The sequence below is a fragment of the Xenopus tropicalis genome, chromosome 4 (assembly GCF_000004195.4).
Source record: "Xenopus tropicalis strain Nigerian chromosome 4, UCB_Xtro_10.0, whole genome shotgun sequence".
Classification (NCBI taxonomy): Eukaryota; Metazoa; Chordata; class Amphibia; order Anura; family Pipidae; genus Xenopus; species Xenopus tropicalis.
Window position 1 is genome coordinate 46,013,223 of NC_030680.2, and position 72,089 is coordinate 46,085,311.

At 41.0% G+C, this 72,089-nt stretch overlaps 2 long non-coding RNA genes and 1 other non-coding gene across 4 annotated transcripts; all 3 read right to left on the reverse strand.

Moving 5' to 3' along the window:
• Positions 1 to 1,197: 1,197 nt before the first annotated feature.
• On the reverse strand, positions 1,198 to 34,282 carry LOC116410373. Of its 2 annotated transcripts, none has more exons than XR_004222337.1 (3): positions 34,087 to 34,282; positions 2,302 to 2,439; positions 1,198 to 1,683 (listed from the first exon to the last, which is right to left on the reverse strand). It is a non-coding gene; the product is annotated as an uncharacterized LOC116410373 (long non-coding RNA). The 2 variants fall into 2 exon arrangements; XR_004222338.1 differs by lacking the exon at positions 34,087 to 34,282 and adding an exon at positions 6,215 to 6,298 and having other exon boundaries at positions 1,243 to 1,683.
• Positions 34,283 to 55,390: 21,108 nt separating this feature from the next.
• On the reverse strand, positions 55,391 to 56,787 carry LOC105945696. The gene is made up of 2 exons (XR_001169277.2): positions 56,455 to 56,787; positions 55,391 to 55,559 (listed from the first exon to the last, which is right to left on the reverse strand). It is a non-coding gene; the product is annotated as an uncharacterized LOC105945696 (long non-coding RNA).
• A 2,079-nt stretch (positions 56,788 to 58,866) lies between these two features.
• Positions 58,867 to 61,985, reverse strand: LOC101733854. Its single transcript, XR_004222341.1, has one exon. It is a non-coding gene; the product is annotated as an uncharacterized LOC101733854 (transcript).
• Between the last annotated feature and the right edge of the window lie 10,104 nt (positions 61,986 to 72,089).

Genomic DNA, 72,089 nt, shown 5'->3' on the forward strand with positions numbered 1-72,089 from the left:
ATCACTGGAAAAATATAGAAAATCAAAGATGGCTGTAAATTCCAATATGGAATGCAGGTCTATCACTGATCTTTTTTACAGAGGTTTCAGTGAGGTGGCGAGAGACAAACCGCTTTGGAAAAGAAGAAAAGTTTACGGTATTCTTATTGGGTAAGTTAATGCTTCCAATCTATCCATTTATGCAGTGATCTTACTGGCATGTCTGGGGTTAATGGCGTGCTCATTAGCCATTTCTGCAGTGATCTTACTGGCATATTTGGGGTCAATGGATTGCTTACTGCCATTTCTACAGTGATCTTACTGGCATATCTGACACTAATGGTATGCTCATTGGTCTTTTCTGCAGTAATGTTACTGTCATAAAAAACAGGGGGGTCACTATGCCTGTGGTGCACTTTGTATATTTGATGCTGCCATTTCAAACATGGAAAATATGTGTTTTGGTAAAGTGGGCATGGTATATTAAGGGGTGTGTAGCATAAACTGGCACTGAAAATCTGTACAATTTTCTTTTCTGTTTAAGTGTTGGGAGGAGGATGCTGTAGGAGGTATGCGGGGGTCATACCTTTACATTATATCTGCACTATATTATATATATTTATAAGATAGGGAATGTTGCCTGCTAATATAACACAATGAGTACACTACACAACTGTGCAAACAGTTGTTTTATTGTATTGTAAATAGCTAACTTGCATTGTCAGGGGGTTGCATGCTGTTTGTTTATGTGTAAACAACAGTTGGGGCTGTAAAACATCAAAGCCATCTCTTCTGAAGGAGTGATTTTCCTGGAAAAAGGTGAATAAGAGTCTGGATTTAGTAGAGAGTCAGGATTGAGGGGCAGCCTTGTAAAATCTTATGCTGCTTTCCTATTCCTCTATTTTTATTTAACTTAATTGTATTGATCATCTATGCTGTATGTTGTTCAATGAACAAAGCACAATAAATATACTTATTTTTATCCTGTATCCTGCGAAATCTGCAAAAAGTAACCTAACACTTCAGACCTATTGGGGGCTTGTCTGTCTGATGTTCCTGGGATAGCCTATTATGAACCGTATTTTTGCTGTGGACCTTCACGGTATCCAGACCTTTAAACTCCATTTGGAAACTACTATTTGGACCTGTGTTGTGCAAAAATCTGTAAATCCCCAGATAAACCCTGCATACCGGAAAAAAAACTTTCCCAGGGAGGTATTATAGTTAAAAAAATATTTTTATTTAACAAATCAATTTTTATTTAACCAAAATATTGCATATATAGCAAAATACAATCTCATACCAAAAGATCAAAAAAAATATGCCAATATATAGTCATGTGACAGTAGTAAAACATCATTTATATCAAATATTAAAACTGTGTACTTACATCATAAATCAAACAATGTATTTCATAAAAGTGTCAGTATCAATATTCACAAATATCAGTGTTACATATATTAACCCACCTTAAAACAGTGAGGTATAACAAATATAAAGTGCTTGTGTGTAAATTAATGGATATCATCTTAAATTATTAAAATACAATAAATACACATCATATTTTCCTTAAAACCATTCCCAATCCTCCAAGGCCATATATTAATTTGCTTCAAGTTTTCAAAAGAGTTCTCAAAGTTCAATATCATCATTCCTAATTTCTATATCCTTGCTGTATACATATTTTTCTCTCATGTAGAAGGCCTATCAGGAGGATCAAAAATATCCATAAATATACACATATAAACACACACAATTTAAAATCACTAGAGAAAAAATATTCTCTACTTATACAGCAAGCTGATGTCATAATGAATATCAAGAAAGATCAGAAAGGAGCACCAGACCTAAATATATAGTGATAAACCAAACCTTACACATTTTAGAAAAATAATGACAATTCTCTGTCCTCATTCAAACCATCAGGTGAAAGGGAATTTAATCTATTGATCCATTTTAATTCTCTTTGCTTCAATAGCAATTCCCTATCTCCACCTCTCTTGGGCATACATACTCTTTCTATACCCATATATCTAAGTTGACTAACCTGATGTCTTTCTGCCTGGAAATGTCTCGCAACAGGTGAAGTAACCTTTCCCAGTCTGATGTCACTCTTATGTTCACCAATCTTGGTTGTAAGTGGTCTAGTGGTCTCCCCCACATATAATTTCCCACAGGGGCATTTGAGAATATAGATCATGTAATCACTCTGACAATTGATAAAATACTTTATACGATATTCACAACCTGTCCTGGGATAATAGAATGTCTCACTACGGATCACTGAATTGCAATTCACGCACTTGCCACATTTGTACATACCTTTGGATCCACTCAACCATTTTCCATGTTTCCTATCTGGAGTATTCAAACCATGAACCAATCGATCTTTCAAATTAGTGGCTTCTTATATGCCATAATTGGCGGATCAGCAACCCAGACATCTAGCCTGGGGTCCATCTGCAACAAATGCCAATGTTTGAATAGAATTGATAAACTATATATACAAACACTAAGGGGCTGATTTACTTACCCACGAACGGGTCGAAATGAGTCCGATTGCATTTTTTTCGTAATGATCGGTATTTTGCGTTTTTTTCGTATGTTTTGCGATTTTTTCGGATTCTTTACGAATTTTTCGTTACCAATACGATTTTTGCGTAAAAAACGCGAGTTTTTCGTATCCATTACGAAAGTTGCGTAAAAAGTTGCGCTTTTTTCGTAGCGTTAAAACTTAAAAGGTGCAAAGTTTCGCGTAAGTTTTAACGCTACGAAAAACGCAACTTTTTGCGCAAGTTTTAACGCTACGAAAAATCGCCAGATTTTACGCAACTTTCGTAATGGCTACGAAAAACTCGCGTTTTTTACGCAAAAATCGTATTGGTAACGAAAAATTCGTAAAGAATCCGAAAAAATCGCAAAACATACGAAAAAGTCGCAAAATGTTCGTTTTCAAGTCGGAACTTTTCCAATTCGGGTCGGATTCGTGGGTTAGTAAATCAGCCCCTAATACTAACTGTAGATATTAGTATCACAATAGCCTCTAGTCTTAAACTGCGTGCACATCTCTTTTGCTCTCATCTCAAACCTTTCTTCATTGCTCACAATTCTCTTTACCCTCAACAATTTGCTTTGTACAAAAATCTGCCTGGAGACGGACGTCCTTCTCTGTAGAGTACCAGTAACTAGGAGACCCTTGCTAAGTTTACTCTTTGGCCTCCGCCTCGGGTTAAAAAAAAAAAATTACTGGGAGGTTCAGGAATGTTCACCGTCTGTAGATTTAGATAAAGTATATAATGGTGTCCAAAGAATTTTGCTTATATGACCCAAGAATAGTGATGAGTTTCACATGAAAAATTTGCAAAACGGCGAAAAAAAAAGCGTCAGGTTTTTTTGGACACGCAGCATTATTTTGAGGCACACGTCATTTTTTGACATGCTGTAAATTTTTTCGCACAAATTTTTGCACCCATTTCTCGAAACAATCCGCCAGTGGCTCCACACATCCATGCCTGGCTCATCACTACCCAAGAATTAATTGAGAGTTATGTGGGTCCATTTGTGTGGAAAGATATTGATTTTAATACAGATCAGGGACTAAAGTGTGTTTTGTCTGTGGTCCTAGAAGTGAGGGACAAAAGATTTAGGAAAGGCAGAACAATTATATTATATATAATATAATAATATATAATATTCTTTAACATAGCTCAGGAACTTTGTAAAGTGATATGATGAGCTAAAAGATCAATTAGAAAAGAAGGAGTAAATGCTTGAAAATACTAAACTGCTATCTCATTCTACCACTCACACAGCTTCATTTTTACAAGAAATGAGAGAAAGCAGAAGATTCAGCAGTTAGAAAATGCAGTAGCATACCTTTAAACAAAAAAACAATAATTCATTACATAAACAGTGCTGTGCAGCCCCCGTGTGCCCATTAAAAATTATTCATTAAAACCTTCTCAAGTTGCAGGAATATCTCCGAATTTAAAACGATATATAGTAGTGATGGAGAAATTGATTCCCATATTTTCCTTTTGTATGGTGATAGATGGGAATATGAAAAGATGAAGAATAATAATTGTGGTACTGACTAGTGATGGGTGAAATGTTTCGCCAGGCATAAATTCGCAGCGAACATTGGCGGATTGTTTCGCGAAACGGATGAAAAATTTGCAGCGGAATAATTCGCTGCACGCCCAAAAATTGTCACGGGCGTCAAAAGAATTGTTGCATCGTCAAAATAAATAGTCGCGGCGTCAAAATAATAATTGTGCGTCAAAAGAATAGTCGCAGCGTCAAAATAGTCGCATGTCAATGCGCATTTTCGCTGGTTCGCGAGTTTTTTCCGGCGAAACAGGACAGATTCGCTCATCACTAATACTGACCAAAATAAGATGCATACTCAAACCCCACCTCTTAGGATAACAGACATAAAGCTGCTATTGTCTAATGTTGGACCTGTACCCTTGTCAGACATTAACAGATTTATGCTCTGGGTAGATACTCTATTACAGTAGGGCACACTGCCACATATATCAAGAAATAATTTACATCATGTTTAAGGCCATGGGGGATAAAAGACGGACATATTTTCTGCAAACATAAAACATATTTCTGTAAAAGTGTAGACTGGACAGGTGAGGTAGTAGGCATAGTAAGGGAAAACAAGGGAGAAGACTTGCTTGGGGATGCTGATAATGGAAGGGAGGGCCATAAGTTGTTTATGCAAAATTCTCACGTTGGTACCAGTATTAGAGGGGACCTGTCACCATAAGAAATAATTACAAATTGTATTCTATTGTGTTTTCCAAGCAAAATAAACTTTAATTACACTATATACATTTTTTGAAACTTATTTCCTTCAGCACTGGAATTCACCATTGCAGAAAACAGGCAGGCTCTATTTTGTGGACACTGTTGTTATTAGGCAAGCTGTGCATCCTGCCAAAATCTTGTTTCTGTGCCAGTATGGGGGACCTGATATCCATATCCATGCACTGGTTACATAATTAGATGGTGAGGAGAGAAGGGAGGAGTGAGGAGTGCAGTGACATCTAAGAACTTCTGAACTGAAAGTGAAAGTAACTGTCTGCCCCACCCCTATGCCTAAGGCATAGAGGCGGGTCAGGCAATAAATGATTGACAGCTGGGACTTTTAAATGCTTATATAATGGGTATAGATGTGTAACCCTTTCTTGGCACTGATATCCAGGGCCACACTGGGGCGCAAACAGAAAAAATCCCAAGCCTCCGCTAAGTGGGAGATTTGTGGGGTTTGGAAAGTTTATGTGTCTCCACCCAGGGCTAAGCCATGTATTAGTGGGCAACAACTCCCTGGGAACTGCAACAGCAGTGATTAATATACCAAATGTAATGGAAATAAACAGTGAGTAACAGTTTCAACATAACACATATAATATTTGACAATATTCCCCTTTGTGTATGATATGTCCACTGTCACTTTAAGAACCTTGAGTGTGCTCACTATTTGTCTGCGCAAGTTAACTCCTTGTATGAAGGTAGTGGTAGCAGAGTTATGTGTTGCAACACCAGATTGTAGCAACCCGGGGTGTGTAACTGTAAAATCTCACCAAATTGAAGAAAACAGCAGCACTCCAGTTGTTTTGAAAAATGTGAATCTTTACTCAAGTGGCCTTTGGCACTTGAGTAAAGATTCACATTTTTCAAAACAACCGGAGTGCTGCTGTTTTCTTCAATTTTGTATTTATCTGCCCGGGCAGTGGGTACAGCGTGCACCTGGGGCTGCAAGAAGCTATTTTCACTGTTTAAGCACATGTTAACTGATTCTATTTGTAAAATCTCACCAAACTCCCGGTGGCAGAAAAAGGGGAATAGATCCTGTGGGGCAGAGCAGATGCAGGGAAGCAGTCTGGCAGCTTTAATCCTCACTGAGCTAGAGATGCAGGGGAAGAGAAAGGCTTCTTGGGATCCTGATGGAGATTTACTGCAGGGGTCACAGAGCCTGATGGGTAATCCCACATCCAGATCCAGTGTACACGCTGGCAACTCACTACAGGGCTGAAGTCCTAACTATCCTAACAGGGATTACTACCCTAACAATAGCTCAGGCCTGCTGCAGTAATCCCATTCACTAAATGGCTGAAGGGTTAACCAACTCCCTATGCTCGGATTTTGGGGTTCCCTATATGGATAGTTGTTCTACAGGTGGAACCCTATCTCCCTACTTGTACAGATCCACAGGAACACTCACAGTAAAGATGCAGGAATCTCAAGCAGCTCTCAGTAGTAATGTGCAGAGTCCATGCTTTCCTTCTCCTCTCTTCCTGAACAAGATCTGCCTCACTTTCATATCTTTTTGGCTCCAAACCTCTTTCAGCAGGGTCACAAGTTCAGAAGCAAATCCCTCCTGCTGATTGGGCCAGGCTGTGACTGGGAACTGTCCCTTTGCAGTACAGTCAGCAGCCATGTTTTTGGTTGTCCCATATTTAAAGTCACAGGGTGTGTATTCAGGGAAAGTGTAAATTAGCACTTCCCTACAGATGTGTTAATAAAAAATGACTTTGGGTTACATGTTTAATTTGAAAAGGGTTTTTTTTATACAGCTTTTTATGTCTGGGTGACAGGTCCACTTTAAATGTATTTTTCCTAAATCAAGGAGTTTGACTGGTAAAATGGGAGAGCTGGAGGTGCTGGCGTTGGAGGGAAAATATGATGTGATCGGCGTTGCTAAAACGTGATTGAATGAGTCACATGACTGGGCAGTTAATATTGGAAGCTATACATTGTTTTGGAGGTACAGAGGCAATAGTGTCTGTTCGTTAGGCAGGAATTAAAAGCAAATATTAAGGAGGAAGGGATGGTGGTAAACGAGGGAGCTGAAGCCTTATGGGTTGAGCTTCTCACAGATAGTAAAGTCCACCAAATTAATGGTAGGGGTATACTATAGATCCCTTAATGTAAGCAAAGAGGAAGAGGCTCAGCTCCTGTTGCAAATAGATATGCCTGGTAGTTTGGGGCAAGTGATAATAACTGATTTTAATTACCCTGATATTGACTGGATCAATAGTACTGCCAGGACAGTACTGGGAATAAGTTTATACATGGGGGCAACTTTATAAACTTATTGCATGGCAACTTTATGTCACAGATTGTTGAGAAGCCAACCAGGAACCATGCTGTATTTGATCTAGTGATCTCTAATGACCCAGAATGTATAGCAAATGTGCAAGTGGTTGAACCCCTGGGTAATAGTAACCATAATGTTAATTCATTTGATGTCTGGTGCAGGAAACAAATATATTCTAGAGCAACAAAAACCCTGAATTTTAGAAAAGCAGATTTTAGCACCTTAAGGGCAGTGCTTCAGAGCATAGAGTGGGGCATTACATTTGCTAAAAACACAGAGCAGAATTTGTCGTCATTTAAAATGATATTAAATCATTACTGTTCTCTTTATTTTATTAATAAGCTAATGTAGAAGTGTTAAAGGTGACCTGTCACCTTACGAAATAATTGCAAATTGTTTTCTATTGTGTTTGTCAAGAAAATAAACTTTACTTACATCATATAAATTATTTTAATTCTTCAGCCTTGGAATTCACAATTGCAGCAAGCAGGCCGGCACCATTTTGTGGACACTGTTATCAAAGTAGGCATTGAATCCTGCCAAAATCTTATTTCTGTGCCAGTATGTGGGGACCTAATGCCCATGTCCATGCACTGGTTACAAAATTACATGGTGCAAAGGGAGGGGGAATGTGAGGAGAGCAGCAACATCTAAGAAGTTCTGAATTGAAAGTGAAAATAATGCTCTGCCCCACCTAAGGCATAGAGGTGGGGCAGGCAATATATGATTGACAGCTGGGATTTTTAAATGCTTTTATAATGGGTATGTATGTGGTAATAAATAATTTTGGGTTTCTTGTTTAATTTGAAAAGGGCTTTTATTATACAGCTTTTTATGTCTGAGTGACAGGTCCACTTTAAAAATCACCATATGTGGCTTAATTTAGAAGTAAAAAAGTTAATAGGGAAAAATGGAAAGCTTTTAAGAAATACAAGTCAGAGGGGGACAGAAGCTGCATTTAATGAATAAAAACACTATAACAAGTGTTGCAAAACAGAAATCCACATGGCAAAAGATAGAAAATGAGGAGCACGTTATGCAAGAGGCTAAAACTAACCCCAAAAAGTATATTAATAGTAAAATGATGCAAGTAGAAAGTGTGGCCCCATTGATTTATAGTAACAATATTACAACGGATACAGAAAAGGCAAATGTGTTAAACCAGCTCTTTTCTTCAGTGTATACAGTAGAGAAGCCAGAGTGCCAAGACCCACCCAATAGCTGCACTGCTGGCTCAGCTCAAACAATTCAGTGGTTGACACAGGATATGGTGCTTAAAGGACAAGGAAAGGCTAAATCACTTGGGGGTGCCAAAATGTAAGGCACCCCCAAGTGACTTTAATCACTTACCTTGTACCCCTCTTAGGAGAAAACAGCACCAGCCCGGGGTACCTGTACCGGAGCGCATCCTCCTTCCAGCTTCGTTTTGCAAGGACTACAAGACAGGCGCATGCGCAGTAGAGTGAAAAGCCGACTTCTCTGTTAAAGTTCGGCTTTTCACTCTACTGCGCGTGCGCATGAGCTAAGATGGAAGGAGGAAGCGCTGCAGCTGTTCTCTCCGAGCGATGTTCTCTCCAAACAGCCCGGAGTAAAAGGTAGGTGATTTAAGTCACATGGGGGTGCCTAATATTTTGGCCTTTCCTTCTCCTTTAAAGGTTTACACAAGGCACCAGGGCCAGATGGAATACACCCCCGGGTACTGAGGGAGCTAGGTTCAGTTTTACAGTGGCCTCTGTTTCCGATATTGTCAGCCTGTTTCAGATATTTCAGCCTGGCAATTATGGGCCAGTAACTTTGACATCCATAGTGGGCAAGTTATTTGAAGGCTTGTTAAGGGATCACAATCAAAATTATGGTCTTGGGAATGGCATTATGAGCAGTAATCCGCATGGCTTTATGAAGGACAGGTCATGTCAGACAAATTTGATTGCTTTTTATGATAAGGTTTGTAAGAAGATGGACAGTGGGGGTGCAGTAGATGTGCTCTGTTTAGATTTTATCAAAGCATTTAATACCGTTCCCCACAAACGACTGTTTTTTAAACTAAGGTCTATTCGTCTTAGTAAAGTCGTTTGCACGTGGATAGGAAACTGGCTACAGGATCTTGACAAACTGGCCATCTGGGCAGATAAGTGGCAGATGAGATTTTTTTTTTTATAAATTCTTTATTTTGTTTTCAAGAATAAATGGGGTACAGAAAAAAGAAAGGGGGAGGGATATAAACATTTGTGATGATTGTCAGTTACATAGGCAGATGAGATGTGAATAAATTTAAGTTCTGGGATGTAAAAATATGCAAGCCACTTGTACCATTAATGGGACTGCAATAGGCAAATTCATAATGGAGAAGGACCTTGGAGTCCTTGTATCGCACACAAAGGCAGCATAGGGCAAGCAGAGTATGGCACACAGGCAGCACAGGCAAGCAGAATAAGGCACACACAGGTAGCATAGGGCAGGAAGATTATGACACTTACAGGCAGCATAGTACAGGCAGAGTATGGCACATAAAGGCAGCATAGGGCAGGCAGAGTAAGACACACACAGACAGGGCAGGTAGAGTAGGGTAGGATACATGGCCTTACAGGTGTGAACAGTGCAGGGGCTTACAGTTGTAAACATACACAGGCTTACAAGTGCAAACAATGAAGGGGTTTACAGCCTGGATCTGAGGTGTAAACAATGCAGAGGGGCAGTTAATCTCTATACTGATACCATGTAAAACTTGCACAAAGTCACACCAACCAGACAGATGGGAAGCCACGCAATTGGGGGGCACGGGTCACCAGTTGGACAGCATTGATTTCCAGGATATTAATGGCTCTTGTGTTTTATATACTGTTATACCTCATCAGTATGGGTTTCCAAGGAGGTACTGCCTTAAAACCACCATGGCCTACTTTTCAATAGAAAATTTAGTTGAACTTTTGAATTAAGTTTTGTCCCATAATTTATTTATTTTTAAAAATACTTGCCGTCTTCAGTTAGCTTGTACTATCATAGCATAATGATATCATCAGATCTTTGACAGCCGACTCTTCCTAACAATTATACATGCATTGTTAAACTACATTAGCATTTCTTTTCAGTTATATCACAAACAAACCCATATTGCCCTTTAAGTCTGCAACCAGATCACAGAATTAATGCTTTCAAATGACAGATCTTATATACTTTTATTATCAGATAAAAAACAACAACATAAAAAAGAAACGAGAAAAAAAAGTTGTGTTTATCTATATAAGGCCAAAGGCTCATTTTACACACCTCTAATACATTTGTAAGCACCAGAATCCCAATGCCAAGTGGCCATTTAGACCACATTCTGAAGTATTACATTTCAAGATCCACTTTGTTTCCTGTTAAGTTAGTATCCGGGTCTCACCATATAAGATCACTATAAATCATAGCATCCATCATGCTTACAGTAAATATGCTTGGGCAAACTAAAAAACATATCACAGGTTTGTATGTAAAGCATATTTTTACAAATTCTACGTTTGAACTTGTAGGGAGGTGAAAAAGACATTTATTTGGTTTGCAAATAGTTATGGCAATGTTCAATTCAGTAGGTATGCGGCACCAATCTTTAAGGTTGGCCGTTAGAATTCTCCTAAAAAAGCCTATATAAGGAAGTGCAGGAGCTAGGACCTTCCTTTTTGGCTTGATAAGATCAAGGCAAGACAGACTTTTGAGCTAGACTAGTTGGGAGGCTGCACCCTGTTAGGACTAGGCATAGATTGTCACTAGCTAATTTCAGGGGTGAGAGGTAGCAGGGCTAGTTAGCAAGGACAGTCTGTGGCTTTGATGAAGAGTTAGGGTTTTGGGGTAGGTGATTTTCTCCAGTTAGGCACATATGGGTTCAGTTGTAGGTTAGTGAGAACCTACAGAAGATGTAGTAAGACAATTTGGGCAAAGCTCGTACACTGTATGCTGAACACAACAAAGAAGCAGCAGTCATAAGGATCTCCCCCATTAACCTCCTCGTCGGGTCCACAAGCTGCCCTTGCTGACTACCCAAGCTGCCTCTAACCTCTAAGGCGAAATAACACCAAACCTAGTAATTTCATAGCTATTCAAGTCTGTCCTGATGTTGTTAGGCTGGAGATGTCATTTAAAACTAACACTGGAGGCTTTATGAGAGAGAAGCAAGGGAAAAGTTTCCTCCGCTCTGTGCATTTTCTCTCTGCTAGTGCATTTTCCATATTACAGTGGCACTGGAGGATTTGTGAGAGGCAATGCTGTGTATATGTGTTTATTTTGTGCAACTGATTTCATACTGAAACATTCAATGTTCAGTGCTCAAGAATGTACCTTGCCATCCCTGAAAGCTGCTAAATGAAGTCTGCACCTTGGTTCATAGCATTACTCTGCAAGATGTCTACTTTCATAGAAAAGGCCTGAACACCAATTCTTCCTGTGACGGGAGTCCCCCAGTCATGGGTGGCCATGTTACAAACGGGCAGGGGCGGGCCGAGCCAGCCGGGCGCCCTAGGCAACCCGGTCAGCTACCTCGCCCCTGCACCGCTACTTCGCACACACCCCCGTGTGTTCCAACGCGCATGCGCAGTTCGAGGGGGGGGGCGGGGGGGGAGCGGCGCGGTGTGCGATTCAAAGCGGCGCAACGCAAAACTTAACTAGGGGTAGGCAGGAGAGGCTGCTGTCTGGTGCCCCCTAATCGTTGCGCCCTAGGCAGCTGCCTCTTCTGCCTACCCCTAGTTCCGGCCCTGCAAACGGGATCTTGTTTTACCAACATATAGGAAACTACAATGACACTGCACAAGTACACAACATGTGTGGTCGAACAATTAATGAAGTGTTGCATTTCATATTCTGCAGACCTTACTTTAAATGTGTTAGACGTAAAATAAAAATAAAATAAAGAGCACAACTGCCACATTTATATGTGCCTGAAGTACTTTCCTTGTTTGGGGGCTTAATAGTGGTTCCTAACTAGTGTATTTCTCAATTACATAGTTAGTTAGTTACATAGTTACATAGGGTTGAAAAAAGACCAGTGTCCATCAAGTTCAACCCATCCAAGTAAACCCAGCACACCTAACCCACACCTACCAATCTATACACTCGCATACATAAACTATAAATACAACCACTAGTACTAACTGTAGATATTAGTATCACAATAGCCTTGGATATTCTGATTGTTTAAGAACTCATCTAGGCCCCTCTTAAAAGGCATTAACAGAATCTGCCATTACCACATCACTAGGAAGGGCATTCCACAACCTCACTGCCCTCACCGTGAAAAACCACCTACGCTGCTTCAAATGGAAGCTCCGTTCCTCTAATCTAAAGGGGTGACCTCTGGTGCGTTGATTGTTTTTATGGGAAAAAAGAACATCCCCCATCTGCCTATAATCCCCTCTAATGTACTTGTACAGAGTAATCATGTCCCCTCGCAAGCGCCTCTTTTCCAGAGAAAACAATCTCAACCTCGACAGTCTCACCTCATAGTTTAAATCTTCCATCCCCTTTACCAGTTTAGTTGCACGTCTCTGCACTCTCTCCAGCTCATTAATATCCTTCTTAAGGACTGGAGCCCAAAACTGCACTGCATACTCAAGGTGAGGCCTTACCAGGGACCTATAAAGGGGCAAAATTATGTTCTCATCCCTTGAGTCAATGCCCTTTTTTATACAAGACAGCACTTTATTTGCTTTAGTAGCCACAGAATGACACTGCCTGGAATTAGACAATTTGTTAACAAAAACCACTAGATCCTTCTCCATTAAGGATACCCCCAACACATTACCATTCAGTAGATAGTTCGCGTTTATATTATTCCTACCAAAATGCATAACTTTGCACTTATCAACATTGAACCTCATTTTCCAGTTTGCTGCCCAGTTTTCCAATTTTGTCAAATCGCTCTGCAAAGCGGCAGCATCCTGCATGGAACTTATAGTTTTACACAATTGTGTCATCAGCAAAAATAGAAACCGTACTCTCTATGCCCTCCTCCAGGTCATTAATAAACAAGTTAAAAAGCAAAGGACCAAGGACTGACCCCTGCGGTACTCCACTAACCACACTGGTCCAATTAGAAAATGTTCCATTTACCACCACTCTTTGTAATCTATCCTTCAGCCAGTTCTCTATCCAATTACAAATATTATGTTCTAGGCCAATATTCCTTAATTTGATCATTAACCTTCTGTGAGGTACTGTATCAAACGCTTTAGCAAAGTCCAACTAGATGACATCAACTGCCATTCCAGCATTGAGGTTCCTACTAACCTCCTCATAAAAGGCGACTAAATTAGTCTGGCAAGATCTGTTACGCATAAAACCATGCTGGCACAAACTAATAGTATTGTGAACTGCAATGTATTCAAGTACCCTATCCCTTATTACCCCTTCCAAAATTTTTCCTACTACTGATGTCAGACTAACAGGCCTATAGTTTTCAGGCTGAGAACGGGATCCCTTTTTAAATAACGGCACCACATTAGCAATCCGCCAGTCTCTCGGCACCATGCCAGACCTCAATGAATCCTGAAAAATTAAGTGAAGAGTTTTGGCAAACACAGCGCTCAGCTCATTTACTACCCTGGGATGAATCCCATCCAGCCCTGGACCTTTGTTTACCTTTACATGTTCAAGTCTCTTTTGAATTTCCTCCCAAGTGACCCATGCGTCAGTAGCTAAATTACTAGAACTGGGCATATTAAAAGGGAAGCCTTCATTATCTGGCTCCTCAGATGTATAGACAGATGAAAAATAAGAGTTCAAAATTTCAGCTTTTTCCCCGTTCTCATCAACCAACTTACCCCCCCCCCCGTAATAAGGTTCCCACCCCTTCTTGCTTCATTTTTTTACTATTCACATAATTAAAAAATAATTTGGGATTCTTTTTACTCCTAGCTGCAATATCCCTTTCCATTTCTATTTTAGCTTGCTTGATAGCTTTTTTGCATGCTTTATTTGCTTCCTTGTACTTGATGAAAGTTTCTGCTGTCCCAGCTAACTTGAATGCCCCAAAAGCACGTCTTTTCTTACCAACCTCAACACTAACACCTTTATTCAGCCATAAGGGTTTTGCTTTGCGATGCCTCTCCTTGCTTACAAGGGGGATATACTGTTGCGTATAACTGCAAAGCAATGTTTTAAAGATGTTCCATTTTCCTTCTGTGTCTAACCCCATGAAAAGCCTTTCCCAGTTGACACATTGCAGAGATGCCCTTATACTGGCAAAGTATGCACGTCTAAAATTGAGCGTTTTAGTTGCTCCCTTATAGAGCTGTCTCTGCAGCATTATCTCAAAGGAGATCATGTTGTGATCACTGTTCCCCAGATGCTCACCCACACAAATGTTAGAGATGAGTTCATTATTATTAGATATCACCAGGTCCAAAATAGAGTCATTCCTAGTAGGTTCTTGAACCGCCTGAAATAAAAAGTTGTCATTTAGCATATTTACAAACCTACTAGCTTTTTCTGACTTAGCCACCCCATTACTCCAGTCAATGTCCGGATAATTAAAGTCCCCCATAACAACAACTTGACCCAGTTTTGAAGCCTCCTCCATTTGCAACAATAGCTGGGCCTCATCCCCCTCATCTATACGGGGTGGTTTATAGCATACACCAATGACCATTTTCTTTGTGACCTTCAGCCCTACTGAAATTTCTACCCAAAGAGATTAGACGTTTTCATTGGTAATGTCTTTATTACATGGCTTTAAATCTGACTTTACGTAAAGACAAACCCCTCTACCCTTTTTAATCTCTCTGTCCCTCCTAAAAAGTGTATAACCATTTAAATTCACAGCCCAGTCGCATTTATCATCCCACCAGGTCTCAGTGATCTCATAATTTTCAATACATGCAATTATTTTTTAAAAAAAGAGAACATGGTACAATCCCCATTTAAATGGCCAATGGTCACATCTTAGGGACTGGCCCTAAATTTGGCCTTTCTAGAATTGGTAGCCTATAGGAGCCTAACAGCATCTTAAGGAAGGACAAGCTTAGGCTACCTAGGAAATAGGAGGTTTGGCTCACCTCAAAAGGTGAGAGGCAGCTAGAAGTGATGAGCGAAAAAATTTGGCATGCATAGATTTGAGTTTCGCCAAGGGTGAAATTTGCTACGCGACTCAAATATCAGTGAGTTCCCATATGAAATGGTATCACAGGATGACATGGGAGCACCACCAAAGTGGCAGGGCACCAGGGGGCATGGGTGCTTCCTGTCCACCACCTCCCATTCCTCAGGGAACAGGTGCTAGCTTCCCAAACCCTGTAGTAAGGGAAGAGGATTCTGAGGCCCTGCCCCACCAGGTTTTTTTCCCACCAGTTCCTTGGCCGCAAGGCACCTCTTTCCCCCAGCCACCAGTGCAGAGGCTCAATGCCTGCATGGCAAAGCTTCTGGCAGTGCAGCTGCTGCCCTATCAGCTGGTTGACGCAGCCCCCTTCCTACAGCTGATGGCTTGCGCTGCCCCTGACTGGCGGATCCCCAGCCGCTGCATTGTCCTGTTGTTTCAAGCATGAGTACTTTCTGTGGGGGTTCTCAACCAGCCATCAGATGTTTCAAAAAAGTTAAGCAAGCTGCTGCCAAGGTGCCCACTGCTTCCAAAGGCGAAGACGTGGTGAGCATGGAAAAAATGCTACCATGGCTAGACAGCTATCCCAGTGAACACAAAGCTATTATTTTGCAGTATGGGTTTCCGGTAGGGTTTTGGATACCGTTTCATGATAGCGATATTCAATTAGAGCCAGATAATTTAAAGTCAGTACAGTCTCATGAGGAGGTGCTGTGGTATAAACTTTTAAAGGAGGTTGGGACGGGCAGGATGACTGGTCCATTTATGCAGCCACCATAATATGAGAACATCCCCATTGGGTACTGTGTCCAATAAGGAGCAAAGCAAATATGAATCATGAGTGCAGTATGGATCATTTGAGCTAGTAAGGGATGCAGGAGAAGGGGCTTTAATGGCTTTAATGGATGTATTTTGTGGATATAGCTCTCATGATGGGGTGTTCCATATCCTGTTATTATTTGAAGTATGTAGCACCTTTTTAGAGTGGGTGGTTAAGGGCCAGGCAGGTCATCAATATATGTTGCACTACTTAGATGACTTTGTTTGTGGGGCCCCAGGGTACGGATGTTGCTCTGGCTTGTTAAGAGATTTTAGAAATGTATTGACCTTTTTTGGTCTTCCAATTGCTGAAGAAAAGATGGAGGGTTCAACTTATATGATAATTTTTTTTAGGTATTGACATTGAATCCCATGAAATGGTGTTCCAGTTACCGCAAGAGAAGCTACATGCAGTAAAGTTGCTGGTGGATAGGACTAGATCAGCAACGTTAGATTAAAGCATGTTCAATCCCTGCTTGGACATTTGGTATTTGTGATCCCTACGGAGAGAGTACTGTATATTGTCGTAGGTCCATCATTGTCCTTTTACCAAATAGTAACCCTGCACATTATTCGAATAGATAAATCCTGTGCGTTCAGCCTTCCAGACTTCATGCATCAAACCCCCAGCAATAGAGCCGCACTCTCAGCCAATGTCCAATCGAAAAATATATATAGGGGGGAGCACGAGACAAAATGCAAAATTTCAGCAAAAAAAGTGTTTTTCATTTTTATGCCATACACGACATGTTTCGGGCCCCTTTCGTGCCCTTTATCAACTTGACCCTGCACATTATGAAATACATACTTAGGGGGCGATTCACTAAAGGTAAAAAAAAAAGTGTTTGTTAATTAAGTAACAATTCATCAAAGTAATTTTGCATGCATTACTACTCATATCGCATGCGCAGAAATCTCATTTATCGCAAAGCGTTATGCCCATCGCATTGCGATAATTAATAGAAATAATACTAAAGCATAATTCACGGGTGCGCATGCACGGGCCAAACAAGATGGCCGCACCTTGAGTTGGCTCCGCACCGTCCTAGCACTTAACAGCCTACGGTCGCTTAATATCCCCTTAATTTGGTCGTTCCCACTCACCTACGTCTCCGTTACCACCCGGTGACAGTATATGGCCTCCCAGAGAACAAGGCGCTCCCGACACAAACGGACAAAGGTAGCCTCAACACCTCCCACAGGTACCCGTTCAGTAACTGCGTACCTCAGTAGGCCTGAAGCCTTAGCGCCTCCCTCAGGCTCCCCACAGATGGCTTCGCAAGGCAGTCTGTTCGACGACACATCGGGTAGCTCACCTATGCAGGGAGAACAGCCTGGACCCTCTGACGAGGTACTGTTAAACAAATTTAAAATTATGCTGCAACAAGAACTAGACGCAATAGCAACTAAGATCACTACAGATCTTGCCAAGCAGGTTGCGGACCTTGGCACACGTATTGCAGACACTGAAGCCAAAATAGACGACATCATAACAGTCATAGACTCCCATGAACAAGATATTGGCACACTCCAGGCCCAACTTAAAGAGGCCCTTGATAAAATTGACGCGGATAACAGGTCCAGGCGTAACAACGTGAGAATCCGAGGCCTACCTGAAACAATAAGACTTGCCAGCTACCATACAGAATCTGCTGCATGCTCTGGTCCCTGACATTCCAGATGCTAGGTTGGAGATGGACAGGGTGAACCGTGCTCTACGGCCCAGGTGACCCACCCAGGGACATTATTTTGCGATTCCACTTTCACCAGACTCAGGTCGCAGTTTTAATGGCGGCTAGGAAAACTACTAACCTAGTCTTCCAGGACCATCCCTACCAAATATATGTGGATCTGTCTCCCACTACACTACAAAAAAGAAGGGCCATAGGCCCGATCTGCAAGATACCCAGTACCGTTGGCTTTTTCCGTTCCGCCTAGCTTTTACCTGTAACAGGCAGCACACGGTAAGAGCAAGACCTGCTTGTGAAACTGGGGATCACTGCTCCCTGTTCCCGGGATTCTCCTTCTCCGTCTGCTTCGCAACTACAGCTGACTCCACTATGGAACAAAGTCAGATCCAGGGCTTCCAGACTACGATCCTCCCAACTTTCCTCTATACCACCTTGATGGATGCCTTCTTTAGACCGTACCGATTGTGCTTTCACTTGCTTAAGGCCCCCAAGAGGTCTTCATACAAGCCTGGACGTCACTGAGATATTCCTTAGGAGTGGACAACGACCATTCATTTATATACCTGGTTAACTTTATGCTTTTTTTCCTTTTTCTTTTTCTTTATTTTTTTCCCCCTATATATATGTACATACATAAGCTTGCGCTTGTGTGCCTTCAGAGCTAGCCTCTCAGACTCCTTTACTGGGGACATTATTGTAGATGTAGTGCTAGCCGGATCATGTGTCTCCCCCTATTCGGTATCCCGAAGTTTCCCCCGATAGGGGTCGCAGAGGAAATTACCGAGCTCTCATAATTGTATTGGTTGTACCTATGGTACAGTGTTTTATGTATGTTTTTGCAGTTTTGTTTGGACAGGTTAAGTTAAGTTTACAGGTTTCCATATTTGTATATAAGGTCGGCTGTGGGCAGCTTCTGGAAGCATTGACATCACCTTATTTCCATGGCTTTTAAAATTCTGAGCCTAAACGTTCAAGGCTTTAACTCTCCAGTTAAAAGAACTAAAGCTTTTCACCTTTTTCAACTCTCTACAAGTTGATGTTATGACATCAGGAAACACATTTTTCCCATACTTCCTTTCCCAAATACTTCCATAGAAAATTTTCGAGGTCCATACTATCAACAAGCTCTACTAAAACCAAAGAGGTTGGTATATTCTTTCACACTAGCTTAGCCGTAACAATCGGCAAAACGCTCATTGACCCTGAAGGTTGCTATATAATTACAAACGTTCACATAGGGGACACTCCGTTAACCATAGCAACCTACTATACCCCCAACACCGATCAGATAGAGTTTCTCACTAAATTATTTGACTTATGTTACAGTAACCAACTAGGCCCACTAATATGCGGGGACTCTAACTCAGTCTGGAACGACAGACTTGACCGCCTGTCATTCTCTGGAAAACAGATACCCCTTAGCGCTCTCAAGATAACTCGGTCTTTTAGGGAGCTGCTTAACTCTTTTTCTCTCGTAGACGCATGGAGGGAAAAAAACCCAGACGTTAAACAATTTTCCCACTATTCTGCTCCCCACAAAATCTCCTCTAGAATAGACCATATGTTCCTCTCTCCCTCTCTTGTCCCCTTACTTTACTCCTCCAGAATGTTAAATATTAGTTGGTCAGACCACTGCCCGGTTTTAACCACATTATCCCAACTCCATGAACGCCCAAGAGCTAGATACTGGAGGCTAAATGAATCATTACTAAGTTTCCCGGATGTAATTGAAAACATTAAAAAGAGCTTGACAATACTTTTCTGAAAACTCCCAGCCTGGCCTCACGGCCTCTACACTGTGGGAGGCGCACAAACCAGTGATCAGGGGGCAATTCATTCAGATAGGTTCACAGCGGAAAAGGGCGAGACAAAAAGCGATCCAGCTCCTTACCCAATCCTTAGATCAAATGATCCTCAAACAGTTGGAGGACCCCTCTGTTAACTATCAACCCCAAATATCCCAACTCCAAAAAGAGCTAGATCTGCTGTTAACCACTGCAGCGGAAAAGAAACTCAGATGGGCCAAACAAAACTATTTTACTCACTAGACAAACCAGGTAGATCTTTAGCACGCAAATTAAACAACCAAGTTTTCTTACCCCTCTATCCACCACATATGTACAGCTCAAGGGTCCCAAACAGGGAATCCTCAAAGGAATGAGTTTGCTTCATTCTACCAAAAACTATATACTACCCATTGCCCATATCCCGTAGCACATACGATAAGTTTCTGAGATTTCCACCTCCCTAAACTCTCCCGAGATCAACTTAACAGAACAGGAGATTTCTGCTGAAGTAGTAATTAATGCGATTAGGAATCTTAAATCAGATACTGCTCCCGGAATTAACGGTCTGCCCAACATCTACTACAAAAAATTTGCAAAGGAGCTCACCCCACATCTTACAGCAATGTTAAATAGTCTCAGGGTCGGTGGCATACTAAGACAGGAGTCCCTTCAAGCAAAAATCTCAGCTATACCGAAACCTAATTCAGATTTATCTGATGTCAAGAACTACAGACCTATCTCAGTCTTGAACACAAACATTAAACTACTTGGGAAAATAATAGCGCACAGAATTAACCCCTTTCTCCTGGGAGACAAGCCTCTGATGCAATGAGACGACTCACTTTACTATCCCATTATGCCATTCAATCTTCTGTACCATCTATGCTCCTTAAATTGGATATTAGGAAAGCTTTTGATTCCCCATCATGGGACTACCTATACTATATGTTAAACAAATGGGGCTTTGGAACAAACTTGATCACATGGGTTAAAGCGTTATACAGGGCTCCTACTGCTTTGGTTAATATACTAGGCTTCTCCTCTTCTACTTTTCCTATATGCCGTGGAACCAGGCAGCGTTGCCCCCTTTCACCAATACTGTTTGACATAGCTATTGAAGCCTTAGCAGCAGCAGTCAGAGCCAACCCAAACATTATGGGTTTGGAGGTAGGCGAAACCCACCACAAAGTTAGCCTCTTTGCAGACGACCCGACCTTGATAGTCTCCAGACCCCTAACATCACTTCCTAATGTATACAACACCCTACAGGCTTTTGGAACTATTTCTGGTTTATACATTAACCATAATAAAACTGAAGCTCTTAATATTAATCTACCAGAACCTGCCGTGCAGCTTTTAAAGCTAAACTTTGATTTCCACTGGCAGGACCACTATATTCCTATTTTAGGTGTTACGTTAACTAAATCATACGATTCCCTTTATAAATGTAACTATCCGGCAATGTTCAAATCTTTAGTGTCTCTTTTAGAGGGATGGAGCTCCCACAATATATCCTGGATAGGTCGTATAAACTCAATTAAAATGACTTTATTGCCTAAGCTTCTCTACCTATTTCGCACTCTCCCTATCCCTATACAGAATGGAGACTTAGCTAGATTTGAAGCTCAGGTTATCAAGTTCATTTGGAATAAGAAGCTTACAAGGGTCAACAGGAGGACACTTTATTGCCCTCGAACAAAAGGAGGACTGGGCCTACCGAATTTACTGTATTATTATAAAGCAGCTCAACTTGCCCAAATCCCCCCAATGCATGCCCAAGTGGATATCCCCCACTGGGTCTCTCTAGAATCCTATTTCTCACACCCTTTCTCCCCAACTGGTTTGATATGGAGCCCAAAAGTGTCTAGGCCTTCTTCATGCAGCCCTTGTTTACGGTTAACCTTAAAAATCTGGGACTCTACAGCTTAGCCTTTATCTCTCTGTTCACCCCATACTCCAGCTGCCCCATTTCTAGGTAACACCAAGTTCGCACCGGGGCTCAGCCCCACTTTATTTACATGGTGGATTGCCAATAAAAATGGGCAATTGGGCACCTGTTAACCAGGTCCGGCCCCTTTCCACTACAAACGTTTTTAGACACCTAGAAGGTTCCTCTATCTGAATGGTTCCGTACGAGACAACTCTTGCATTTTGCCGAATCGCAATGGTGTTTATACAACCAATTAGACAAAACTGAGACCTTTTTTTGAGAACTGGTGTCTGAAAAATCCTAAGCATAGGAAATCAGTTTCCCTTCTGTACAGCACCTTTTTTCCAGATGAAATAGCCACAGGCCTCTCATACGTTACAGCATGGCACACAGATATACAAAGTAACCTAGCACTAGAAGAATGGGAAGCCATATGGCTAACGGTTAAAAGTTTTTCATGTAACGTTTCCCTCCTGGAGGCGAACTATAAAGTGCTTCTTAGGTGGTTCCTGGTCCCAGCTCGCATAGCTAAATTTGTGCCCAAAGCCGACCCAAGATGCTTTCGGGGATGCGACCAGACAGGGACAATGTTTCATATATGGTGGTCTTCTCCTAAAGCCCACAAATTTTGGATAAGAGTATTCACTATGGTTCACTATCTAGAAGAATTAAGTCTAAAACAACTGGACTTTTCTGAGTTTTTTCCTTGAAAACGTTTCACCACTCATCCAAGTGGCTTCTTCAGTTCAAATGACTGGTAGGGAATTCCCCGGTATTTAAACTCTTGATGGTAGTACAGTCACAGACATTCAATCACAATGGTTCCATTGAACTTGTTCAGTTAGGTGTTAGCTGAAACTGACAGGTGTAAGAAGGTATGATACAATCACAATGGTACCATGATTCTCATTGATGAAGGTTTTAATACTTCAAAGTACATGACTGGAAGTGTGAATTGTTGTGAAACCGCCGGGGTAAGGATGTCAAAGCGGCATTGTATGTAGGTGACAAGCGGTGTCTCAGGCCCCCTCCTCTGTTCAGGGATGGTTTTTCCAGGCTGGCATAAATGGCCTCTTTCAAAGCATCTGTCCTCTCGGTCCAAGATATGCACGTTACTGTCCTCAAAAGAGTGACCTTTTTCTTTGAGGTGTAGGTAGACTGTCCTGAGGAGTTTGCCCGCCTATGTTGGGCCATTCTCTTACAGAGAGGTTGTTTTGTCTCCCCAATGTATAAGTCAGAGCACTCTTCACTACACTGGACAGCATAGACCACATTACTTTTCATGTGCTTAAGTGTAGGGTCTTTAGGGTGCACCAGCTTTTGTCTCAGGGTGTTGCTGGGTTTGAAAAACACAGGAATGCGATGTTTGTTGTTTGTTGTTTCTCCTAAGTTTTTCTGATGTTCCAGCGACATATGGGATGACTATGTTGTTTCGCCTGCTGTGTTCCTCCCTTCTGTTTGTTGGTCTGGCCTTTCTGCTGGTCTTGGATTTGGTTTTGATGAAGGCCCAGTCTGGGTACCCACAAGTTTTCAGAGCTCCTTTTAGATGTTTATATTCCTTCTCCTTAGCCTCTGTATTGGATGCCACAGTTTCAGCCCGATGATGTAGAGTCCTAATAACACCCAGTTTCTGTTCCAAAGGGTGGTGGGAATCAAACAGCAAGTACTGGTCTGTGTGGGTGGGTTTCCTGTATACTTCAATATCCAGGTCCCTCCCCTCTTTGATAACTATAGCACAGTCCAAAAAAGCCAGTTAGCTGTCTTTCACATCTTCCCTTGTGAACGTGATGTTTTTGTCCACTGAGTTGGTGAAGGCTGGAACCTCGCGTGCTTTGATTTTGACCCAGGTGTCATCCACATATCTGAACCAATGATTTGGTGTTGTTCCCTTGAAGGTGTCCAGGGCTTTCGAACAAACTTGTTTTGGGGTCAGCTTTGTTCTGCCGCTGAGAGTGGTGTCTGGTTTCAGCCGTTTCCTCACTGTTTCAATTGTCTCGGCAGTAGGTATGCATGTGAACAGAGATGTTACGTCGTAGGACACCATTGTATCATCGATCTCCAGCTTTAACTCCTTCACTTTTTTGACAAAGTCCATGGAGTTCTGACTAAGGGGGCTAAGATGTTGGCCACGTATTTAGCAATGTTATAAGTCACAGAGTTAATGCTGCTGACAATTGGCCTCAAAGGGGCTCCTTCTTTGTGTATTTTTGGGAGTCCATATAGGCACGGAGTGGCTTCACCTGGGTAAAGGCGACGGTACAAATCTGGACTGATGACCTTTTCCTTCTCAAGGTGCTGCAGGCAGTCTATAACCTTCTTCTTGTAGTTGCTTGTTGGATCTCTCTTGAGTTGTTCATATGTGTCTGAATCGTTGAGCAGTGTGGACACTTTGGCATGGTAGTCTGATGTATTCAGTACCACTGTACACCTTCCTTTATCTGCCGGCAGGATGGTGGCACTTGAGTCCTTGGCAAGTGATGTCAGAGCCCTCCTCTCTTGCAGACTTAGGTTGGAAGGGGGAGCTTTAACATTAGCTAGGGCTGCTGATACTTTTAACCGGATGTTTTCAGCCTCATCCACTGGTATCTTATTGTTGTGGATTGATGATTCTGTGGCTGTGATGAAGTCTACCACTGGTTCACTCTAGATTTGTGGTCTCAGTTCCTACATGCCCAACTATCGCCCTATTATGTCAAAAACCTAACGCTCTCACAGTTAAACAATTTCAACTCTTAAACAGTCATCATGACGGTAGCTAAACGTATAATCGCAAAAGCATGGAAATCAAAACAAATTCCATTTGATACTCTCAAAAATCAAGTTGATGGAATCATGGCCATGGAAAAAATGTCTAGCATCTTATCTGATTCGCACAAACAATTCATTAAAATCTGGGAACCATGGCTAGTCTATAGATACGGAGAGGCCTATCCTATCCCCCTTCTCTCACTGTAACCTTAACCATAAAACATCCACTGTGGCCATGGACTTCAGAACCATAACAAAAGCCCTGTTTGGTCATCATTCCTAAGTGAAAACTAAATAACTACATCCTGTCCATTCTACATAGTTATAGTTACTTAGTTCTAAAAGAACATAAAAGAAAGGGACCCAGGGTGATCCATGGTAAGGATTCCCCTGGCCCCTAATGGTACAATTCTAGACTACTCATTTAACTGTGTTTACAATCCTTATCTTACTATAAAGCTCCAGTAATTTATGGTTTATATTTATGTTTGTATACACTGTGATACTTGGAAAGCAGTCTGTATGTCTACTACTATTTTTATTTGAAATAAAACATATTGAAATTAAAAAAAAAAAAAAGCATAATTCACAAAAATATTTGAAGCATCAAAAGCATGAAATATTGCAATCATTTGTAGGAGTTGGCGTTACTCCAAAAACATTGTGGCTCGGGTAAGACAACATGGGGTTTGCAGTCGGATTTTTGTTGGATTGAACAGAATTAAGTATGTGATCATCCTAGAGTGATGCATCCCAGAGTTTTCAAGGAAAGCTAAATTCTAGAGCAGTGGTTCTCAACCTTCCTAATGCCGGGACCCTTTAATACAGTTCCTCATGTTGTGGTGACCCCTAACCATAGAGGAGCGGTGTCTAGGTTCCTAAGACCATTGGAAATATGTGTTTTCTGATGGTATTAGGCGACCCCTGTGAAAGGGTTGTTCGACCCCCAAAGGGGTCCCGACCCACAGGTTGAGAACCACTGTTCTAGAGGGATTATCAGAGGAGAAAATAGTGAGGCATTATAGGTTAAATAAAGCAGCAATCTATGGGCTGTATGAGGTTACTGGAGACTTATCTGCAGCCACTAACACAAAGAAGCCATGCTGTTCCTGGCATAGTGAAACTTCTGTGCTGCCTTCATTTTTTCGGCACAGGAAGTTTTCAGAAAGTTGGAGGGATATATGGAGTGTCACAGCCCACATTTTCATGGTGCCTTGGCCAGGTCCTGGATGCAATACATTCTTTGTCTGGAAATGATCTCAAGTTTTCCAAAAATAGAAATGACTGGAACACTGGTGCCATTAGATTGCACGCATGTAACATTTAATCCCCCACTAGACAAAGAACATACTTTCCGGAATCACAAAAGTTACCATTCTCTCAATATCCAAATTGTGTGTGACACTAAGATGAATATCTTGAGTATTGTGTCAGGTTTTCAGGCTCCTCCTGATTTTCAAAGTGGAAAAATGCCTCATGGATGGCTTTTTGTTAAGTATTTGTGTCGTCTATCAGAAGTTTCCTAAATTTGCTTTCTGACTCCCACTGTGAAACCACTGCCTGCCATAAGCATGGTTTGCAGTTGCAAGCGGGCCCTCTTTTCACAGTGGGAGACTGGAAGCAGCTTATTTGATTTCATCAACTTATTTCATCTTATTTCATTTCAGGAGATGCTGTCTATCCGTGTTATCAGTGGCTGTGACAGAGTCATGTTGCTTAATATCATTTTCTGAGATATCTGTGGAGGACAGCGCTTTCTTTCTTTTCTACCTTTGCTGGCCAGCACAAACAAAAACAATCTCTCTTATTTTTTTCTATTACTCCTTGTGTCTGTCCTACACCATTCTCAGCAATGAAACATATTTTTTACTGTGTCCAACATGGTAACAATAGGGTTAAAAGCTATGTGGGAAACTGTTGTTTGCAGATCCAAAATGATGAAGCATTTAAACATTAATTGTGCTCTTATACTGTATATAAAATCTTTAACTTGTCACTAAGATGTGCAACACACTTGACAAAAATGCAAACTTTAAACATAAAGTTAGAGTAAGTTTTTACCGGAGTTTTCCAAATTGTTCAGTTTGCTCTGGGTTTGGTGAAACACAAAGGTGTGTCCTAATGATTGTCATCTGTGCCACAGGCATTAGCATAGTTGGGAACTTAAACTTTGTTTAAATAAGAATTTTCTTTTTTAAATTTTATGTTGTAATCTGTGCAGACTCTTATGTACATGTACTTGTAAACATTGTAATTATTGTTGAAATTAATATTTGTTTAATTTTAAAATGCATGATGTCAGTGAATTGCAAAGCATGCTGGGAGCCTTGGGAATAAAAGGCCTCTCCCAGTTAGCAAGAATCAGTCTGGTGTTGGCTCTCTGCAAGGAAAGACCTTTGTAAAGACTGCTTTGCTGTTTTGATGCTGTGCTATGCTGAGCTGTGTAACACTTTTGCCTTCTGCTTCAAGAAAATAAAGTCACAATTTTCTTTGTCAAGCAAGCTCCAGCTTACTCTGTAAAAGGGCCCACATCACACTTGGTGGCAGCAGTGGGATCCCATTCATTGCTGGAGAGAATAAAGGGAGTAAAATTGCCTGGCAGTCTACCTACTGGAAGGCAAGAACAGCTGGAAATAAAGAGAGGTCTTTCTAAGAGAAGAGCTATGGCTTCTGAGATGGAAGAGGCTGCAATTGCATCATCTGACCCTGTGCCACTAGTGGAAGAAACAGGTGCAACAGGATATGCACAACCTTTAAGTCCAGATGTGAAGCCTAAAGTCACTCCTTCGACTGCCCACCCACAAGCGGAGACTGTTCCTACTCAACCTCCAGAAGACAGAAGATCTTGCTGGTCTTCTAAAATGGATGGTCCTGCAGCAGATAGATGCAGAGTCCAAAAGAAGGGAAGCTGAGGAGAAGAAACTAAGGGAGGAACAGCAACATTTTGCTGAGGAAAGACATCTCAGAGCTGAGCAAGAGAGAAGCAATTCAGAAGGCACCAGGCTGAGATAGCTATGATCCAGAAACAGCATACTCATCAAATCACAAAGATTCTAAAGACAATGAGTGAAGTCCCATGCCCAGTCAATAGAAAGATCTTAAAATTCCCAAGCTTACTGCAGATAATGATATAGAGGCATATTTCACCATGTTTGAGCGTGTGGCTAAAGCCAGTCGATGGCCACCAGAACAATGGGTTATACGGCTTGCTCCAAATCTGACTGGGAAGGCACAAAAGCTGGGAAGGCACAAATGCTGCAAGCTATAATGGTGTAAAAGAGGCTATACTCTGAATGTATGACATTAATTGTGAGACGTTTAGAAGATGATTCCGAGAATACCGCTACAGTGATGCAGATGGTCCTAATGAAGCCTTCACCCAGTTGGAAGAGTTGCTCCTGAAGTGGATCAAACCAGCAGGAAAAAGTAAGGAAGATATCCTGGATGTGATCATCTTAGAACAATTTCCAAACATTCTGGCAAAAGTGTGCGCATCTGGATCCAAGAGCATCGTCCAGAGTCAGGGGCCAAGGCAGTATCCCTGTCTGAGGATTATTTCCAGGCTAGGAAGAGAACTGTACAGCGGGCTGTGGAAAAATTACCCCATATAACCAACTCTCCACAAAGTGTTGAGACTGTAGCAAAAGCTCCTACTGCTCCGCAGGTCTGTTTTAAATGTGGGGAAAATGGGCATATTCTCCGCTTCTGTAAAAAAGTTAAGAAACCAAGTCCAGTATCAGTAGTGGGTACTGGGAAAGGTCTCTTGAAAATGGTTAAACTTAATGACAAACCACTTGATGCCCTGATTGACACTGGAAGTCCACGGACCTTGCTGAAAAAGAATGTCCTAAGGGCAAGACTTTAATCAAATGTGTACATGGCAATATCAAGCCTTATTTAACATCCCAAGTGACTGTTGATCTTGGACATCAGCAAGAGACAGTTACTGTTGGAGTAATTGATAATTTGCCTTACTCTATGATTTTGGGTAGAGACTTTCCAGGTTTTTTCCAAATACTGCGTAAAGTATCTGCACCCATAATAGCTGTGACCACACAGTCTCAAACAAAAGGGGTAAAAGATAAAAAAAGTGCTTCTGTATGAGACTTTTCCATTTGAAGATGACCTTTTCCGTGGTGAAGGGAAACCCTGTAAGTCAAAAAAAGAAAGGAGAAAGCTTTCAGGGAGACCTGAACACTTTGTAAAATTGTCACCTAATATTAATTGGGATGCGGATATCGCAAATGAGCAATATAAAGAGGAAACACTTAAAGAATGCTATAAAAAGGTGGTTGAAAATTATACTGAATGTGCAAATATGCCAATATATGTAATGAGAAACAGAATTCTGATGAGAGTGTGCAGGGCCGGAACTAGGGGTAGGCAGAAGAGGCAGCTGCCTAGGGCGCAATGATTAGGGGGCACCAGGCAGAAGCCTCTGCTGCCTACCACTAGTTCCCCTACTTTGCCATTGCCCCCGCCGCTAATGACAAGTGGCAGGGGCAATGACCCACGGCATCGCACCCCCCTCCCGAACTGCGCATGTGCGCCAACGGAGGGGGCAGGGCGGGCCAGGTGGCCGACCAGGTTGCCTAGGGCGCCCGGACGGATTGGCCCCCCCCTGAGAGTTTGTCAACACCCAAAACTTGGCCACAGAGTTGAACAGTTAATGGTACTAGTGAAATATCTCAAAGAAATCCTTAGACTGGCTCATGAAATACCCATGGCAGGTCACTTAGGTAGAGACAAAACTCTCAAACGAATTTTGTACAGATTTTTCTGGCCAGGTGTCCATAAAGATGTAGCCTTGTTTTGTAGCTGTTCCACTTGCCAAATGACAGCACCATTAAGGCAGAAAGAGAAAGCTCCATTGATACCTATTCCTTTGGTTGGCAATGCTTTTGAAAAGGTGGCTATGGACATAATGGGCCCCCTAGAGAGAAGTAATAAGGGCAAAAGTATATTTTGGTTGTATGTGACTACTGTACAAGGTATCCAGAAGCAATCCCTCTCAGTAGCATTACTGCAAAGAGAGTTGCAGAAGAGGTTGTAAAAATCTTTAGCAGAGTGGGAATTTCTAAGGTTGTGTTAACTGATCAAGGGACTAATTTTACCTCTGCTTTCTTAAAAGAATTGTACGACTTGCTAGGTGTAAAAATTGTTCGTACAAGTCCAGCCAGCAGCAGCCTTCCTATTCTCTGAGCATGTGTGTAACTTGATCCTGTCTCCTGTTCTGAGCTACACATGCCCACCAGCCAATCAGAAGTGGATCTGGCAGAGGGGAGTGGGGGAGGGAATAAAACACATGTGCAGTATGAAGCAAGGAGGGAAAGGAAGGGAGAATACCTTTTTAGAGATGGCTGCCTGTTCTAGAAAATGTGAAGTAAGTGTGACTGAGTAAATATTTGATTAGGTGAGCCAAACAATAGGAGGACTATTGGGCAGTATGCTTTTTACATTTTGACTTGCATTCTCCTTTAAGTCTCCCCATACTTCACCTGTTCAGAAGATCAGAAGCCAAACAGGAAAAAAAAACGCTGAGCAGGGTAGAGAAGATTCCCATAAAGCATCGCTCCTTCCCAGACTTGGTGACTTGTTACTGTAGGCGGCACATGCGCACACAGCAGGAGCGTCTGGTTGCCATGGCGATGGGGGAACTCTGTGCCATGCAGGTGGGGGGGAGCGGGGGGCAGGTGTGGGGAGCGAAGGAGGGTTTGTGGCAGGAGCGAGGAGCGGCAGGGAAGGGGGGTGGGTGAGTATAGTATATCTCTTCCTGACAGTGCTGTATGGCAGATGCTAGTAGCCACCGAGCCAGCAGCGGCGCGGGGGTGGGGGGTGGGGGATTGCTGCCGGCAGTGGATGATCTGTTGATCTGTGACATGCTGTGGGGGGTTTGTGGCAGGAGCAGCGGGGAAGGGGGGGTGGGGTGAGTATAGTATATCTCTTCCTGACAGTGCTGTATGGCAGAGTAGCCACCGAGCTGCAGGCGGCAGCAGCGGCTGGGGGGGGGGGGTGCTGCCGACAGTAGATGATCTGTTGATCTGTGACATGCTGTGAGGGGGGGTTTGTGGCAGGAGCAGGGAGCGGCGGGGAAGGGGGGTGGGGTGGGGTGAGTATAGTAGGGGGGGGGTTTGTGGCAGGTGAGCGGTGAATGGAGCGGAGGACACTCTGTGCCATGCTGTGGGGTGGGGGGGGGGGACGACACTGGACATGCTGGACAAGATGGCGGTGCCGTTCACTGAAACAAGTTGTAGGTTCTAGTATGTGTATCTCTGTAAATCTTTTATTAGGCAAGCCATAACTATAGCGTTTTTACACAGCAATAGTAGTACTATTTAATAGTGTGCTTAATAGATTTTGACTTTCCTTGTCCTTTAAGGAGCGGGATATGTGACAGAGTCATGTTGCTTAATATCATTTTCGGAGATCTGTGTGGAGGACAGCGCTTTCTTTTTTTTCTACCTTTGCTGGCCAGCAAAAACAATCTCTCAATCTTTTTCTATTACTCCTTGTGTCTGTCCTACACCATTCTCAGCAATGAAACACGTTTTTTACTGTGTCCAACATGGTAACAATAGGGTTAAAAGCCATGTGGGAAACTGCTGTTTGCAGATCCAAAATGCTGAAGCATTTAAACATTAATTGTGCTCTTATACTGTATATAAAACCTTTAACTTGTCACTAAGATGTGCAACACACTTTTGACAAAAACATTTAAAGTTAAGGCTAATGCCAGACGAGACGCCTCCTACATGTGCCTGCACCGTAATGAATGAGATACTCTGGGGTGCAGGCACATGTAGACGATATACGCATAAAAATGCGAGACTTTGCATTCTCTCACATTTTTATGTGTATTTCAGCTACATGTGCCTGCACCCGAGCATATCTCATTCATTCAGATTCAGGTGCAGGCACACGTAGGAGGCGCAAGGCGGAATTTTCAGCAAGCGCTTTTCCGCTTGCTAAAAACATCCCCCCTACGCCTAAGTAAGTTTTTACCTGAGTTTTCCAAATTGTTCAGTTTGCTTTGGGTTTGGTGAAACACAATGGTGTGTTTTAATGATTGTCAGCTTTGCCACAGGCATTAGCATAGCTAGGAACTTAAACTTTGTTTAAATGAGAATTTTCCTTTTTACCTTTTATGTTGTAATCTGCACAGACTCTTATGTACATTTGTAGGGATTTAGCTCTTTTGGTGGAAGTGGGTAAAGAGACAGGGACAAAAGTTTTTTTAAGTATATTAATAGTAAAAAGATGCAGGTTGAGGGTGTGGCCCCATTAAGTTATAGTAACAATATGGTTACAGCGGATACAGAAAAGGCAGATGTGCTTAAACAGTTCTTTTCTTCTGTGTATACAGTAGAGGAGCCAGAGTGCCAAGTCCCACCCAATAGCTGCACTGTTGCTTCAGCTCCAACTACACAGTGGTTGACACAGGATATGGTGCTTAAGGGGTTACACAAGATAAATGTAAACAAGGCACCTGAGCCAGATGGAATACACCCTCGGGTACTGAGAGAGCTAGGGTCAGAATTACAGTGGCCCTTGTTTCTGATATTCTCAGACTCGCTTTCATCAGGTATGGTACCTACAGATTGGAAGGCGGCGAATGTCATTCCTATATTTAAAAAGGGAGTAAGGCCTGGCAATTATAGGCCTGTAAGTTTGACATCCGTGGTGGGTAAGTTATTTGAAAGCTTGTTAAGGGATCACATACAAAATTTTGTACTGGAGAATGGTATTATGAGCAGTAATCAGCATGGCTTTATGTATGTATGTATATCTTTATTTATAAAGCGCTACTTATGTACGCAGCGCTGTACAGTAGAATACATTAATACAAACAGGGTGTTAAGATAATAATAAATACAGCTGCAATGTTAAAAGTCGAGGACACAAGAGGAAGGAGGTCCCTGCCCCGTAGAGCTTACAATCTATATGGGAAGGACAGGTCATGTCCGACCAATTTAATTGCTTTTTATGATGAGGTAAGTAAGAAGCTGGACAGTGGGGGCATCCCCACTGCATCTACTGCATAGCAGACATAATCTATTTGGATTTTGCCAAAGCATTTGATATTGTTCCCCACAAACGACTGCTTTCTAAACTAAGGTCTATTGGTCTTAGTGAAGTCATTTGCACATGGATAGAAAACTGGCTACAGGATCGGGTACAGAGGGTGGTTGTTAATGGTACATTCTCTACTTGGAATAAGGTTCTCAGTGGGGTCCCTCAGGGTTCTGTACTGGGTCCACTTTTGTTTAACTTGTTCATAAATGACTTGGGGGAGGGTATTATAAGTAATGTATCAGTGTTTGCAGATGACACAAAACTTTGCAGACCAGTCAATTCTATCCAGGATGTGGCATCCTTGCAGCAGGATCTTGACCAACTGGCAATCTGGGCAGCTAAGTGGCAGATGAGATTTAATGTGGATAAATGGAAGGTCATGCACCTGGGATGTAAAAATATGCAAGCCACTAATACCCTTAATGGGACTGCACTAGGCAAATCCATAATGGAGAAGGACCTTGGAGTCCTTGTAGATTATAAACTTGGCTGTAGCAAGCAATGCCAGGCAGCAGCTGGAAGGGCAAACAAGCTGTATTAAAAGGGGTATAGATTCACGGGAGGAGGGGGTTATTCTTCCCCTTTACAGAGCACTGGTAAGGCCCCATCTAGAATATGCTGTCCAGTTCTGGTCTCCAGTGCTCAAACGAGACATGATTGAGTTAGAGAGGGTCCAGAGAAGGGCAACTAAGTTGGTAAAGGGTATGTAAAGTCTCAGTTATGAAGAAAGACTGGCCAAGTTGGGTCTGTTTACACTGGAGAAGAGGCGCTTAGGAGGTGACATGATAACTCTGTATAAATATATAAGGGGATCATATAATTACCTAATGTTTTATTTACCAGTAGGTCCTTCCAACGGACACGAGGGCACCCACTCCGTTTAGAAGAAGGGAGGTTCCGTTTAAATATTCGGAAAGGATTTTTTACTGTGAGAGCTGTGAAGTTGTGGAATTCCCTCCCCGAATCAGTTGGCTGGCTGATACATTATTTAACTTTAAAGGAACAGTAACACTAAAAAATGAAAGAGCTTTAAAGTAATAAATATATAATGCACTGTTGCCCTGCACTGGTAAAACTGGGGTGTTTGCTACAGTAACACTACTATAATTTATATAATAAGCTGCTGTGTAGCCACGGGGGCAGCCATTAAAGCTGGAAAAAAGGAGAAAAGGCACAGGTTACACAGCAGATAACAGAAGTTTTGTAGAATACAATAGTGTTTTATCTGTTATCTGCTATGTGCCTGTGCCTTTTCTCTTTTGAATGGCTGCCCCCATGGCTACATAGCAGTTTATTTATATAAATTATAGTAGACTTTCTGAAGTAAACACACAACTTTTACCAGTGCAGGGCAGCAGCACATTATATTTTAGTTACTTTTATACACTTTCATTTTTTGGTGTTACTGTTCCTTTAAGAAGGGGCTGGATGGATTCTTAGCAAGTGAGGGAATACAGGGTTATGGGAGATAGCTCTTAGTACAAGTTGATCCAGGGACTGGTCCGATTGCCATCTTGGAGTAAGGAAGGAATTTTTTCCCCTCTGCGGCAAATTAGAGAGGCTTCAGATGGGGATTTTTGCCTTCTTCTGGATCAACTAGTAGTTAGGCAGGTTATACATAGGCATTATGGTTGAATGTGATGGACGTATGTCTTTTTTCAACCCAACTTACTATGTTACTATGACACAGGGATTTCAGCTTAATTCTGGTGTGAATTTGTTTAACACAGCAGGCTTGACAGAAAATAAAAGTTCATACAGCTGATATCCCAAATGCAACCAAAAGTAGCAGTCTTGCAGAAACTCAAAAACTGTCCTTCCCAGAGGCACACACAGACACACTTGGGCAGAATAAGCCAACACAGGTAAATGCAGGTTACACTCACCGTCTTTTGTGGTATTCCTGCACTTCAACCCCTCAGTCTTTAGGGCAACATACAGTAGCTGGTCCTTGCCATCCACCTCTGTGGATAAATATTCCTCCAGCTCTTAGAGGAAAACAATTCCCAGCACACTTTTCCCCAAACAGGAAAAGTTCCACACTGCAGCTCCAGTGTCTCACCTCTCTCCCAGGAGAGAGCAGCCCCCACACTACTCTTGGAGCACGCTTTAAGTACAGGTGAGGCTAATCAGCCCACACAGCTGCACAAACCCTTAATTACACAGCCCTTTGTGCTGCTTAATAGAGGATTCTGGGAGGGATATACTATCCTTCTATGATTTTCCAAACCATGCTACATATCCTCCCCCTGTGCTCAAACTTGTTGGGTTGAGCACACTTAGCCACCAGACAGTGTACTCTAGAGAGAGCAAGAGCATTTCCCTGCTGACTTCCTGGTCGGTGCTCTACCACAAACTTGCGATTTTGTAGACAAAAACCATCTGGTTAGCCTGGCATTTTTCTCTTTGTTTTGTGCCAGAGGCAAAACACCACAGCAGAAATCTCTTTCTCTTAAAGGGATTTCTATTTCAAGTCCCTCCACTTTGTCTTTGGTTAAAGGGATAGGGAGCAGCTTTTTACTACACTGGCAGGTGTCCATCGCACCCCCTTTTAAGAATTACTTGGGCCTTTTTCCAGCATGAAAATTCAGCACCCTCATCTCAATCTGAGAGTACACACACATGCTTTCCTGCAAGTCCTTTCTCTCAGACATTAGCAACCTTCTTTCATACTCCTGCATCGCTTCACTCGACAGGGTTATCACCTCTGAGTTATTGGAGTCATCTTTATCATGCACAGTCACACCTTCTGCCAGTAAATTTGCTTAGGTAGTTTCAGGCTTATTTTCCACTTTATTACCATCAATGGAAAATGGTGGGTCACCTTTGAAAGAACCCTTTAAGGCAGCCGTATTGCCTATATCACTGGGATCTAACACACATGTATCTATGCGAGTAGCCACCCACACTTTCTTCTCCTGCTTCTCATCCAATGGGGAAGAAACAGTGGCCAAACTTTTGCCAACACTGTCAGACACACATACCTCACCACTTTTGTCACAGTCAGGCACCCATGGCATTTTATCATCACTCACCGCTTCAAAACCTACAGTGGGCTCTTCCTCAGCCTGCAACACTGGGTTTTCTAACAACCTTTTGTCTTTGCCTTTAAGCTTTTGCTCAACAGATGCACCCTGCCCTCTGGTAGCATTTGTCCCTTCTTGCACACTGTCTTGTGTCACACAGCTTGGCACACACTCAGTGTTAACAACCAGCACACACTTTGCATCATTTGGATTAACACACTCTGCCAGACTCACATTTTCTGTGTGAACATCTCCTTCCACAGCATTTGACAAAGACCTCATTAAGACATTCCTCAGTCACTGGATTCATCACAAGGTATTCACTGCAAACAGAGTCTGGGGTGTCCAGAACCTCACAGCACTGATTAGGAGGAAGTTTCAAAGTAACTCCACTTTCCTCCACATTCCATCTGGCTTACTCTCATTGGCAATGTGGCTGCCAATTACCTCAGAACACTCAGTTCCATTTTCACTCAAAACCAGACACTCAGTCAACTCAATCCATTCACCCGTCTCTAAGAGCTTGCTTTCAGTGGGTTGGGGACCTCCACCTGCATCATCTTGCTCACACAATGATTCTTTAGTTTTTAAGTACCTCGCAGTTGTCTCCAGCTGGGCAACTGCAGTGGTAGACTGCTCAAAAGGACAAGAGTCAGCAGTATGACCTGGGGCATAGAAAAAGGTGCAGTTTACTGGTTCTACTTTGCACACTCAGACAAGTCATACATGGTGCAGGGCTTGTGTTTCACCTCACCTTGAAGGCATGCCCTGTTTGAATCACAGCCATACAACAAAGAGTTATTCTCACTTTGGTTTAACTCTTCACATAGCACCATGCTAGCACATTTTCCACTCAAAACATTTTTTTCTCCAGCTCATTGTGTTTCCACTCTCACACAATTCAGCTTACTGGAGCCCAGTTCTGTGGCTGGCACACCCTCACACACAGAATCAGGAGGTAGTTTTACCTTACCATCATTTCCTCCTCAGACACACTGTTTGGCTTACCACCATTCACTGCCATGTTACCATTTTTTACTTCAATATTTTCATCAGCTCTGTTCACACTCACAGCTTGATATTTAATAAGTTCTGGAAGTTCACCTGACTTGTCACTGAACATACTTTCAAGTGTCTTACTTCTCCAGCACTCGTTATAGGCTTCTAGTGACCTTTGTATTGCTGCATATACAGGACAATTAGCAGTAACATGCCCGGTAACATAACAGTAGGTACATCTTTCCCTTTTAATTAGCTCAGTCAGTCTAGCTATAACAGTTGCCAGAGATTGCTCATTAGAACCTACATCCCCTTTAAGACCTTCAGGAGATGAGCTGCAGCAGGGCAACAAAGAGTTACTCTCAAAGCATGGTTTTAACCCCTTGTTCACTGAAGAACTTGAGCACACTCTGCTCAGCAGTTCTACATGCAGACTCTTACTTGCATCAGTTGCAACAAAGCTGCACAATCCTTACCAACCACACAGGTAACATTTTGTTCTGTTTTAACAGACTCAGAGCAGTTTACACTCCCTGCATCAGTCACACCTGCTAGGGACACATTTACATTGGGGGGCACCCCTACTCCCTTTACTTCAGGCATAACACTGGTACATGTTTTCCTTAAGAAATCCTCTTGCAGATACTCCTTCTCCGCTTTTAGGTATTTCCCACTGTGAATTACCTCCTTCTCACTCTCTAGGGGACATTAATACCAGAGGTCACCCCTAAACTTTTTACCAAGGGCATTACCGCACACCCCACAGTCACACTTCTTACATTTGGACATTTTTCAGCATAATTACAATTAATATTTTGCATACAACAAATATTAGCCAACTGGTTTGTTAGCCCCTCAGCCAAAGTGTATAAATATTCCTCCGGCTCTCAGAGAAAAACAATTCCCAACACACTTTTCCCCCAACCAGGAAACGTTCCACACTGCAGCTCCAGTGTCTCATTAGAGATGTAGCGAACCTAACAAAAAAAGTTCGCGAACCCGTTCGCGAACTTCTGCCAAAAAGTGCGAACTTTTGCGAACTTTGCGAACCCCATAGACTTCAATGGGAAGGCGAACTTTAAAAACTAGAAAAGCCATTTCTGGCCAGAAAACTGATTTTAAAGTTGTTTAAAGGGTGCCACGACCTGGACAGGGGCATGCAGGAGGGGGATCAAGGGCAAAAATGTCTCTGAAAAATACGTTGTTGACACAGTGTTGCGTTTTGTGCTGTAAAGGGCAGAAATCACACTACATTTCTAAACTTGTGTAATAAACTGCTTTAAAACGTCCGGCGTCTACATGCCAATCAAGTCGTGTAAAGGTTACAGCCGTTTCACACCCAAAGACAAAACGTCGCAGTAGTGAATACGGAATATATTATTGCTGGTGGAAACACATCGCTCAGCGACAGCAAACAGCACTGGACACATTAAAGAACAGTAACTTAAATTTAAAAAAAATAATTAATAATGAAAAAAAGTGATCTCTGGTTGGTGCTGGGGGTGAACTACTAGGAGCAGCACACCAGTCCCCAACACAGCTAGACTAATAGCACTGGGTTCTATAAATTACAGTAGCAAACACACACAGACGGAGCTGCAGTACACAATGAAAAGAAGAGTAACAGTAATCAGAAAATAAAAGCAGTCCTTACAAGGACTATTGGGTTACAGCAGATGAGATCAGCAGGACAGCTGCCCACAGCAGCTACATACAGAGCAGTAGAAAGTAGATTACTAGTCAGCAAAGCTACCTAAACTGTCCCTCAAACCCCTGCACAGCTCTCTCCCTATGCTAACTCATCAAGCACACACAGGCAGAATGTAAAATGGCTGCTGGGCTTCGGTTTATATATGGAAGGGAGTGGTCCAGGAGGGAGAGCTGCCTGATTGGCTGCCATGTATCTGCTGGCTCTGGGGTGAGAGGTCAAAATTTGGCTCCAGCTAAGGCGAACCCAAAATTGCGAACTTTGCTAAAAGTTCGCGAACTTGCGAACTTGCGAACACCCGATTTTCGTGCGAATTAGTTCTCCGGCGAACAGTTCGCTACATCTCTATGTCTCATCTCTCTCCCAGGAGAGAGCAGCACCCACACTACTCTTGGAGCCGCTTTAAGCACAGGTGAGGCTAATCAGCCCACACAGCTGCACAAACCCTTAGGCTGATGCCACACGAGGCGTAGGGCTGATATTTTCGCCAAGCGGAAAAACACTTGACGAAAATTCAGCCCTACGCCTGCTACTTGTGCCTGCACCCGAATGAATGGAATACGCTCAGGTGCAGGCACATGTAGCCGATATACGCATGAAAACGCGAAAGAATGCACAGCCCTTTGTACTGCTTCATAGAGGATTCTGGGAGGGATATACTTTCCTTCTATGATTTTCCCAACCATGCTACAACATGTACTTGTAAACATTGTAATTATTGTTGAAATTTATATTTGTTTAATTTGAAAAATGCATGATGTCAGTGAATTGCAAAGCATGCTGGAAGCCTTGGGTATAAAAGGCCGCTCCCAGTTAGCAAGAATCAGTCTGGTTTTGTCTCTCTGTAAAGACTGCTCTGCTGGTTTGATGCTGTGCTATGCTGAGCTGTATAACACTTTTGCCTTCTGCTTCAAGAAAATAAAGTCACAATTTTCTTTGTCAAGCAAGCTTCAGCTTACTCTGTAAAAGGGCCCACATCACAGTGGCTAATGACTCCAATAACCAGGCCGCGTACAAGGGTTGAATCTGCTTTTAATGAAGCACATGTCTGAGCACAATCTGTAATTGAGAGAACTTTTGAGGTTTTGAAAAGCTGCTTCAGATGTCTGGACAAGTCAGGAAGAAGCCTAATGTACAGCCCCAGTAAAGTGGCCCAAGTGACGATTGTCTGCCTTTGCTTCTGACAGGTGTTAATGATGAATCTGTTTTTTAAAAAAATTAAATAAAATAATGAGCTTCTCTGCAAAGGAAATACACTTCTATTAATTACATTGTACCTGCCTTTGGTGACATTTCCGTCTCCATGTGGTGAAGAAAAACTTTTTAGAAGTACCACCTCCAGTTCCAGACCTAAACAAAATATTTGAATGCTTTTATTGTGTTGGCTAGACTAAGCAATTCCATAACAACTTTGTCACTTTTTGCTAATCCCTTTCTTTCAAGTGTAACAAGTAAAATACTAAGGCATGCTCTGACATTAACCCTACTAAACTACTGCAACTTGCTACTAACTGGCCTCGTGAACTCCCTTTCCTATCCCTTATATTCTGTATTAAACAATGCTTCCAGAATGATCCTCCTTCATAAAGGCATTAACAATTTTGTTGTACTCAACAGCCTTGGGTACATAAGTAGCGCAGATAAATACTGTATAGGCGAGCATGTATGCACGTACATACATACGTATGCACGTACATACATACAAAACATAAAAGTAAAGAAAGCAGTAAAGAAGAAGAAAAAAAGGAAGGAAAGGCAGTAGGCAAAAAGTAAAATCAAATTGATGAGAAAAGCAGATCAGCAAGTGTTAAATAGAAATATCTATGTATGATGTGTACCTATATTTTTATACCACTTTTTATGACTTGGTATCTTTTCTTGCAATGCTGCATGCTTCTTGGACATACACCAACACTGTTGACATGGTAAGCTATGTCCTTCCAGTATTTACTTTTGATGGCAGTAGCAGTTTTAGCAGAATATTTGTCAGTTATTAGGTCAAACAATGGCACTAATTTCTCAATAAGAGCCAATTTTGGCTTAATTTTCAATTTCGTGTCTGAGCTTGCTGAATTATTTCAGCAGCGGCATGTGACGTCTAAATAGTAAGTTGACCCACCAGGATAATAGCCACTTTCTCTGAGAGCAAAGCTGCTGCAGCTGCTGCTTTAACACATTTAGGAGCACCCCTGTATCATTGGATCTAGCTGTACACTTTCATATGCCACTATATGTCGCCCAGACGAGAATTCTTGAAAAAGAACTCCATTACCTGTATCCTGAGTTACAGAACAGTATAGCTGAAAAGGTTTAGTTGAATCTGGCAGTTTTAATGCTGGCGCTTGTGATACTGCTTCCTTTAAGGCATGAAAGGATTTTTGCATTTCATTTCAGCTACATATAATGGCTTTAACAATGTATTTGCATCTAATATATACTGTCTGCAATATGAAATAATCCCTATGAAATTCCTCAATGTTCTGTGGTTAGTAGGGATTGGCAAGCGTTCAATCTTAGCCTTTCTATTTGGGTCAATATGCTTTGTACCTGGTCCCAGGCAATAACCCAAAAAGATTACATTTGACTTGCACCACTGCACTTTTTCTTTAGACACACACAAATTGCTGTGTGCAAGATACTGCATAAGGCTAAGTGAATCTGATTCACATGTTTCTTTAGATTCTGCGCAAATCAATAAGTCATCAACATATACTTTCAATACCGTGGTCTTATATTTTGGGGCAACCTTTGCAACACCTGTAAAAGACATCTTTGAAATTCATTGGCTGAGATTGATAAGCCCATTGGCAACCTAGTCCAACCATACATTTTTTCCTTCAAACTGGAAAGAGGTTAGCTTTTGTCCAGTTTCATCTATTTTACCGCTATGGTAAGCATTTGCTAAGTCGTAAACACTGAACATTGTTGTAGTTACAGGTACTGTATGTCATTCAGCAAGGTGAGTGGGTTTGGCACTTTGGGCTTGTCCCCCTGTATGATTTTGTTATTTGCCCTTAAATCTTGTACCATTCTAAAAGTAGGAGCTTCTCCTGATTTCCCTTTCTTTCTTATTGGGAACAATGGCGTTTGTGCAGGTGACTTAACTGGCACAATCATCCCTTGCTCTAACAATTGGTTAATTTGCTCCTTAAAGGACATGTAAAGCCTACATTTGCCTACAATATATATCAATTGGGCACGTCACCCCCACCCAAATGGCATAATTTCTACTGCATGTATCCCCTCCGCTTGCCAGCACCATCACATTTTCCTAAAGCAAATAGCAGCTTTCGCCCGGTGGCCATTTTTCCTCTGATACATAATCAGTTACATTTAAATCTGCAAACAGCATACACACACACAGACCCTTATTCAGCATACATTTTCAAGAATACAGGCTCACACAGGCACAACTGTCTCTGATAAAAGTTCTGATTTGTTTGAGCACTGTATTTGGTAAAGCTGAGCTCAGGAGAAAAAAATTGAAGCAGACAGCTAGAGCTGAGTTTCTATGGCAACCAGCAATGCCATCTCTTCACTGGCTGCTAGACTGGGGGGCGTGTTTTTAAGGAGATGTCGCAGCCTTACTATTAACCTCTGGACAACCAGTGTGGCAGGTATTGAAAGATTTCAAAGAGGCTGTTCACTGATTACATTTTTGTGTGTGGGGTTTACATGTCCTTTAATACTACTTTGTTGCAAAGCAGAGAGTGGATACAGTGCTAATATTGGTATTACACTGTGGGGTTTACATGTCCTTTGATACTACTTTGTTGCAAAGCAGAGAGTGGATACTGTGCTAATCTTGGTATTACACTCCCTGATTTAAAGGAAAAGTAACACTAAAAATTCAGTACAAGTGGAGATTAAAGGAAAAGTAACACAAAAATGTTTTAAGTAAAAAACCTATTCTGCCCTGCCCGAATAATTGCCCTATCCTGCACACCATTTATTATTTTGAATGCTTTATTAGAAAATACCTGCTAAAACTTGGCTTGAAATAGGGCGATACGGCGATGCAGGTAAGAATCCACTATGCGACGATCGATTGATTGATCCTAGCCTGCCTTCTGTACAGGGAGGAGTCGGGCTAGGATTGATCAATCGATCGTCGCATAGTGGATTCTTACCTGCATCGCCGGATTTGTTACTTAAAAATTTTTAGTGTTACTTTTCCTTTAATCTTCACTTGTACCGGAGGAAGATCTAGCAAACCTACATTATATTTGCCCTTAGCCCATACCTTATCAGGTATCTGTGCCATTATCTTCACTGGTATATCATCTGCTTCTATTTTTTTGTTAACAACACAATCCCTTTAACTGTCTAGAAAGGAGACCAATCTACAATATACTTCCTCTGAGATTGGTTTTGTTGTCACAATTACACCCTCAGTTGTGTATTGTATGCAAGCCTATAATTGCTGCAATATGTCTCATCCTAAGAGATTTACAGGTATATCGTCTGATACCAAAATATTCTGAATTACAGAGTTGCTACCAATTTTTATGACAGTAGGGAGAGTCTCTAGCAAGATATCGTCCCTCCTATGCCTGTGGCTATAGGACCTTGTTTAAATTTTGGCTTTCTGCCCTTAAAGTGTTTTCCATCTATTATGGTTTGCGCTGCTCCCGGATCTACCAAGCAAACCACCTCCTCATCTGTTAGATCAGGGAATCTTAATTCTACAAAAGCATCTCCCCCATCGGTAACAGACACTACCGGGTAAGTAAAGGTTTCTGGTTCACGACTTCATTGGCAGGGCCCTTTTGTCTCGAAATTGCCTCCTTCTGCCTTTCTGAGGCTGCCTGCAACTCTTGACAAAGTGCCCTAGCTTCCCACAATTGAAGCACTTATGTAACTTTTGCAACAGGTTTTTTTCTGACTCCTGTTCGTCACTCATATATAAACTTTTAACTTTCGTTTTTTTATTACTTTCTTGCTCTATGCTAGCACATAGATCACGCAAGGCACTGATAGTCATAGCTTTATTGTCTGGTCTTATTTCAAATAGCTTCTTTCGGATAGCTTCCTGTAGTCCTCAGTAATCCCACACATCTCCTCCTGCCTATCTGACTTCAAATAGGGAACCCCTTTCTTGTGATTCCCATCTCATTATAACTCCCTTGAAGGCTTTCCATTTTTCTACTAAAGTTCCTAAATCATAGTCTTCTTGGGTAAACGGGTATCTCTGACTGCCATCAGGGCACAAACTTCCTTGTTCTAATGCCCTGCAAGTCTCCCGAGCCACAGTCTCCAAGTCACCTATACCAAGCACCGGTCGTACGTACACAGCATTTGCAAAGCATTTTAATTGCAAGCTCTACCTCATGTATACTCGGATTTTCTTGCAATTTTGTAAAACATGCGCGCACATTTGCTAAACTACTACTACTACTCCGGTGTCAGTTTTCAAAATCAAGACATTCACTTCTCTTATCCCTTTTTCATCTAAACTATCAGAATAATTTTCCCTAATTTTCCTAAACTTTAACTCCCTTGCAAAGGTATCTGACCAAATATATCACTGTTGGTCATGCAATTCCATTCTGGCAAACGTTCAATTACCCACAACCCATATTTCCTGCCATTTCTTCGGCAAGCGTCTGCTTATTACTCGACGAAGCCTTCCTTGCTGACCCCAAGTTCCCCATTTCACTTAAGGGCCTTTTCCCTGCATAGACTAGCCCTTATCTTAACACTTCTCGCTTATATCCTTCTACGATGGATTCTGCCCTTATGTCAGATAAAGCGGAAGCCAGACACTACACAGTCTTGTCCTTTTGCCTAGGCACGTTCCCTGGGAACGTGTAGTTCTCCCCAGGATCGAGGAACTTTCTATGGGTGTGTGTTATTGTTTTCTAAATATGGCAACTATGATTATTATTAAGACTAATGCTAAACAGTAATACAATTTTAAATACGTATAAGTATTACTTTTAGTTAGTCATTACAACAGGGATACTGTTTTCAGACATACACTCTGAAACGGGTTAAGCTGTTATCAGCTTCTGTGCCAATTTTTGTTTCTCTTCTCCACCCTCACACACTTCCTTTCAGGAAATATTAGTTTTAAATGAGAGCAGTAGTGGAAGCAAACTAAAAGAATTTGAATTACGGTACAGTTATTCCAGATGGTTTTACCTGTTCTAGAAAGTCAGTCTTGATAGCACCCTGACCGACAGAGATCACCACTTCAAGCAAAATATATAAGAACAAAAAGAGTTCTTACATGGCCAGTAAATTTTTGCAAGTGTGGGTTCCTAGTCTCTCTGCGGGGTACTGCCACGATCTGATCTTTCCTCCGGCTCGAAGGACCAAAACGGTCAGGCCCAAAAATTGGGTTGAATAACGCAAGAACACCACCTAGATTCTGCTCAAAGAAATAAGATAAGATTTAATTTACATTGATGGGGAATCAATGTACAGTACAATATTGTACATTAAACTTCCAAGTTGTTTACATTCTATCATGACTTTTTATACCCTTCAGTGGGGGATTTCCAATAGCCCCCACTGCCCCCATATCTTGTCCAATCAGAGTCCAATGTTCCCTTTGTTGTCTGTTCATCTTTCATGAAGTTTCTCCTGACGCTTGACCTCTTGTGATAACAGAAGTTCTGGACTTTCCAAAACATCATGTGACATCTGGGGTTCTTTGATAACGTGGGGTAATAGTAGATGATTCAGCATGTTCTTAAAATTATAGCAGATAAACATTTCTTATCTGTAAAAAACTTATATTAAAATATCAAAACATTTTCTGCAACTTCTTGCTAGTTCTAGACCTTAAGTATATCAGTAGGCCTAAAGCTTATAAGCTTTAGGCCTACTGATATACTTAAGGTCTAGAACTAGCAAGAAGTTGCAGAAAATGTTTTGATATTTTAATATAAGTTTTTTACAGATACCACCAAAGATGCAAGTGTTAGTAAATGTGAAGGGAAAACTGAAATACCTATTGTAAGGACAGGTTTAACCATAGACATATATGTCTATGGTTAAACCTGTCCTTACAATAGGTATTTCAGTTTTCCCTTCACATTTACTAACACTTGCATCTTTGGTGGTTTGGGCTAAATCTCTGATATAGAAGTTGGTTTCTTCTTTTTTTGTTTTGCAATTGTTTTCTGTATTGTGGCCTTTGTGTATTGTGTGCTGGTGTTTTGTACTCTGTTCTTTTATTTTTGGCATCTGTGAGCACTCATGCCTCCATTTACTCTCACCTCTATCATGCCCCAGCTTACCTCGGTCATCCTTCATTTTTTTCAGCTTTTTATTACCGCCACTGCTGTCTTTAATATTGTTGTTGCCCGTCCTCTCCATAGTTTGCCTTGCCAAGGGGTTCCTTTTAAGTGGTTCAGGCGGTGCTTGCACAGCTGCACTATCCGCGTCCTCTATCTAGCGACTCACAGTGGAAATGTGTAAAATGGCAGAAGTCATGTGGTATGTGACACGTAACACTTATGTGCGTAATAGCATGCGTTAATATTGCGTGCTACGAAATAACACAAATATATTGTATGCTTTAAAATATCGCTTATGTAATCGCAAGATAAATAATAATAATTATAATATTAATAACATAATAATATTTTTAGTGCATGCTAAAAATGGCACTTGTTTTTTTTAGCCTTTAGTGAATCGGTTCCTATGTATCTTATCGGTTGCATTCCAGTCCAGTACAGGCCATCCTTGCAAATACAGTTCAATTTATTGTTCCATGCTCACAGCTTTTGTCCTGACAGGAGAGTTCCCACAGGTCCTTACACTTTATGTGAGTAGTAAGGAACCCTACCAGTTTCATGGAACCAGAAGTGGGACATCGTCAGCTGGATTGATGAGTATAACTGTACTACTTTTGAGTCTTACCCTGTCCTGCAACGGCACCGCTGTGTGTCTGTGCTTAGGCAGCACTCCCTTGTAGTTTGCATACAGAGGTTCATTTATGTGTGCTTTGGTAGTACTGTGCCTGCTGCTTGGATTTTTTTGCATACATTCCCCAGGGAGCCTCCTTAAGAGATTTTCTTACAATCTCTATCTTCCGATACTGCTGCTAATTTTGTAAATAAGTACACAGTGTGTTAATTTTATTTTGTGCAACATGGGGAATTCTCTCGGTAAGGGGAAGTCACCCAAGGATAAAAGCACCACATGTGTGTATTATCCTGAGGAAATACCCTGGTTGTGTGGACCGCCCCAACAGGAATATGATGGTAGACAAAAGAGCATTAGACATATGAGATGATAATTTGTGGGAATGCATGGTACGAGTTGTTTTAAACACTCTAATTCTGTTGCACTAGTGATATCCTTTAGGTACATGTAATTACATGTGCCTAAAGGATGTCACTAGTGCAACAGAACTAATTGAGACTTGTTTTGTAGATGTTGCTACTGCCACTGAAGTACTAACTGACGTTTTTCATATGACTCTAATGACTCTGAAGTACAAGATTTTGACACTGAAACACATGTCACCGTATAAGCTTATGTTGCAGACCAAAACGCTACTAAACGCATGAGAAAGAATTTTGTTTCCATAATTACTCACAATGTAACTGCAAGTGATGTATGTTATAATATGACTTGTAAGGTTGATTTAATCCGTACATGTCTCCAATCACGTCTGCTAAATAATAACTAGCAGCACCCAGTATGTAACAGGCTCGCAGTGTGCTAATATCACCACAACTATGTCATGCAACCATACTATTTTATCACCTAGTCTAGATCAGCATGTCCCATTGCCTAGATGTTGGTTCTTCTCTTGTAGGAACACCTCATTTAATTATATCCCATCTAATGATTCTGGTGGACCCTGCGCACTGGCATAACTTAATTTACCTATTCCCATGACCCACCCTGCGCATACTTCTCATGTCAAGCTCCCTAAAAGGGACACAGCATATGAACTACTTCCTGAAGATTGTGGGTCAGACTTACACCTAATGTCCAAATCCGAGATTATAGCGCTAAGGGTCTCACTAGTAGGTGTACCCGGATTAAATATATACCAAGGTAAACATATTAACAAATTTGCTTGTATCCTAGTTAAGAGCATTAACGCATCTATTAACTGATTTAGAAGACGTCAGAAAAGCAGTATTGCAAAATCATGCAGCAATTGATTTTTGCTCTTAAAATATAATCATGGTTGTGAGTACTTTCAAGACTTGTGTTGCATTAACCATTCTGATCATTCATGCACCATTAACCAACAGCTTGGAGTATTACACGGCCTCGTGGATAACATTACCCAACATAAGGATCAAGGGTGGTGGGACAGGCTCATTAGCTGGCTCCCAGACATTAGTGGTTGTGTCAAAAATGTTTATATTGTTATCACTTTGTGGTAAAAGGAGGGATTGTGAGGTTTGACATATTATCATATATTCATATACTCTGAGACTTAGCATATTATAAATACTTCATTTTAAAATATATCTCCATTTTGTAACTGCATACTGCAAGGCTTGACATCCCATAATAAGTTGGTTTTTCCCAAATAGTAACCCTGCACGGCTTGCACATTATGAAATACATACTATAGGGCCGATTCACTAAAGGTCGATAAAACAAGCACTATTTATAGCATGCGTTAAAAATGTTATCACTTCTTATTTTTTTGATTCACTAAAAGGACACTTGTCATAATTAAGAAGCAATGTTCTTTGCGTTATTTAACTTGCGACTAGCAACTTTCTTGCATTATTTCGCAATATATTTCGCCACGTGTGATATTTAGTGTACGATATTATGCATGTAACCATTACTTTCTGAAAACTACTGTTCTGAAAATTGACATTTCCCTGAAAACTGGAGGATGCATCACTCTAGGGACATGAAAAAAAAATCCCACTGCAAAGTCCATGTTGTGTTGCCAAAAGCTCATGGACCACAATTTTCTTTAAGTACGGCCTTCCCCAAGTAGGTGTTAATATTCGCACAGACTAATGCGATATTTTGCACGTTTAACGCTTCATATGTGTCTGTGAATCATGCGTTAATACTATTTCTATAACGCAATGTGTTAGAGATAACGCTTTGCGATGATGCGTTTTTTTGCGCATGCGATATGCGGATTAACGCATGCGAAATGACTGTGATGAATAGCTACTTATTTATCACATGCTTTTTAATGCAAAAAAGCATGTGATAAGCGTTATCCACCTTTAGTGAATCGGCCCCTATGTATCTTATTGGTTACATTCCTGTCTGGTACAAGGCCATCCTTGAAGGCCATCCTTGAAACTACAGTGGTCTCTTTCTATTTGTCATAATACACCCCTATGTATTTGCACGTACACAGAAGGTCATAAAAGCTATTAGCATGTAACAATAAATTGAACACGTATTGCACATGCGCATTCCCATTAACCCCTAAAGGAAGAAGTTGCAAACTCCAAAACGGAGTAGCGACTCCTCACACATATGGGCTGATTAACTAAAGGTCGATAAAATGAGTGCTATTTATAGCATGCGTTAAAAATGTTATCACTTCTTATTTTTTGCGACTTAACGCTCGATTCACTAAAAGAACACTTGCCATTGTTATATTTGACAATGTTCACTTAATAATATTGGTCAAAAAGACATTAATAGCAAGCAATCTTTGGAAAATCAGCTTCCAACTGTCACTGTCACAAAAAATAAACAAAGATATGTTTGGGAAGACAGTTGGTGTCACTAAACAAAGAAGAGAGTCACCTTCCCCAACTGAATCCATGTAAACAATACTGGCCATCTCCCAGAAAACTGGTTTAACGAGAATATGGTAAGCTTCGAAATCCCATGGGACAGTGACATCTATGTGTGACATTCAGTATAACAATTGATTGGAAATAAATGAAGACCTATGGCAAGGGAAATATCCCTTGGTCTACAGTGACTACTACTGGGCAGTGTTTCATCCTAGTTACGGGATGTTTACATGCAAACGTTAAGGGGCTGGGGCCTGGTTGTCATGGAGGGCAAGTGGATATAACTTGAAGCCCTTCCACTTGGTGTAGCAGCAGAAGAAGAAAGAAAGGAACAAGCAGTCTCATAATTGCCTTAGCTCTAATTCTCCCTTAGCTAATGTAAACATCAGAGGGAGAAGTAATAATCTCCGCTGCATGCTGGCTAATGCGCGTTGCTTGTCGGGTAAATTAGGGGAGCTGCAAGCTATTGCATGTATTGAAAATTATGATTTAATAGGTATCACTGAGACCTGGTGGGATGATAAATGCGACTGGGCTGTGAATTTAAATGGTTATACACTTTTTAGGAGGGACAGAGAGATTAAAAAGGGTGGAGGGGTTTGTCTTTACGTAAAGTCAGACTTAAAGCCATGTAATAAAGACATTACCAATGAAAACGTCGAATCTCTTTGGGTAGAAATTTCAGTAGGGCTGAAGGTCACAAAGAAAATGATCATTGGTGTATGCTATAAACCACCCCGTATAGATGAGGGGGATGAGGCCCAGCTATTGTTGCAAATGGAGGAGGCTTCAAAACTGGGTCAAGTTGTTGTTATGGGGGACTTTAATTATCCGGACATTGACTGGAGTAATGGGGTGGCTAAGTCAGAAAAAGCTAGTAGGTTTGTAAATATGCTAAATGACAACTTTTTATTTCAGGCAGTTCAAGAACCCACTAGGAATGACGCTATTTTGGACCTGGTGATTTCTAATAATAATGAACTTATCTCTAACATTTGTGTGGGTGAGCATTTGGGGAACAGTGATCACAACATGGTCTCCTTTGAGATAATGCTGCAGAGACAGCGCTATAAGGGAGTAACTAAAACACTCAATTTTAGACGTGCAGACTTTGCCAGTATAAGGGCATCTCTGCAATGTGTCAACTGGGAAAGGCTTTTCATGGGGTTAGACACAGAAGGAAAATGGAACATCTTTAAAACATTGCTTTGTAGGTATACACAACAGTATATCCCCCTAGTAAGCAAGGAGAGGCATCGCAAAGCAAAACCTTTATGGCTGAATAAAAGTGTTATTGTCGAGGTTGGTAAGAAAAAACGTGCTTTTAGGGCATTCAAGTTAGCTGGGACAGCGGAAACTTTCATCAGGTACAAGGAAGCAAATAAAGCATGCAAAAAAGCTATCAGGCAAGCTAAAATAGAGATGGAAAGGGATATTGCAGCTAGGAGTAAAAAAAAAAAAAATCCAAAATTATTTTTTAATTATGTGAATAGTAAAAAAATGAAGCAAGAAGGGGTGGGAACTTTATTATCAAGGGGGGGTACGTTGGTTGATGAAAACGGGGAAAAAGCTGAAATTTTGAACTCTTATTTTTCATCTGTCTATACATCTGAGGAGCCAGATAATGAAGGCTTCCCTTGTAATATGCCCACTTCTAGTAATTTAGCTACTGACGCGTGGGTCACTCGGGAGGAAATTCAAAAGAGACTTGAACATGTAAAGGTAAACAAAGGTCCAGGGCCGGATGGGATTCATCCCAGGGTATTAAATGAGCTGAGCGCTGTGATTGCCAAACCTCTTCACTTAATTTTTCAGGATTCATTGAGGTCTGGCATGGTGCCAAGAGACTGGCGGATTGCTAATGTGGTGCCGTTATTTAAAAAGGGACCCGTTCTCAGCCTGAAAACTATAGGCCTGTTAGTCTGACATCAGTAGTAGGAAAACTTTTGGAAGGGGTAATAAGGGATAGGGTACTTGAATACATTGCAGTTCACAATACTATTAGTTTGTGCCAGCATGGTTTTATGCGTAACAGATCTTGCCAGACTAATTTAGTTGCCTTTTATGAGGAGGTGAGTAGGAACCTTGATGCTGGAATGGCAGTTGATGTCATCTACTTGGACTTTGCTAAAGCGTTTGATACAGTACCTCACAGAAGGTTAATGATCAAATTAAGGAATATTGGCCTAGAACATAATATTTGTAATTGGATAGAGAACTGGCTGAAGGATAGAGTACAAAGAGTGGTTGTAAATGGAACATTTTCTAATTGGACCAGTGTGGTTAGTGGAGTACCGCAGGGGTCAGTCCTTGGTCCTTTGCTGTTTAACTTGTTTATTAATGACCTGGAGGTGGGCATAGACAGTATTGTTTCTATTTTTGCTGATGACACTAAATTGTGCAAAACTATAAGTTCCATGCAGGATGCTGCCGCTTTGCAGAGCGATTTGACAAAATTAGATAACTGGGCAGCAAACTGGAAAATGAGGTTCAATGTTGATAAGTGCAAAGTTATGCACTTTGGTAGAAATAATATAAACGCAAACTATCTACTGAATGGTAGTGTGTTGGGGGTATCCTTAATGGAGAAGGATCTAGGGGTTTTTGTTGATAACAAGTTGTCTAATTCCAGGCAGTGTCATTCTGTGGCTACTAAAGCAAATAAAGTGCTGTCTTGTATAAAAAAGGGCATTGACTCAAGGGATGAGAACATAATTTTGCCCCTTTATAGGTCCCTGGTAAGGCCTCACCTTGAGTATGCAGTGCAGTTTTGGGCTCCAGTCCTTAAGAAGGATATTAATGAGCTGGAGAGAGTGCAGAGACGTGCAACTAAACTGGTTAAGGGGATGGAAGATTTAAACTATGAGGTTAGACTGTCGAGGTTGGGGTTGTTTTCTCTGGAAAAGAGGCGCTTGCGAGGGGACATGATTACTCTGTACAAGTACATTAGAGGGGATTATAGGCAGTTGGGGGATGTTCTTTTTTCCCATAAAAACAATCAACGCACCAGAGGTCACCCCTTTAGATTAGAGGAAAGGAGTTTCCATTTGAAGCAGCGTAGGTGGTTTTTCACGGTGAGGGCAGTGAGGTTATGGAATGCCCTTCCTAGTGATGTGGTAATGGCAGATTCTGTTAATGCCTTTAAGAGGGGCCTGGATGAGTTCTTGATCAATCAGAATATCCAAGGCTATTGTGATACTAATATCTACAGTTAGTACTAGTGGTTGTATTTATAGTTTATGTATGTGAGTGTATAGATTGGTAGGTGTGGGTTAGATGTGCTGGATTTACTTGGATGGGTTGAACTTGATGGACACAGGTCTTTTTTCAACCCTATGTAACTATGTAACTATGTAACTATGTAAGGAACAGGTGTTGTATCTGGAAGAAACACCTTTAAGAATAACTACACAGACATCACACCTTACACATGTACACACAGACAGTAGCGCAGTATAGTTAGAATATATTTATTAGAAGCCTTGTATGCTGGATGCTTCTCTTAATATAGGATTCAAACTAACTGTAATAATAATGTTTGATTGTACTAACTAATTAATTAAACTTAATTAAACTTCTATGTTCATAAGATATCAAAGTCATTGATACGTTATCACAGGTTGATAGAATATATGTGTTATTAAACAAAGCCTGACAGGTTAAAGTTGCTAACACGGTACTTAGGGGGGCTTATATACATATATAGTTGTTCAGAGTAGGGATGGACCGAATCCTGGATTCGGGTCGGGATTCAGGCCGAATACATCATTTTTTTTAAGTATTCAGTTTCCTTGCTCTGTGCCGAACCAAATCCGGAGCATGTGTCCGCTTAACATGGCTGCTGCTTCAGGTGAGCGTGTAAAAAACGATATCAGGATATCAAAAGGGTCCTAAAGAAAAAACTTGGGGAAGACTCAAGAGATAGTTAAATATCTTCCATTCATCTTTCTATTTTACACTTGCTCATCTGCTTTTCTCCTCAATCTGCTTTTCCTTTTGGCTTACTTTCCTTCCTTTTTGGCTTCTTTACGCCTATCTTTACTTGTATGTTGTGTATGTATGTATGTATGTATGTATGTGTAGATATTGGTGTTTTAGGTTTATGATATAAACACATATTTTAGTTATTATCAAAGGACAAATATTTAGAACAGGACACAGGCACAGAACAAATGCAATTGTACCAGATTTTAGACATCAAGACCAGAGGTCATTCTATTTACTGTATTTGGGCCTTAGAATGTTTACATAGAACAAGGAATGCATCTGTTGTCTCCTGTCACAAGTATCCCTAGTGCAAGTTTAAAAATGTCACAAATAGTCTCAGAATCACCAACTGCACAAATACCATTTGGGACACTGCGCTGATGTAAAAGATTTCTTTTACCAGAGAGATACCTTTTTGGGCTATTGTGCTGGGACAGTGAGATACTTAATCCTTTCCTAAAGATGGACAGAGAGACACAGTTATGCTAAAACAAGGCTAATGATTGGCTGCCATGGGATCAGCCCCATGTAGGAAGAAATGGTTAAATGGCAACTTTTTTTGTACTTGAATTTGTTCCCTCACGTCCTCACGAGCTTTCAGCACGTATGAGCTATTATTTAATAATCTGTATTGTAATACTCTGTATTAATGTATACCTCTAATAAAGCTGTCTGGTTAATATCCTTTGTGAATCTGAATGATTCAGGTCAGGCCCAGGGGGAACTTCGGGGCCAGGCTCGATTTGAGTAAGTATTTATTTAAATCCAAGAGTAACTTACTTACTGTGGGCGAGAATCATATATCCCTGGACAATTATAGGAGTAAAACTACGACAGTATGTACATACGAACATACGCACACCTATCATTATGTGCCAAAAGCTGTGGAATACAACAACAAATTAAGACAGTAAATAAGGGGGTCATTAAAATAATATTTCAAAAAATAGTTAATGCCTTGTACTCTCCTTTATGAAGGAGGATTATTGTGGAAGCATTGTTTAATACAGAACATAAGGGAGAGCCGTTGGAGTGAGGGAGGCCACTTAGTAGCAACTTGCAGCATTTTAGTAGGGTTTGCATCAGAGCATGCATTAGTACAGGTATGGGACCCATTATCCAGAATGCTTGGGCTTTTCTGGATAATGGATCTTTCCGTAATTCAAATCTCCTACCTAAGGTCTGCTAAAAACATTATTTAAACAGTAATTAAACCCAATAGGATTGTTTTGCCTCCAATAAGGATTAATTATATCTTAGTTGGGATCAAGTACAAGGTACTGTTTTATTAGTACAGAGAAAAAGGAAATTATTTTTAAAATTGTTAATTATTTGATTAAAATGGAGTCTATGGGAGATGGCCTTTCTGTAATTTGGAACTCTGGATAATGGGTTTCCGGATAAGGGGTCTGATACCTGTATTGTTACACTTGAAAGAAAGGGAATTGATTGGGGCAACAATGAGTAACAAAAAGCTTATGCTTATTGTAGGTAACACAATAAAAGCATTCATATATTTTTTTTAGGTCTGGAACTGGAGGAGGTCCTTCAAAAAAGGAGTACTATACTGCCTATGAGGAGCAGCTTCTGCCATTTATCCACAGAGACAGCATGACTGATGTCGCCGGGATCTATGATTCGGACAGGAATGTCGGCCAAGGCAGGTGTAATGACATTAAAGGACAATGAAAGGTTAATATAAATTAAAAGTAAGTTTAAAGGCATTCTTTTTAAGTACTTACTGCATATCTAAATTCCCAGATCCCTGCTTGCTTCTCTGAGATATGGTGCTGGCAGCCTACAGCAGTGTGAAGACTCCAGTGACATCACTGAAATCTCTGTTCTCTTCCTGTAGGCTGCCAGCGGCAGCCTTCCTATTCTCTGAGCATGTGTGTAACTTGATCCTGTCTCCTGTTCTGAGCTACACATGCCCACCAGCCAATCAGAAGCGGATCTGGCAGAGGGGAGGAGGGGGGAGGGAATGAAACACATGTGCAGTATGAAGCTAGGAGGGAAAGGAAGGGAGAATACCTTTTTTAGAGATGGCTGCCTGTTCTAGAAAATGTGAAGAAAGTGTGACTCAGTAAATATTTGATTAGGTGAGCCAAAAGTGTGGCGTTTTTACTAAACAATAGGAGGGCTATTGGGCAGTATGCTTTTTAAATTTTGACTTGCATTCTTCTTTAATACAAGTGTATTTTCTCTTGCAGAGAAGCTTAATATTTATGGAATACAATGTTTTGTAAAACAGATTCATCCTTACCACCAATTAGGTAATTACCAACTGTGGTTGGAGTTTATTGATTTTATGTACTTATTATGACAACTAATGTCTATTTTAACTAAAGTTTATAATAAAGGTTGTTGATTTTAGGGCATAACACCAACACATAAAAACTTTTTGTTTTTTCATTTTTGTTTTTCATCCTTACCACCACCTTGCAGAAGCAAAGGCAGACAATCCTCAGTTTTTACCATTCCAGGTAATATTGTTTCCTAGTTTTCTAGGACATGTGTTTTGTGTCAGGCTTGTACAATGGCATGAGAGTGAATTGTGTCTGTGTATATTGCAGGTGTTTCAATTAGAGAAGTGCAGTGTATTGCTAATGTGTGTCTTGCTGGGTTAAATGCAGTCAGTTCATCTTGTACTTTTGGCCACTCAATCTTTTCAACTTGTTTTTGCCTTGGACTCTGTACGGCAAAACATTTTACCTTTTTTGCTCATTTGGAATGAATCAATGTCCATAAATACTTTTTTCAAAATAAACTTTGTAATGTTGTAAAAGAAATGATAAACATTATTGGCCATTAAGTTTTCCGGGCATCATGAACATTATTCAAAAGATTGAAATTAACTTTTTTTTTTCAAAAAGGTGGCAGAAGACACTTGGCTGGACACTCCTCAAATCAGCTCCTCTCGCCACACCGACAGGATCCTGAAACAGAACAACCAATGTTTAGTGGTGATGATAGTGCAAGACAGTCTGGGGAATGTTTCAGTGATGTTGCACTTTTTTCCAATGATGAGCCCTCAGAAACTCCCCAACAACCACAGAAGTCCAAAGCCACAATATCTCAGGTTCCCCCTCAAAAAGTGGAAGCTGAAAAAAGATCATTTCCACAAGTCACTTATACGGTATAACAAGTAGCTCATGAAAAAATGCACATTGTACACCTAGACTTGTGTGTTGCCACAAAAGCTTACAATGTCAGGCACGACAATCCTTACAAGGCAGCTATGTTAAACCTGCATGAGGAACACTTGAAGGTCCAGCAACAAAAAATTGCTTTGTTGGAAAAACAAAATTCCCTTTTAGAGAACATGACTGATGCACAACAGGAAATGAACCAAAACTTGATAACTGTTCTCCAAACAAGTTGAGTAATGCCAACACGCTCTAGTACTAAAGATAGTGCTGATAGTTCAGCAAGCACTTCTGCAGCTCCAACTAGACAGCTTCGTAAAAAAAATAAATGGCCATGTTTTCTTGATTTTGCAAGCAAAATTTTATTTTACAATTTGTAAGTAATCTTTGATTTTAATTTTCTGGGGCAAATTTGGTATTAAGCAATAATATTAACACACATTAGTCCTATGTGCTTATAGTGCTTTGTAAATAAACATTTCTCTTTTTGCTATTTCTGTTCGGGGGGGGGGAGGGGGAATCACCTGCTCAAAGCGACATGAGCTGCCACTCACTACTGTTGTGAGAAATAAAAGAAGGGAGCATTTCTTTTGTAAGTGTGCAACTAGTTTCACTGTGGAACAGTTTTGTTGGAGAAGTTGTTTTGTGTTTCTTTTTTATGGGATTAAAGATTGTAGGTACTTACAGGAAAAGTAATCGTTAACGATTTCTGCCCAGACTTGATTGCCTCTGTCATCTGCACTTTGGACAGGATGGATTGGATGGATTAGGTCATCCAGGTCCTCAGCCACAAAACCAGGTAAGCCATGCCGGATAGCTACATTGTGCAGGACAGCACAGGCTACAACTATCTGGGCAACTTTAGTGGGGCTGTACATGAGGCTGCCTCCCGACTTGTCCAGGCAGTGGAAGAGGCTTTTAAGAACCGCAAAAGTTCTCTTGATCACAGACCGCGCTCTGACATGTGCTTTGTTAAAAGCACATTCAGCCCGTGTATGGGGTTGATTAGCCACCTAGAGCAAGGGTAGCCAGCATCTCCTGAAATAAAATAAGATGTAATAATGCTGAAAACAAATAAGCTGCTTCCAGTCTCCCTCTGTCAAAACAGGGCCCTTTTGCAATTGCAAACCATGCTTATGGCAGGCAGGCCCTGGTTTGACAGTGGGAGACAGAAAGCAAATGTGGGCAAGTTGTGCTAGACATCATAAAGCCCAGACTGGCTTAGGATGTAAGCATCATGTGAGGAGCCTGGAAATCCGGACACGATGCTCCTGATGTTCATAGTAGCGTCACAGACCACTTGTATATTCAGGAAATTGTAACTTTTCCTGTTCCTTAATACATGCACCCTGTCTTGGGAGGGATTTAAAGCCACGTGGGTGCAATCTATGGCACCTAACACATTGGGGATGCCACTCACACCATAGAACTGCCTTTTGATGGTGTTCCACTCATTTCATTTGGTGGGAAATGAAATGTAATTGCCAGACACGGAATGTATGGCATCCAGGACCTGGTCAAGGCACCGTGAGAATGTGGGCTGTGACACTCCCCCGTAGATCCCTCCAACGTTATGAAAACTTCATGTGGCAAAAAAATGCAGGGAGCACAAAAGTTTGACAATGCCAGGAACAGCATGGTTCTGCATGTTAGTGGCTGCAGGTAAGGCTCCAGTACCTCATACAGGCTGTATATACTGCTGCTCTACTTAGCCTGTAGCACCTCACTATTTCTTCCTCTGTCAAGCCCTCTAGAGTGGATCTTTCCCTGAAAACTCTAGGATGCATCACTCTAGCATGTTCACATACTTGCTGATCCTCTTCCAAATCCATCAAAAATCCCAGGGCAAACTCCATCTTGTCTTCACAAATGCTCAAAAATCGCAATGTTGTTTAAGTACCGCCTCCCCCAATTAGGTGTTAATATTAGCAGAGATTATCACGATATTTAGCGCGTTTAACCCTTCAAATGCTTTGTGAATCATGCATTAGTATTCTTTTCCATTCGATAATTACCGCAATGCATTAAAAATAACCCATTGTGGTTAACGCATGCGAAATAACGTTGATGAATCTGTACTTATTTACTGCATGCTTTTTAACACAAAAACATGTGATAAGCGTTATCGACCTTTAGTGAATCGGCCCCATAGTGTGAAAACCCATTGTTGTGTATAGTGTAGATGTAGTATATTATTACAAATATACTGGATATTCCAATATTTACCACAGCCAGGTAAAAGGAAACAACCACGGTTCTTTTCCAGAGATGAAGCTAATTTATTTCAATTATCCAGCCCAGAGACAACAAATGATACAGAGTTCCTTTAAATATGCCCACAGGATCTGTTCTATAGGGATCAGCCTTCAGGACTTCTCCCTAACCTAACTTCTCTATCTTTTTGTGTGTTTCTACGTTACTGTCCATCTATGTGACTATCAGAGTTTCCTTAGTTATACTCTTAGAATCTCACTGACCAAAGTAGGGATGTGTTCTGATTGGCTGACAAGATAATCAGGTATCAGAATCTTATTGTGTTAGTCAGTCGGGTAGTTCCCATAAGGAGCCCGTCTCACCATAAACAACAGTACACACAATTCAACTTTGAAATGCAGGAAGTTGGCTTCCTGTGATATCTTGGTGTTGATCACCCCCCTATACCAAGGTAACCAACACAAAGGCACTTCAAAGCATTCCCAACTTAAGCAACTTAATTAACATCTGACTGACTCATTGTTTAAATCTATACAGATATCTTGTGCACTATGTACATTCATATAATTAAATGATACTAATTTCATACACTTGCAGGTATGTATGCACAGTCCCCAAACATATTACTACACTCCCCCACTTGGATCAGTTCTGCTCAGAATTGATCCACAACACATTAAAACATTCTTTTTTTCTTTTTTTATACAACTGTATAACATGTAAGTTTATAATTGTGTTATAGAGAATGCTAAACCAAGGCTCTTAAATTTTCTAGAAATGCTAATAGAACTGGTTACATATCACTTCTCCAGCTCTTTCTATTTCCCATTTAGGATGAATAAGGTATCCAAATCTATTGCAAGTGGCAGGTTTTGGGGTATGTAAAACCCACATTTAGCCACAAACTCTAGTTTTGGACACAATATCACCCTTACCTGATCTAGTCAGAATATTAACGGATATATCCCTGCAAATATGCAGCTAAAACATCAATATTCTGAGTATATGTGTTCTTTATAAATCCACCCATGTCTGTACATTTAGCTTCTATAGACTATATGCTAAATATGAGCCTTTGTTTAGCATCTCTAGACAGATATGTATAGCAACACTAATATATTTGCACTTTCTCTGGGCCACTCTCTGGATTTTTTTTTTTTTTTTTACATTGAAAAGCGAAAACATGTATACAGAAAGACACTGAATAAAACAAAACACTGAATAATAACAAGGTGGATGTTACTTAATTAAAAGTAGACGTTCAAGTCCTGAAACTCTGTAAATGATGTCCTGTTTGTATGTTAATGAGTTATTTTCATTGCATTTCCATCTTCCCACTTAAGACTCCTGCACTGATTTAGACACTGACAAACATCAGAACAGTTCATTCATTTTTTTTTCTTTAAAAATCCCATTGATCTATTACATTTGTGGGAGAACATTAGTTATAGAAGAAGCCTGAAGAATATATTTTGACATCAAACAGTATCCAGCCCATTGCACTACTGCATCCAGTCAAAAAACTTCTGTGGTGTCAACATCCAACACCTCTCCCTCTGTGTCATGCAAATTCCTTCACACCCCCACTTGGAAACTTTAGGTCTCATCTATCAATGCTCTACTGTCATTAAAAAAATTTGAAAAGCTGCTTAAATGTGAGATAAAAAAAAAACAAGTTTAACATGACCAAAAAATTCAGACACATTTATCCTTGTGCTTGAAGATCTTTTCCTGGAAGATAAAACTTAGAGAAAAATATTAATTCATATATTCTACATAAATTACATTGTCTCGAGATAAATTAAAGGAAAGTGCAATTGAACATTTAAGTGGCATGTATGGGTTTAGAATTCTATTAAAGTTCCTCCCCCATGGTCCTTAACACCAGAATGTGTAAGAGGGGCACGCCTTAATTTAGAAAGTTCTGTTTCCAGTAAAGAAACTTGTTGTTTTAAAAGATCCCTTTCAGCCCTGATCTTATCATATTCAAATTTAAGTTTTTCATGTTCCCTTTTTAGTTGGGGAAAGGGTATCCAAGTTCTAGATTTACGATCATTTTGATTGTTTTCTCTATTCTGCCATCTAGATTCATATTTTCCTTTCTGGCGGTCTGAATTGTAAACCCCCTTTCCTCTTTGAGGCCATTTAAAACCAACATACTCTTTCCTTTGTTGACCCTCTACTCTAAAAATTCTAGCAGCATCCACTACAAAACTTTCCTCCTTATTCCTCTTTCGCCACAAATTATCTGCCCTCAACAGAATGTCTTTTAGATCCGTAGGATCAGGAGTGATAGATAATATTCCTTCCCTGACATCCTCCTCTAAAGCTTCTAACAACATGACCCTATGAATTAAACCACCATGTTCAAATCCTGGATTATCAATTAGAATTTGTTCCATTACTGTGGCTATTCTATGTGATAATTCATAAGGACATTCCTGCTTCATTTGCTTTAATTTACCGGACAAAGACACATTTGATGTGATACCATACAACGCCCTAAGTATTTCCTTTAACACATCCCTTGTCCTGCGCTGCTGTCCACAGTTCTGTACAATCCTTACCCATAAACCATTTCCAACTACTCTCTGCAACACTCTATCTACATCCTCAGGATTCAAATTATACGTCTCTCTGACCCTTTGTAACTCACAGAACCACTTCATGAATCTGTTGATATCATATCTTGGTACCTGCCCAATATCTCTAACTATTGCATCCATCTCTTGAGGCTTTAATTGTTTTGAGATGAGCTGCACCTCCCCTGTATTGTCAGTATTTAAAACAGTTGTAGTGACAACAGGAGCTGCTGGGAAACTACATGCTTGATCTAATTCATTCCAAGGATACAGTTGTTTGTGTCCTTTAATTTCTGTGTTAAATTTGGAAACATTGTTTTCACAAGATTGGTCAGAAGTATTCCCAACCTTATCAAAAGCAATATTTATTGCATGTTTATGCTCCTCCAGCTCCTTTTCTACATCCTGTATTTTTACTGACAATTCGTCATTTACACCGGTTAAGTGGTCACATAGATTGGCCTTCTCAAGCAATGCCTCCCCAGTGGTTATGGCATGTAACCTTAACTCAGTAAAGTCGTATACTTATCTGCCTGTTCTGTAATATCAGTCTCCTTTTGTTTAATAATTTCTGCCATTTTTAAACAGCAGGAGACCAATCCCTGTATGATAAGTCCTTTGCGTTTTGCTTCCTTAGTTTTCTTATCAAAAACACTGTCAGCTATAAAATCTTTCATTAAATCCCATGAATTTTTACATTCTTGAGGGATTTCATATGGTCCCCCATTATTTTTAATATAACTAACCAACCAGGTGCTGACCATTTCTCCCTTAGTGCTATTACCACTGACTAAAGCCATTGTATATATAAAAGAGTGCTAACTTAAAATAAATTATATATATAATTAAAAAAAAAAAACAATATTCTTACCAACCCTTTTAGGTTCACAGTCACAGATTTCCAGACCACCGTCCTAGGGTTCCACACTTCCTTCCAGGGCTTCACTGCAGACTCTTGGGTCACAAATCTTCCACGCTTCTTCTGGTCACTAGTCACGGCACCAAAATGTTGCGATTTTCAATCAATCCGGGTCACGGCACCAAAATGTTGTGTATAGTGTAGATGTAGTATATTATTACAAATATACTGGATATTCCAATATTTACCACAGCCAGGTAAAAGGAAACAACCACGGTTCTTTTCCAGAGATGAAGCTAATTTATTTCGATTATCCAGCCCAGAGACAACAAATGATACAGAGTTCCTTTAAATATGCCCACAGGATCTGTTCTATAGGGATCAGCCTTCAGGACTTCTCCCTAACCTAACTTCTCTATCTTTTTGTGTGTTTCTACGTTACTGTCCATCTATGTGACTATCAGAGTTTCCTTAGTTATACTCTTAGAATCTCACTGACCAAAGTAGGGATGTGTTCTGATTGGCTGACAAGATAATCAGGTATCAGAATCTTATTGTGTTAGTCAGTCGGGTAGTTCCCATAAGGAGCCCGTCTCACCATAAACAACAGTACACACAATTCAACTTTGAAATGCAAAAGACCCCCCAGTTGGCTTCCTGTGATATCTTGGTATTGATCACCCCCCTATACCAAGGTAACCAACACAAAGGCACTTCAAAGCATTCCCAACTTAAGCAACTTAATTAACATCTGACTGACTCATTGTTTAAATCTATACAGATATCTTGTGCACTATGTACATTCATATAATTAAATGATACTAATTTCATACACTTGCAGGTATGTATGCACAGTCCCCAAACATATTACTACACCCATGAACAAAGAGAAACCACCCAAGTGCCCTATTTTGGAAGTTACCTAGACAGAGAGCCCCCTGACCATACAACCTAGATACAACATGTGCAGCCAGGGTAAATGACACTGTGAAAGGATCAGTCGGTCATTCTTGAATGAATAGGCAAAACTCCTCCAAACAGCCTGTTGGCAGTTTGACAAAATAGCATTTACCAGTGACTGAACAATTATCTCTATTTATCCACAAGATAAAAAGCCTACAATGCAGGTATAAGCTGGAGTAGAACTGCCCTGTAACAATTGTAACACCTTAAGTGAAGTGAAGACTATGATACTGCAAGGGACTATGGTTCAAGACTTAATAGACAAAGGCAATAAATAAGGTGAAACACTCAGGGATGTAGCTGCAAAGAAGCAGATTTAATTAATGGTGGAAACTCAGAAGGGTGCTCAAATATAAGAGGAGGCAAGAATCACCACTCACCAGATGCTTCCATCATCTGAAGTCTAAACTAGTTACCTATCTGGTATGCACGCACAAACCCTGTATCCTAAATAAGCAGCCTTCAGCCTGTACCATTCATACTTCATATCCTGGCAAATCCCACTGCCAGAAGTGCTTATATGGGTCAGGCTAATTAACAAGCAATGGATATCTACAACTGTGCATCTGTAGTATCAGAAACACAGGCCATACAATGACATTTTCAATGTCAAATAGATACTCTGCTGATTGACAGATTCCTTTTACCTGAAACTGTAATCTAAGAAATAATACTGATACACAAACAATACTACCATACTAGGAACACAACTGGGCCTTGTTTAGGGCAACCCCTTGAACCTCAAGGTGAAATGACATCTGTATGGACATTCTCTATAATGCCTCAGACCATAAGAATGTCCTCCGTATGAAAAAAAAGATCTACATGACATGCCTACTGGTAAATAACACTGTATCATGAAATTAAGCTTAGGAGTACATTTTAATCGATAACCATGTAAAGAACCTGCCCCTCTGGCTCATAGGAGAACCCACACAACTAAGGGCACACCCAAACGTAGGGTTATCTCAGTCAAGAATTAATAAAGCAGTGTCCTTCAGTCAAGTTATCAGTGAGCAAACACACATAACATCACAATATGGTGTTCCAAGTAGATGTTAAAGCATAAAATACATATCTGTTCATATGCCTATACACACATCTATACGCCAGTTTGGCATCTTGGTAGAACACTTGCACATGTCTCAGCTGGTTAAGCATTCAATCTGAATGTATACACTTCCTTACGATATGCATAGACACACCTGTACATTCTTCAGATGACTGTAGACCCCAACCATATTAAAACAAATAAGGGATCTTCTGAACCCACAGAGGACATGGCGCTAGCATGTGCTAAGCCATATGTTCTATATTATAGCAGATATTATGTATGCCTCTGTCAGGGCCCTGAGATACAACTCTTGGGCTAGGTACACTGGCAACCCCATAGCCACAGCCATGGACAGTAAAATACACTGTACCTGTACTTTGTGATAAGAAGCCCATAACATCACCATCTATTCATGCCAAGTTAATTGAAAACACGAGGGTGCTGGATAATCTTACCATCAAATATTGTTGTACATAATAATACATGCAGTCCATTTGCTAACTAAGCAAGCCTTATAACAAATATACAGGCTACTGTGTATATCAGACAAGTGTGAACCTTGATGAAACATACCTACTCTAAGAAACATTGCCGTATGAAATACATTTGTTTGCTTAATTGATTACGTAATACCGTATCCCAGCAGCATTACATTTTGCTGAAATGTGTAGTAAGACATGTAGACATATTAGACACGGATACAACCCAGCTACACAAAAGTGGTACTAATTAGTTTATATGTACAAAATAGCTTATATTAACTGCTCCTCAGAATAAGCATATATCAGAGCCTAGCAGCCTGCCAGCCCAGTGACCTTCCTCCATTAGGGCTACTGGTTCCAGGTGAGCAAACAGAACAGAATAGGAACACTGCAATGCCAGTTACATATACATACATTATATATATATATATATATATATATATATATATATATATATATATATATATATATATATATATATATTAGGGCTACTAGATTCAGGTGAGCATTACCCATTGCAGGTCAGCAGAGGAACACATTGACTGCAAACCCAGTTACCTATATCCATGAGGGCTATTGGTTTGAAGTGAGCTAACAATTAGCCAGGGCTCAGCATACTGCAGGCCAACATTAACTGCAAGCCCTGTTACCTATATCCCATAGGGCTACTGATCTCAGGTGAGCAAGCAATTAGCCAAAGCTCAGCACACTGTAGAACAGAATAAGAACACATACCTTATCAGCTGTTAATAAGTCAGGTTGTAATCAGACCCCTGAAAAGACAAACATATTACCATGTTCATATCCCAGACAGACAGGCTTCACAATTATACTGTGAACAGCAGCACTTACCTGAGGCTCCTGAATCAGCATTCTGGGCTGCTGAATTAGAGAGCAGAACCACCTCAATTTCCTAATGCTGGGAGCTGCACAGAAATAGGCATCCCCTAAATAACTAGGGGATGCTATCTGGCAACTGCAAAAACAGGTAACCAAAAGCATATTTATTGAATGATATAGAAAGGAAATCATAATATAGACAGAAATTAACAGGTTAAAATATTTCCATTAGCTAGAATTCTAACTAGAAATTAAAATGATTCTTGATTTCTCCGTAGGTTGTGAGGGATAGTCTTTTTATGAGTTAGGGTGGAACACACACATTCTTTCTGCTACTTGTATAGTTCATTTCTAACAAAAACAGAGAAATTCTATTTTGACTACATTATAGTTGCAAACTGTACAGTATCATACCAAAAGATATGCATGGATTGTATTTTGTTGATTCAGATTATTCCTGTATCTGACTCAAACCTCAACAGCTGCTGCATAAGCAAACATATTTACATACTGTAAGGTTTGATATAATATCCTATGTTCTCATATTCATATAATCATATATTCATATATGCATGTATTTTGATACTTTGATACACTTTGATGCTTAGCATATCATACTCCATTTTAGAAATGTATCTCCATTTTGTAACAGCAATCAGCAAGGCTTGAACATCCCATAATAGTTGTTTTTTCCCAATTAGTACTTTTGCATAGCTTGCATTTTACAGGATGTGAACCTTCAAAAAGTAACTTCATTTTATCTATGTACTCTATGTAAAATTTATGTCCCGCCTTGGCCGTCCTTGAAGAATGTCCTTGAGGATAAGGAGGTTCTACTCTATTTTTTGGAAATGATTCCTTTGTATCTGCATGGACTCAAAAAGGGTATATAAGCTATAATCACGTAAGAATAAACTGAACAAGTTTGAACTTCCATTCTGGTTGTGTCGTCCTTGTTCCCGTGCACGTCTTTGTCCCGGCAGGAGAGCTCCCACTCTGACTTGTTTTAGGATTTGCGGTCAAGAACCCTTACACATAAATATATAAACGTATTTTGATGATATTATGCACATTTTTCTTTATCTTTTCATATTTTGCCTACTTCCATGTATAAAAATTAGAGTAAATTACACCAGCCTTCTGCAAAGGACAGTACTACAAGAGAATGCACTGCATTGCAGAAAAAATTACAGTGCTATTTAAAATGGGTGTAAAATCTGGGGGGATTAGATGTCAGAATCTATATTTTCTGGGGCCAGGCCATATTGATAATATAAACAGTAGTTATATAATTAAGCTGGGTTGAAAAAAGATAAAAGTCCAAATGAACACCACTGCACATATTGTATATACACATACTTATACAGACCTATCAGTGCACCCAAATATATAAACTACAGGGGTCATTCTTGACACCGGGGGGGGGGGGTGCAATTTTGTTTCGTACGACAATATTGGTGAGTGTATGGTCAGTTTAAGTCCTTTTCCTAGCAAGCATTCACTTCACTCTAAAGTTATCTACTCCCTGACAATAAAGTATCCTGCCACTCAAATCATTCTTGGACTACCTTGGCTCAGGCAGCACAACCCAATCAGTGATTGGGCCACAGGGCAACTCACCGCCTGCAGTACAATTGTATTCCTGGTCCAGTTATTCCAGGTCATGTCTTTCTATTGCATTAAATTTCTCCCTCTTGCCTGAATGCTATGCTGAACTTTTTGATAGTTTTGATAGGAAGTATTCTGAGACATTCCCTCCTTATAGGCCTTATGATTGTCCCATTAACCTTATTCCTGGTAAAATACCTCCCAAAGGAAAAACATATCCATTGTCTTCTCCAGAGACTCAAGCGATGAAAGAGTGCATTTAAGGGAATCTTTCCAGAGGCTTCATTAGAAAATACACATCTCCTATGGAAGCCAGCTTATGTTTCTTCCAAAATAAAGATTGTGGTCATAGGTCATGTATTGACCATTTCTGCTGAAGATTTATCAATGGATTTTCTCTGATTGTGGCTCCTATTACAGCTATCACTTAAAAAGACTCTAAGTTCTCCTGGTCTTCTGAGGCCCAAAGAGCTTTTGAGTCCCTGAAAATTGCCATTGCTTCTGTTCATGTCCTAAACTTTTTGTCCTTTCACCGTTGAATTTGATACTTCTAATACAGGTGTTTAAGCCATTTTGTACCAACCAACTGGTTTCCAAGGTCCTCTGCAGCCCTGTGCTTTTTTCTCCAAAAAATTATCCTTTTCTGATATGAATTATGATGTTGGCAATTGGAAGTTGTTGGCTGTAAAATTAGCAAGTTGTTACTTCAGAATGCCAGTATGCCTAGTTTTGCCTGTTTCTGAAGCTTCACTAGAATACCATTCTGATAAACGTTTTGTTCTTCACATTGGTGTCTCAGGTTCTCACTTGGGGTCCTTACAGCAAAATTGTAGGCCACCCTGACATTAAAAAATCTCTTGACTCTTGATTTATGGTAGCCGTCTTTCTTCCAAGGTATTACCTAGTTTGTTGCTGCATGCAGAAGACACCACTTTCCCTTCAACCTCGGTCTGACATCTCCATTTATTTTATTGTATATTTATCAGTATCAGCAGATTTTACTATAGTTGTGGTGGGGGTGGTTGATCACATTTCAGCTGCTGCTCCAACTTGAAATGCAGCAGTAAAGTGTGACTGTAGTTTATCAGAGTCACATGACTAAGAACACCAGGGAAACTAATAATATGTCTAGCCCCATGTCAAATTTCAAAATTAAATATAAAAAAATAGTTTGCTCTTTTGAAAAACAGATTCAGGATGCAGGATTTTGTTGGAGAACCACTATTAACTGATGTGTTTTGTAAATATTAATTTGTAAAAATGTTTTTCCTTGACAGAATTCTTTAAAGAGGTCATCAACCCTGTATTTTTTAAACTTGGCCTTCCATCCAGTATGAATCTCAAATTCTTTTCCATGTGTTCTTCCTTACACCTATGGTCAACAATGCTTTTCTTCTGACTATTCATCTTCTCCTCCTGTATCTTTCAAAGGGCACCAAGAATTTGAAGTTTGGGAGATTGTGGATTCTGGCAAGATTAGAGGTAATATTCAATACCTTTTTTATTGGAAGGGGTTTGGTCCTTGGGTTTCAGCTAGGGGCATTTATGGTTTTCATTTAGATATCATCTTTGATGCCAAATTCTGAAATAAATAGCTTCTTCTAGTCACTTTTGGCAATATTGTTTTGCTGGTTTCTGACTGTACCTGTTTCTGACCTTTGCCTATCCTTAACTTTGCCTCTGCTTGACCCTAATCTGTACCTCCTTACAGAACCATTCACTGTTGTGTATAGGCTCCCTGTTAATCCAGCAACAGAAAGTTCTGGGGCCCCAAAAAGGGCATACAAGTAGACCACTGTTGCCTGTGTTGCTTCCTTTGTGATGCCTCAGTAGAAAGCACCAGGACATCAGCCAGGTCTTTAGCGTTATACATGGCAGATAGACAAGCTCTTTTACTCAAGCATAAGGCAGCAAATCTTGCATCCAAAAACAAGCTTTGTGCTATTACCATTTGAAGGTCCTTTATCCTTTGGAAAAGAGTTAGAAGTGTTTGTAAGGGTACTCACCCGCGAGGACCTGTTTTGCACGCCCACGTGCGTGCGCGTCCTGCTCATCGTGCATCTAAGTGCGCGGTGTCTATTTAAAGACGCCAAACACCCGCTCCAGTGCTAAGTTGTCTGCAGCCTTGCCTATGAAACTAAGCCTGCTTGATTTTGGATTGATATTACCCATTGCTGACCCTTCGTCTGTTTGACCCATTTTCGCTCATTGCCGCCTGTCCAAGACTTATCACCTGTTTCCGTCTACGTATCCGTCTGCTGCCTGCCCAAGACCTTCTGCCTGTTCTCGACTATGACTCTGTCTGCTGCCAGCCCAAGACCTTGCCTGCACCCGACTACGAGCCTGCCTTACCTTTTACAGCCTCCCTGCCTATTCTCCTAACCCTCTCCTGTACCCATTTTCAGGAGTACAGGTAGTGGAAGCTGTAGGGGAGAGTCATTTCTCCACAAGATATTCTCCGCTATGGGTTTGTGACAGTACAACTTAGCCAGCATGGAGAATTCCGGAGAAGAATCTCCCCTCGACCTCATCTCACAACAACTCACAGCCCTGACTCAGGCCGTCCAGGACTTGCAGACGGGCTACCAACAACTTCAAACCCAGATTCAAGCCAATCCGGTGGCCCCACCTCCAGGAAGTCTTCCTTCGGTCCAAGATGGGGCACCTGCTGCTTCTTCTTCAAACACCCGTGCCACGGGGGGTTCAGTTGCCATAAACGTCCCTGAACCTAAGGTTCCTATGCCTGACTTCTTCTCTGGGGACAGAAGCCAATATCGCTCCTTTATGAATGGACGCCGACTGTTGTTCTCCCTCAAGCCCCAGACTTATGCCAATGAACAAGTTAAAGTGGGGGTAGTAATTTCCCTCCTTCGGGGTTGTGCTGTTTATACCTTATCTGATGCCATTTTAATGTTAGATTGTATGCATTAATATTAGTTCAGCTGTTATGTGGTGCCACCTAGTGACCCTCTTGGGATAGTTGTCCATATGTTAATTATACACATCATTCAAGGTTAAACCTCCCCCCTAAAGTTCACAGGAAGTAGAAGAGTATCCATTTTGAGCACACACAGGCAGCTCACAAGCAGAGGGACAGACCTTAGGATTCTTCACCTTTACACAGGCCCTGGTTACATAACCGTCTGTAAGTAAGATGCTAGGTTTCCTGTATGTGTTTACATGTGTGTATATGTTGTACAGGTTGTGATGCAATGTTATTATGTTGTTTTACAGTTTTACAAAAAGAACTCTTTATAAGGATAAAGCATTCAAGTTATTCAACTCACAGAGCAGTCTGAGTATTCTTTGCTGAGTCTTATGTGGAGTGTGTTAAGCTGGCTGGTTAACCTATATTACTCAAGGCACAATATAGTGTGGAAACAGTACAGTAAAAAGACGGTTGCAGCAGACCTGTATACAGAGGCGACTGCATCCTAAACATTAGTCTGAGATCGGGGAAGAAGTATATACCTGATGATGGGCCCCCCATGAGACAGCATGGCAGGGAGAAAGCTAGCGTGAGTTACGGTCACATGCGTCCAAATCATCCAGGTCTAGCAAGATGTCTGCAGCGAGTTCCCTAGCACGAGCGAAGGCAGAGGCCACACGTGTACAGCTAGCCTTTGCAGAAAAAGAAGCTAATGTGAAAAGAACAATCGCAGAAAAACAGGCTAGCATGAAAAGAGAAAACGCAGAAAGAGAAAGAGAAATGGCAGAAGCAGAAGCAGAGCTGCAAATTCTGCAGTGTCAGAGAGAAGCTGCCGCAGCAGCAGCTGAAGCTGCGGCCTACCTAGAAACATATTCATCAGAGAGTGAGGGAACCCATGAAGGCCCAGAAATGCCGGAGAAACCTCTTTCCCCTGCAGAACGTGCAAGTGAGTATGTTCAGCGGGTTTCTAAGTATGCCAACCACTGAGCGGTCGATTAAAACTGAGCCAGCAGAAGTATACAGGCCTAAGCCGGCAGCAGTTACAAGTACACCAAGGCAGCACTACAGCGCCAGTGACGTCAAACCAGTTAGAAAATATCCAGCAGAATACCCAAGAGACAGAATTCAGAGTTTCCCATTGCCTCAGCCTAAAGATTGTGCGCCTGAGCAACAATGCATACAAGATATCACTAAATATCTGCTACGCAAAGAAGCAGTTAACTCAAGCTTCATCAAGTTTGATGACTCCCCTGAAAATTACTGGGCCTGGAAGTCCTCCTTCCAGAATGCAATCAAAGATTTGAACCTTTCAGCCTCAGAGACGCTTGACCTGATGATAAAATGGCTAGGTACAGAGTCAGCCGAACATGCAAAAAGTATGCGCAGAGTGCATTTGTTCAACCCTTCAGCAGGACTTGATATGGCTTGGCAGAGACTAGAGAAAAAATATGGCTCACCTGAAGTAATTCAGCGAACGTTACAAGATGCCTTCCCCAAGCTGACCAACAAAGATGCCAAAAAACTAGAACAATTGGGAGATCTTCTTCTGGAGATAGAGTGTGCTAAAGAAGAAGGATATCTGAGAGGTTTAACATACTTGGACAATGCTATTGGTCTTAATCCCACGGTGGAGAAACTACCATACCACATGCAATTAAAGTGGGCATCTGTTGGAACCAAGTATAAAGCTGAAACAGGAGAAGATTTTCCCCCTTTCTTTGTGTTTTCCAGGTTTGTGCAGCAACAAGCACAGATGAAGAATGACCCCAGCTTTGCCTTTACAGCAACCGCGATCAATCACCTAAACCTGAAAGGCCTTACAGATACCACAGTAAGACCTCTGTGTCCACACACAAAACATTTGTCCCTACAGAAACCTCACACTCTCAAACCAGCAGCAAGGAGGGCAGTATAGAGAGCCCTGGTGTAAAGGATTCAGAGGCAAACCTATAGGTGAAAGAATGTATTTTCTCAGACAGAATGGCATCTGCTTCAAGTGCTGTGAAACCACCAAACACATAGCCAGAGACTGTAAAATATCAGTGAAGTGCTCAGAATGTGGCAGTGAGAAACATATTGCAGCTTCACACCCTGACTTACCTGCGCCACCAGCAGAGACTGTACAAGCTGGGACAGATCACGGCAGGGAGCTTAGTGACAGCTCACCTCCTCCAGTAATGTCTAAGTGCACTGAAATCTGTGGAACAGGTAAGAGCTTCCGATCATGCTCTAAAATATGTTTAGTGACTGTGTTCCCCTCTGGACAAAGAGAGCGAGCAGTGAAAATGTACGCAGTCCTCGATGAACACAGCAACCGATCTCTTGCAAAGTCAGACTTTTTCAACATCTTCAACATTAAAACTACTGTTGCTCCATACACTTTAAAGACTTGTGCAGGCGTTACAGAGACTGCAGGCAGAAGAGCCACAAACTTCATTGTTGAATCCTTTGACGGAAAAACACAGCTCCCTTTACCAGCATTAATAGAATGTGATATGTTACCAGATGACAAGGAAGAAATCCCTTCTCCAGAAGTAGCTTATTACCATCTCCACCTCCGTTCAATTGCTAACCTCATACCAGCTATTGATCCTGAGGCTTCCATACTTTTGCTCTTAGGAAGAGACATTTTACAAGCACACAAGGTGCATGAGAAAATCAATGGTCCCTTTAATGCCCCTTACGCACAAAGACTTGAATTAGGATGGGTAATAGTAGGAGAAGTTTGCCTGAGATCTACACACCAGACTAATAGAGTCAGTACCTTAAGAACGTCTGTGTTGCCGAAT